This window comes from Zalophus californianus, chromosome 2 (genome assembly GCF_009762305.2).
Source record: "Zalophus californianus isolate mZalCal1 chromosome 2, mZalCal1.pri.v2, whole genome shotgun sequence".
Classification (NCBI taxonomy): Eukaryota; Metazoa; Chordata; class Mammalia; order Carnivora; family Otariidae; genus Zalophus; species Zalophus californianus.
In genome coordinates this window covers 67,079,436-67,139,218 of record NC_045596.1, presented here as the reverse complement: position 1 = coordinate 67,139,218, position 59,783 = coordinate 67,079,436, and the positions used below count along the sequence as shown (strand labels likewise).

General features: G+C 41.2%; 1 protein-coding gene and 1 pseudogene across 3 annotated transcripts; one reads left to right on the top strand and one right to left on the bottom strand.

Annotated features, from left to right (window-relative positions):
- Positions 1 to 10,260: 10,260 nt before the first annotated feature.
- Positions 10,261 to 32,955, top strand: COQ2 (coenzyme Q2, polyprenyltransferase). Of its 3 annotated transcripts, XM_027600006.1 has the most exons (8): positions 10,261 to 10,525; positions 14,932 to 15,098; positions 25,950 to 26,071; positions 27,345 to 27,430; positions 28,458 to 28,508; positions 28,860 to 28,993; positions 29,997 to 30,185; positions 32,302 to 32,955. In XM_027600006.1, exons 1-8 carry the CDS (start codon positions 10,279 to 10,281, stop codon positions 32,470 to 32,472), a joined length of 1,167 nt encoding a protein of 388 aa, XP_027455807.1. In that variant the 5' UTR covers positions 10,261 to 10,278; the 3' UTR covers positions 32,473 to 32,955. The 3 variants fall into 3 exon arrangements, with proteins under 3 accessions (XP_027455807.1, XP_027455809.1, XP_027455808.1); XM_027600008.1 differs by lacking the exon at positions 29,997 to 30,185; XM_027600007.1 differs by lacking the exon at positions 28,458 to 28,508 and having other exon boundaries at positions 10,279 to 10,525.
- Positions 32,956 to 58,178: 25,223 nt separating this feature from the next.
- Positions 58,179 to 58,393, bottom strand: LOC113924157 (annotated as a pseudogene).
- Positions 58,394 to 59,783: the final 1,390 nt, after the last annotated feature.

Here is a 59,783-nt window from a genome sequence, read left to right as displayed (position 1 = left end):
TCCTGTTCTGCTTTCTTTTCCCTGTGCCCTCTGCCACTTAATAAATTTAAAGCCTAATTTCTCATTGTATTATTATAATAATCTCTTTTTTATTTTATTTTTTTAATTTTTTAAAACATTTTTTTATAGTTTTTTTTAAAGATTTATTTATTATTTATTTTGAGAGAGTGAGGATGAGGGAGAGAGAAAGAGCACCTGAGAGGGGGGAGGGTCAGAGGGAGAAGCAGACTCCCCGCCGAGCAGGGAGCCCGATGTGGGACTCGATCCCGGGACTCCGGGATGATGACTGGAGCCGAAGGCAGTCGCTCAACCAACTGAGCCACCCAGGCGCCCTATTATAATAATCTCTTAGGTTCTCCCTGACTTTGCTTAAAATTCTTAAATGGCTCTCCATTTCTTATAGTCACAATGAGGTGCTCCATAACCTGGCACCTGCCTCTTTCTTCAGCCTCAACTCTTATTCTTGCCAGGACTTCTGTTCTCCCCGGGCGCCTGGGTGGCTCAGCCATTAAATGCCTGCCTTTGGCTCAGGTCATGGTCCCAGGGTCCTGGGATCGAGCCCCATATTGGGCTCCCTGCTCAGCGGGACCCTCTACCCTTGCTCCTCCCCCCAGCTCATGCTCTTGCTCTCTCTGTCTTTCTGTCAAATAAATAAATTCTTAAAAAAAAAAAAGTAGTCTGTTCTCCCACCCACACACTGGTTGGGGGTCTGAACCTACTACAGCCCCCTGTACCTTTGGTGATACTCCTGTTCTCCACGCAGAGTGATATTAAGTCTCCTCTCTTGGTGGCAGACTTCCACATTTATTAAGACCTTCTCAAGCACCAGTTCCCACAACTCCCCTATCCTTTCTACGTAGCTTTAGTCCAATTTCTCTGTTCCTTTAGCAATTGTACATTTACTATGGCACTTCTGGTGCATTTTAATTGTATCCATATCTTTTTAAAAAATATTTTATTTATTTATTTGACAGAGAGAGAGAGAGAGAGAACACAAGCACGGGGAGTGGGAGAGGGAGAAGCAGGCTTCCTGCAGACCAAGGAGCCCGATGCGGGACTGAGCCACCCAGGCGCCTCTCCATATATATTTCCAACTTGACTCTAGGCTCATAAGAAAGAGGTAGAGTATCTTAAATCATCTTTGTACTCCCCGTGCTTCGCATATTGTCTGTCACACAGCAGCACTCAGATGTTTCCTTAATGACAGCAAAGAACACATTTGAAACTAGCTTAGGTATTTTGATTTTTAATAGACAGAAAAAGTTAATGATATTTCAACCTGAGAAGGTATTGTCTATTACCTTTAAAGAGTCTTTTAAAAATTATCACTAATGAGCTTTTTTTTTAAAGATTTTATTTATTTATTTGACACAGAGATAGAGAGCATAAGTAGGCAGAGCGGCAGGCAGAGGGAGAAGCAGGCTTCCCGCTGAGCAGGGAGCCCGAGTGGGGCTCAATCCCAGGACCCTGGGATCAAGACCTGAGCTGAAGGCAGACATTTAACTGACTGAGCCACCCAGGCGCCCCGTCACTAATGAGCTCTTACTAATGGCAGATGGTTATGTGAAAAACTGGGGGCATGGTTGTATGAAGAAAGGAATGCTCTTAGTTATACATTAATGAATATTTTTTAAAAGATTTATTTATTCATTTTGGGGGGGCAGAAGGAGAGAATCCTGAAACTAACTCCCCACTGAGCATGTAGCCCCACGCAGGGCTCCATCCCAGGACTCTGAGATCATGACCTGAGCCAAAATCAAGGGCTGGCCACTTAACAGACTGAGCCACCCAGTCACCCCTATGTTAATGAATATTAACTGAGTTAATATTAAGGTTTTAAATTTCCTTAGAGAAAGCTCTTGCCTGTCCTGTCGGTGAGACGTTTTGAGCCCACACCCTTCCACTGGTATTTAATTCATCAAATACATTTATTTCCTACAACTTATCATATCGGTTCCAATTTATTTTTGTCTTTTATTTTGGCCCTGTGGATCACTTCATCTCCCTGGTATCGGGAGTTTCCGGGTCCTGTTGTGAAGCTTGTGTATTCAGGGCTTATCTGTTCAGTAATGGCACTCATTTTCCTTTCCTTGAATCACCTCACAATTGGTAAATCTTTTAATTATCCTTCTAACCAGAGTTTTAATTACCAATGGACCTAATGTAAACACCCATCTGTCTTATCTGACAGCACAATACAAAATCAAAGCAAGAGTGTTTAAAAATAAATAACAGAATGAATAACTAGTTTCAAGTGTAAATATCTTTAGTGATCTTTTAGAAAACGTTACTGATGATGCGTAGACCAGCTCATGCAGTGTATGCCTTAGAAAAACATAATAGCAATAATAATAATTCCTATACCTGCTCCATGTCTGGGTCAGAGATTTGGGATTTTTTTTTTAAGTTTAAGATACTCGGTCTTGTCCTTTTCCAATTTTATTCCATTCTCAATTTTACTGACATGGGTTGGAAAACCCTGGAGAAGTTTAGATACTTAAAAATTTAACAGCGTTTTTAAAAAACCTTTTCTATTATTGTCATTATTATTATTACAAGATTAAATGCCTATTAAATGCTATAGGTTTTTATGACACCCTTGGTTTAAATCAAATTTGTTCTTTGTTTTCACACTTTTGATGACAGCCCACCAGTTTTTTAATTGGTTTTTAGGTTACTTTTTTTTGGGCGGGGCGGGATAGGTTGCTTTGTTAAATCCAACTTATTTATTTAGATTCCCATAGGCCTTTCAAAGGACAACAAGGCTAGTTTATCCCGTTCTTTTTTTGGCACTCCAGACTTAATAGAACAAATTGCATATTTAGCATATTATTTCTAAACACATCTTAGAAGCTCTTACACATCTAACAAATCATACACAAACTTAGTAGATCAAGTTCCCTAAATATTTATTTTTTTTAAGTTCCCTAAACATTTAAACATCTTAAGGGGCGATCAGTTGGTTAAGTGGCTCCCTTCAGCTCAGGACATGATCCCGGAGTCCCGGATCGAGCTCTCCCAGTGGGGCTTCCTGCTCAGCAGGGAGTCTGCTACTCCCTCTGCCCCTCATCCCACTCATGCTCTCTTTCTCTCTCTCTTTCAGATAAGTGAATAAAATCTTAAAAAAATAAACATCTCAAAAAAACCAAAATGATAATAAAATCTATACAACTACATCTCATTCAAAAATATCATTTCTCTATGCCAAAGTTACAAACTTACTCTGCTGGCCACAGTTAACAGAATTACCTATTCAGATCCACTGTACCAAGTAAGGCAATAATCAGGTTTTTAGAGAGTCTAGAAACAGGATACAGAACCACTACTGTGTTGGGTTCAACCTCTTCTCATGGTTAGCTGACAGATGCTGGAATTGTCCAAAGAAAGCCTGCAATAGGGACTTGGGGACAGGTAGTTTTCAGAAAGAGATTTCAGGAAGCAGGGGTGAGAGAGCAAGGAAAGTGGAGTGGAATTCCGAGAAGGAAAACTAAGGTTTGTTGCTGAGTTTACTGCAGTATGCAATGAGTGCACAGTTCCACTGGTACGACTGAGAAGCATATGGGATTTTTCTCTTATTTATTCATTATTTTTATTACTTTTTTAAAATTTTAATTATTTATTTGTGAGAGGGAGAGAGAGCACAAGCCGGCAGAGCGGCAGGCAGAGGGAGAGGGAGAAGCAGGCTCCCCGCTGAGCAGGGAGCCCTACGCAGGGCTCGATCCCAGGACCCTGGGATCATGACCTGAGCTGAAACCAGACGCTTAACCCACTGAGCCACCCAGGCGTCCCAGAATTTTTCTTTTATTATTCTCAGATTTCTCAGCAGCTATCATTTTAGAGTCCCTTGGTTGTCAATTGCAATTTCTATAAAGAACATCAACTTCAAATTAAATTGTTTTAATGCCTGAAGCAATTATAGTTAATGATTCTACTATTTAAGCTTGAAAGTTACTGTCACGCCTTTATTTTTTTTTTTCAAGGGTGAATGAGTTCCTTTTATTTAGGGTTAGATAGGGAAGCCTTGTCAGGGGCTGTAGAGGCGGGGATAAGGTTGCACATGCGCCTTAAGTAAACAGGCTTTCTACACTTGCACATATACTGTATGTTATGTAAATGAGGCTGAGTCTCCTTAGGTGGTCATCAGTCATTCTAGAGGTTACTCCTTTGTCCGTCTGTAGAGATGCAAGTCAGGAGTTAAGCTCAAACTGGTCTGGGCGGGGTGGAGGTCTTGCCTGAGCAGTCAGATCCCACCATGGGCGATTTCGCTTTCCATTTGCCTTGAGTTAAACTCTACTTTCCAGCTTATCTCTTAAGGAAAAATGTGGGACAAAGGTCCATGAGTAGAAGCAGTTGGGCAGGTCTAGCTGGTGACAGTTTTGTCTAACAGCCACATATCACAGTAAGGACAAAAAAAAAAAAAGATTCATGATGGAAGGCTTGCTGAAAACTCACAACTACGAGATTTCTTTCTGTCCCCCTCCACTGTGGTGTCTAAATGTGGTGTCTCTCCCGATCAGATGGGGGCGATGATCCCGTGGCAGCTTGGCAGCTTGGCAGCATGGTGCGGGCAGTGAAAAGAATTCACCTGGGTGGCTCAGTCGTTGGGCGTCTGCCTTCTGCTCGGGTCATGATCCCAGGGTCCTGGGGTCGAGTCCTGCACTGGGGAGCCTGCATCTTCCCTTGCCCGCCGCTCCGCCTTCTTGTGCTTGCTCTTTTTTTTGATCATCATTTCACTTCGAAGTCAAAAGAGATGTTTTCCACAGCAGGTGCTCCCCATTTATATGAACTTAACATGTTTCTGCCCTGCTTTTGTATTCACTTTGTTGTGACATTTTGTTTGGTTGAGGTATATGAAGAAAATCTGGTTTCATACAGACAGCCCTCCAGAGGCTCTACATGCACATTTTCATGGTAGAACTTCACTTTAGATTGATCAGGTGGGGATAGAATGGTTTGGGGTCTCACAAGCAGCAGTTATAAGTAGTTCTCCCTTGGATAATCAGTATCTTTGTTACAGGATTTCTTTAGTGCCTGTGGTTCTTGATCACGCCACTTGGTAGAATGCAGAGGTAAGACCTGAGGAAGAATGGTGGGAAGCAAAGCGAGGTTTATGGAGTGATAGTGAAGCTTATAGTACAAAGCTCCCCCAAAGAGGGAGGGGACCTGAGATGGTTTCCACTGGAGTTTCTAAGTCTAGGTGTTTTTACAGGCTTGTTGGTGGACTATTTTAATCTGATTAACTCTCCCTGAGCCTGTCACCCCACTGGGTTTTTGTCATCTACCTATCACATGGGAAAGGGTGGAGGGCTCCTTTCAAGGTGGTGTAAAATGCTTTTAAGGGTGGTTTCCTCTTAGGGTGGGGGCCCCCTTATCCCTTCCTGCCTTTCTTTCAATTATCCGTCATCATCTTCAGAGAGAAATTTTTTTTTTTTTTAGATTTTATTTATTTGACAGAGAGAGAGAAAGAGAGCACAAGCAGGGGGAGCGGGAGAGGGAGATCAGCAGGGAGCCCGATGTGGATGCGGGGCTCGATCCCAGGACCCTGGGATCATGATCTGAGCTGAAGGCAGTCGCGCTTAACCATCTGAGCCACCAGGCGCACTTCAGAGAGAAATTTTTGTGTCTTACCTTGACTAGTATACACTTGGTTGGCCAAACTGAGAAAGATTGCTAATGATCTTATTCTTAAATATATATACTTTATTCAGAGGTCAGTGAACTATTGCCTATGGGCCATAATACTTTATTAAAACACAGCAATATTCATTCATTTTGAAGCAGGAGAGCTAGGTTCTTGTCTCACGAAGTTGAAGAATGAATCTCGCGGACAATGGAGAGTGAGTGAAAGAGATAGAAGTTTATTAAGTGAAGATACAGAAAAAGCTCTCAAGAGCGAGAGGGGTCCCAACAGGGTTGCCCCACTTTTGCAACTTTAACATCCCATGTGGGGAGTCAAATTATTTTTTTAAGATTTTATTTATTTGAACAGGAGAGAGGGGAAGTGCAGAGGGAGAGGGAGAAGCAGACTCTCTGCTGAGCAGCAAGCCCAACCTGGGACTCTATCCCAGGACCCTGGGATCATGATCTGAGCCGAAGGCAGATGCTTAACCGACTGAGCCACCCAGGTGCCCCAAATGATTTTTTTAAATCTAAAATATCTTCTTTAGGACTCACCCTCCAAATCAGAGGAAACAGCAGAGAAGTAAAAATTGTTCTAAGGATCAAATATTATTATGAGTACAGAAGTGCTTAAAATTTGTAAATCTATTGAAGGATACACTTACATTAGCCTTCTCTTATCTACAGGAGGTAGTTGCCGAGACCCCCAAAGGATGCCTAAAACCACAGGTAGTACTGAGCCCTAAATATGCTATGTTTTTTCTATGCACACATACTATGATAAAGTTTAGTTTATAATTGATAAAGTTAAGAATAATAACTAATAATAAAATAGAACAATTATAACAATATACTATAATAAAAGTTATGTGAATGTGGTCTCCCTCTCTCTCTCAAAGTATCTTATTGTACTGTACTCACCCTTCTTGTAGGACACCCTTCTTCTTATGAGATGATAAAATGCCTGTATGATGAAGTGAAGTAATTATGTAGGCATTGTGATGTAGCATGAGGTTCCTATTGGCCTCTGTTGATATATCAGAAGGAAGATCATCTGCTTCTGGATGATGATTGACCTCCGCTAAGCGAAACCATGGAAAGTGAAAGCATGGAGGCGGGGTTGGGGTGGGGTGGGGTGGGGTGGAAGGATTACCATAAGTGAAGTGTTCTGGTTGACTCATCATTTGAACAAATATTTGTGGAGTGAATGAATTTATTCACCATCTACTAGGTACTATGCCCCCGTATTAGGCAGGATTCTCTAGAGAAATAAAACCAGGAGATTCTATAGGAGAATTTATATATAAATATAAATATATAGATATGATTTATTTTAAGACATTGGCTCACATGGGTAGGGAAGCTGACAAGTCCAACATCTGCAGAGTAGACCAGCAAGCTAGAGACCCCGGAAAGAGCCCCAGGAGACTCAGGAGAGAGGAGGGAGGCTGGGGATGAAGTTCAATAACCAATGGCCAGTGATTTAATCAATAGTGCCTATACAATGAAGCCTTGATAAAAACTCTTGAACAACAAGATTCAGAGTGCTTCCTGGTTGTTGAACATGTTGATGTGGCAGGGGGATGGTTTACTCTGACTCCACAGGGACCTATCTGTGTTTTGGACCCTTCTGAACCTCGCCCTATGTACCTCTTCATCTGGCTGTTCATTTATATCTTTTATGATAAACTGCAATCATAAATGTAGTGCGTCCTTGAGTTTTGGAACTCATTCTAGATCATTATCAAACCTGAGGGAGGATCACAGGAATGCCTAAATCTGTAATCCATAAGGCAGAAGTGCAGTTAGACTGAAGACTCCATTTGTTACTTGGCATCTGAGGTAGAGACAGTCTTGGAGGACTGAGCTTAAGTCTTGGGGGACTTAACGTATAGGGTCTGCACTAACTCTGTCCAATGAGTTACAGAATTGAATAGAATTGTAGGACACATAGGTGGTTTCAGAGAATAGGAGAACTGGGAATTGTTGGGGAAACAACACAGAACTTAACCTAGGAGGCTAGTTTGGGCTGTAACCATGTGTCCCTTTCAGGGAGATAAGAAATTTTATTATCCTTCTGGATCAGAGCAATTCACTAGACAAATGGATATATCTGATCTTCTTGGTATATAAAAAATAAAATACTCCTAGGGGAAGTGAAGGCAAACATTCTCTATCGTTATACTATATACATCTCAGTATGCCAGGAGGTTAGTGCTTTTTATAGGAGCACCAAGAAATTTGGGAAGATCGGGCGCCTGGGTGGCTCAGTTGGTTAAGCGACTGCCTTCGGCTCAGGTCATGATCCTGGAGTCCCAGGGTCGAGTCCCGCATCAGGCTCCCTGCTCAGCGTCTGCTTCTCCCTCTGACCCTCCCCCCTCTCATGTGCGCTCGCTCTCTCTCTCTCTCTCTCTCATTCTCACTCTCTTAAATAAATAAAATCTTTTTAAAAAAAAGGAATTTGGGAAGATCTATTTCCCTGCAGAACTTTGTATGTGCTCTTAGACTAGCACATCCTGCCTCCATCCCTCTCCTCCCCCTATCCTATCTTGGGTTAGTTACTTTGGACCTGAGCTTCAGATCTCAGACCACACATCCCTTCTTCTGGAAGACTTTCTTGACCTCACCACACCAAGCTCAGCAAGATGTTCCTCCAGAGTGCTCCCACAGTGCCCTGGGTCTAGAGAACAGAGCACTGTCACCTAGTATCGAACACTGTTTTCCCCTCTAGTCTGTGTGCTCCTTGACAATAGGACTTTTCCCCCTTGACATGCCCTCTGCTAAGTACAGTGCTTTCATGAAACAAGAATTCAATACATATTTTGTTAAATTTTGTTAAATATCTAACTCTAAGGAGTTTACAATCAAAATGAGAACATAAAATTAGTATAATACAAAGGAAAATTACTTAAATTCTGTAAAACAGAAAAAAGCAAAATTCTAGTAGTGTTTAAGGAGAAAAAAATTGTATATAGTTGAAGGACTATGTCTACAGCTCCAAATGCCACAGCAGTAGTGATGGAAAGTTACTGCTCTCTCATGTAACGTTCAGTGGTAAAGTGTAATCAAAGAAAATACTGAACTCAGAAACTCAACTTTCACCTTCATCGCTGCCCCCCGACCCCAATTCCCCCCACCCCCCACCCCAATCCAGCTCTAGGGCTCTTTCTCCAACAAACACAAAAACTGCTCTGATGACAGGTCTAATGATTGCTCTGAAGTAATGAGCCCACCAAGGAAGCTAGAAGCCTAGCTCCAGACAAGGGCACTCTCACTGATGGTGACAATTGCAGGACCATGTCTGGGAAGAGCACTTTTGCACCAAGCTGCAGAGGAAGGGCTGTCCGCTCTGAAAGTTTGTTTTCTCTGTACCTCCCCTGAGCTCCTTTCATCAGAGACAGGACAATGCACAGCATTCTCACTCCAAATCTAAATCTTCTAAAAATGGTGAAAAGGAAAGGAAGGGGCACCTGGGTGGCTCAGTAAGTTAAGCGTCTGCCTTCAGCTCAGGTCATGATCCCAGGGCTCTCTGCTCAGCAGGGAGTCGGCTTCTCCCTCTCCCCACCCTCCCCCTCCCCCTCCCCCCCTTGCTCACTTTCCCTTCCTTTCTCTGAAATAAATAGATAAAATCTTTAAAAATAAAAAGGAAAGGAAAATGTGGGATATTCCCCCTCAACTCTACATAAATATACACTGCAAGGCTTCCAAGAAATAAAACTAAGGATCACATGGCATAGATATATTCCACTTTGGGGACAATCTAGATCCTTGATACGCCTTGATATACAGAAACCCATCTTTCCAAAGGCCAAGGCAATTATATAGCAAAATTTCCCGATGCCTTGATCCCTCCGTCTACAACCAGCGAACAAGCGGTGAGCTAGTTTTGTAGAATTATCAAGGACTGCCCCCTCCTCACCACCACTGGAGACTCAAGATAGCTCAGAATCACTTCTGGTTTTAAGGAAAAGAGCTTAAAGACTAACCCCATTCTCTATAATACTACAATGCAGATGAATGACTAACCTACGGTTACTAAATGGTTAAATGGGATAATACATGCATAGCGCCTGTAACAGTGCCTGGCAGACAGCGCTATCCCAGAATTGTCTATAATTAAGAGCACGACCAGATGTCCTAGCTGCAGGCTCTTACCATCCCACAAGCTCACTGCCTCTTGATTACACAAACTCCTCTGAACTGTCTGTCAAATTTAAGGTTTTCATTTGTGTAATGCATGAATGTCCCTTAACTCTGAGCACGGTTTTAATTTACATTCTTACATTTGGCGCTTGGTGCCCTTTCCGCTTTAAAAAGGAAACACCTGCCCGCAAATCAGTATTTTGGTAGGTTTTACGAGGTTTCCTTTTTTTCCTGCTACAACTGTTCCAAGTGAGTAAACACTATCCTTGTTCATTTATTAGGAAAGCTGATAATAGGAATTCCTCTTAACGCTAAGTGTCTTGGGGAACGCCGCCCCCAAGGTTACAGGGACCTCGATAACACTCCCTCGGCGTTACTAGAAACGCTCGGACCACATCGCCACTCAGACCCGGTGGACGTGGACCGTCACTCACTGACGTCACTGCGCAAGCCTGCCGCGACCTGACGCCAGGGAATGACCTCAGGCCGGTGCGGGGCCACGCCCTCCCAAGCGCCATGCTGGGCGTTCGCGGCGCGGCCGTCGCGCGGGGCCTGCAGGTCCTGACGCACTCATGGCGGCGGGACTCCCGCGCCCTGGTCCTGGCGCGTGCGTGTGGCGCGCCCCCCACGGGGCACTGGCAGCCTTCTGCGGGGCCGGGACCGCGCAGGCGTCGGCTCAGCCTGTCGGCCGCAGCGGTCGTGAATTCGGCGCCGCGCCCTCTGCAGCCCTACTTGCGCCTCATGCGGTTGGACAAGCCCATTGGTGAGTGCGGGCGGACGGGCCGGAGCGCGCGGCGCCGCAGGTCGGGGAGGCTGCGGGCGTAATGGAAACGAAGGCGCCCGGTACTCTCCGGACACCCGGACTCCGAAGTGGCCCCCCGACTTTCCCATTCCCCTGAATCCGGGGTGCTCCCGGCGAGCAAAAAGTTGGCTCATTCCACAGTCCTCATTTAAACAGTGCATCGAGCGGAAATTCCGTTCTCGTGCCCCTTTATTTACAGTATGGAAGCACTTCCACATTCATTGTTAGAGCCTTCCCATTATTCTGTAAGGCTCCAAAGCAAAGAACTAAAACTGTAATGACGTTGAGGAAAGCAGAGCCAGACCGGGTGAACCATATATGGGACATTTCTATCTAGTGCCTACTGTAGAGCCTGGCGGTAGTATCAAACGAATTGCTACCACATCGCCTAGTCTCAGGTACTGAAAGATCTCTGGAAACTCCCTGCTTCCAAGGAACTCCTAGTCTAGTTGAAAAAGACAAATTATTGGGTGAGCTAGGAAAGTAGGAGATCAAATGTTAGTGGTACAGAGGGCAAGTGCTACAGTTAAAAAGAGTAGTTACCATGGATCTCCATTGCTAGAAAGTGTCAAGAACAAATTGGATCTCAAAGAGCAGGTAGATTTTGTAGAAGAGAGAAGAAATCTTGATGGGTGGGAGAGATGTTTTTGCAAAGACTCAAGGGTGGAGAGGTGAAACGCCAAGGATATGAGCTGATCTGGAATGGCCAGTGGGTGTAGAAAACACTGAGAGGCAAGGCTGGATAAGACCGAAGAAGGATGGACAGTGGGAAGGGAGGGGCGGAGCCTGGATTCCAGGAACCTAGATGATGGCCATTTGCCTGGCAATGCATGGAAATCCATTAGGATGCCTAGATATAGTCACTCCACCTCTGCCCAGCCAAGACCCCAAATTAGGTCTTGCTTATGGTATTCTAGATTTATGCACTACTTATTTGGGAGCAGAGCACTAGTGTTAAAACAATTAGCTATTAAAGTATAAAAGCAAATTAAAAGCGCAGTCCTGCCTTCACAACCCCTTGTATTTTGGGGCCAGATGAAAGTTGATAGGCATACATTTCCAAGCCCAGTTCTCATCTGAAGCGTAACTATAATCCTGTTTTGGTCTCTGTGTCACGGAGCAACAGTATAGGCCTACAAACATCCAGGACGGATCAACAGCTGCCATTATTCCCATTTCCACAAACCTCTGGCTTTTACATTAGTGGCTAAACTACCCCACCACATAATGAGAGGCTAGCTACCAAGAGGTTATGAATAAAGCTCTGGAATCAGACCTCTTCATTTCTCATCCATAAAATGAAGATACTAATAGTACTGTCTTTATAAGGTTGTCAGGAGAATTCATTTATACATATGTGTGTGAAGTCCTTAGAACAGGGCCTGCCATAATAAGTGCTCAAGAAATGTTAGGCATCAGTACTTGAGAAGTGGGAATTGAAGAAGACTGGGTTAACAGTTACGTATGTTAAGAGGATACCAGCCTGCCTGCCTTAGTTCTAAATAAGATGATGATTACAGGGTTTTTTAGACAATTTACTAATAGTACTATGTTAACAATTCATTCAACAAACATTTTTTGAGCCCCTACTATATGCCAGGGACAATAAATTGACAATAGAATTGCAGGTTTGATATTTTTTTATTTAAATTATTCTTTCATGGGGCAATTTCACGTTCATTGTTTTACTTTGTTGAAGTTGGATCTTGTTTTTGTAAGCCAAAGTGGAATTCATTGTTTTTCAGAATGGATTACAACTTCTTTCAAATGTGTCACAAACCATGGTATTTCAGAAAGTTTCAGCAGGTGGCACTCTTTACACTAAATTGGTGGTGTAATTTTTGTTTTACTGCATTTATGGGTGATTATGTTGTCTTGAAGATAATATGCAATTAAAAGAATCTTAGGTTCTATTTTCACAGGTTTTTTTGGTCTGCCCACCACCTCCTCTCAGAACTTGTTCAATTTATTTCATCTCCCAGAGAATTTTTCCTTTTTCTACAATAGACATTTCTTTCTGAAATGCATCCTCGTTACCTCTGCATCCTTCTTCACGGAGGAGAGAATAATGAAAGTACCAAAGGGAAGAGGGGCAAGAACTGTGGCTGAGAATCAGGAGCGCAAAGGAGCAATAAGAACTTAAGTGTATGTAGAGATTTAGGTATGCTGAGTGATAGTATTGGCCTTAGACAGACTAGAGCCAGGCTACGTGAGTTTAAATTTGAACTCTGCCACTTTTTGCCTTTGTGATCTTGGGCAAATTACTTCCTCTGTGCTTAAGTTTTTGTATTTGTTAAGTGGGTATCATAAAAACTGCCTATCTCATAGATTAGTCATGAGAATCAAAAGTGTTCAGTGACAGCACCTGGGACATAGTAACAGGTACATGTTTGCTCTTACTGTTTTTGCATCGTCACCAGTATCCTTTGCTAATAACAGTTCTGAGGTAGATAGTCTTTCCCCTCATTTATACATGAAGAAGACTGAACCTTAAAGTTTAATATACTTTAGTGTCTAGCATCACTCCATTTCTTAGTGGCAGACATCAAACTGAATGTCTGACTTTCCCCTTCATTATAGGAAGCCCCCCTCATCTATAGGAGTGCCCTACAGATTCCTATAGGTAAGTGAATATAGTACCCGTAATGTAGACTGATGGCGAAGGAAATTTTGTTGCTAATGCAAAAATGCTGTAGGTGACTACACATCTTTTCTCTCCAGAATTCTTTTTTTAAATAGTTCTAATTGCACCAGGAAAATCACGCCTTTGAAGTGGTGTTCTTTTGTTCCTGTCAGGGCAGGGTCACTCTGTCCCTCTGAGCTATACTGGTAGATCCAGGAAAAAGGAAGCAAACACTTAACCTCTCTGAGCGTTTGCTTCCTCATCTGTAAAATAGGAACAGTACTGGTGCCCACTCTGTAAGGGTGTGGTGGAGGATTAAATGAGTCTGTGTGCATAAAGCATTTAGAATAGTAGCTAACATTTCAGTAGATGTTAGCTGTTGTTGCTTTAGTTTTCTATGGGACACACCAAATAGGAATCTGTTCAGGACAACCTGAATCTGAATTCGAGTCTGAACTGGCCCTTTCTTGTTTTCAGCCTCTCCTTGTCTTTTCTGCTGTGTCCTCCGTGGTCCCTCCCCCAGTGACTTGGGTGGCGCTGTTATTTATGCCTTTGTAGGACCCTGTATTTGCCCTGTTTTTGAATTGATGTATTTTATTATTGTTTAACCGTGTTTCTTCCTTTTTATTTATAAGCTTCTCTCCCTTAGTCACTGTTGTATTCTCAGTTCCTGTATGTGCTTTAAAAATACTTATAAATGAATAAAGCTTAAACTTACAAAGTTTAAATATGATTATAGGCACTTTGTCATTTAGTCATTTTTATATAAGATCTCATCTTTATTTAGCCACATCTCCTTTTTCTCTGATGTACCTAAATTGGGAAGTAAAGATCAGAATTTGTCGTAATAGGCACCATATCCAAACACTTGTTGAAAGACTTTCTTTTTAGAATATCAAAGTTTACATGTGAAATCTCTTTTCTGTACAATCTATTTGGTTTTAGCTTAATTTCATCTAGTTTAGGGGCTAAGTACCAAGAACTAATGCCATCTGAGCATGGAGCTGCAAAATATTTAAAAAACAGTAGGTTAATGACCTCCTTCCTGCAGGACCATTTTTCTTTTATTGTACTAACAATAGAAGAAAGTTTTGCTAACCTTTTTTTAGCAGATAGTATATGCATATGATACAAAATTGAGAAAGTGCAAAGGTGTAGAGTGAAAACTAAGTCTTTCTCCCCTGTCTCCCAGCCACCCAGTTGCCCTCCCCAGAGGCAAGTATCAGTTTCTGCTGTATCCTCCCTGACATGGCCTATGAATATACTGACATTCAAGTGTATGTATTTGGTGTTTGGGGATGCATATGCACGGTAAAAATAGTTTGGTTGCCCTCCATAGGGGTGGACTGCTTTGTAACCTCATGAGAAATGTGTGAGTATCTGACTCCCCAGGGTGTGTTGTCAGAATCATTCTGACATGTGAAAAATGTTACCTCGATATAATTTTGATGTGTTATTCTGAAAGTTGATCTTTCATATAAATAAGAGTCATTTGTATTTCTTTTTCTGTGAACTTCTGTAATCTTTTTGGTCTGTTTTTCCGTTGGGACTATTGATCTTTTTTCAGTTTCTAGGAACCCTACGATTTGGGCCAAAGATATGAGTTGTTCATTTACTTTCCCAGTTTTGTCATGTGTTTTTTTGATTTTGTGTTCTTTACTTCTTTGGGATGTAGTGTTTGAACAAAGGAAGACAGTTAACTAACTCGAATGTGTACCTTTTTTGTCTTTTTATTTTTGCTTAGGCACCTGGCTGCTGTATCTGCCGTGTACTTGGAGCATTGGGCTAGCAGCTGAACCAGGTTGTTTTCCAGATTGGTACATGTTATCCCTCTTTGGCACTGGAGCTGTTCTGATGCGCGGAGCAGGCTGTACTATTAATGACATGTGGGACCGGGACTATGATAAAAAGGTAGTTTCTTCCTGAAAAGGAATAGGGAGGCTCCTCTCAATTCCGTAGAGTGACATGGTGGCATCACTTTTGAAGTCCACAGGTGGCAAAGGATCATTTAGTGGACTCACTGAGATCCAGCATTAGAAGTACCGTTTTTCAGTTGAGTAGCTGGTATTGCACTGTGCATCGCTCGTCCTTTCCTTTCCTCACACGAGAGCGGCCCTGCAGGTGGGGTGTGTACTTCATTCTTACAAAATTAATTAGAATTTAGAAGGCCAAGGGAAGGATGTTAGGAGCAAAGTGAAAAGTTCATCCTGAACCTTTGCGCATCCAAAAGAACAGTTGCTCTTTCCTTTGAGATATATACTGGAGTTGTAACTATTCTTCTATAAATCAAATCTTAATTAAAGTAAGCCAAGGAAGCCCCTATTAGCATTTGCTATAATTGTTTCTTTAAAAAATGTAACTTTTGTTCTTTTTTTCTCCTTAGAAAAATAGTACTTATTTAATCTGAAAAATTCAGACAGTACATAAATAGAAAGTATGGAAAGTGCAAGTCTTTCTTTTTTTTTCTTTAAATTTTTTATTGTTATGTTAATCACCATACATTACATCATTAGTTTTTGATGTAGTGTTCCGTGATTCATTGTTTGCATATAACACCCAGTGCTCCACGCAGAATGTGTCCTCTTTAATACCCATCACCAGGCTAATCCATCCCCCCACCCCCCTCCCCTTTAGAACCCTCAGTTTGTTTCTGAAGAGTCCATCGTCTCTCATGGTTCGTCTCCCCCTCCGATGTCCCCCCTTCATTCTTCCCCTCCTGCTATCTTCTTCTTCTTCTTTTTTTTTTTAACATATATTGCATTATTTGTTTCAGAGGTGCAGATCTGTGATTCAACAGTCTTGCACAATTCACAGTGCTCACCATAGCACATACCCTTCCCAATGTCTTATCACCCAGCCACCCCATCCCTCCCACACCACCCCCACTCCAGCAACCCTCAGTTTGTTTCCTGAGATTAAGAATTCCTCATATCAGTGAGATCATATGATACAGGTCTTTCTCTGATTGACTTATTTCACTCAGCATAACACCCTCCAGTTACATCCACGTTGGTGCAAATGTCAAGATCTCATTCCTTTTGATGGCTGCATAATATTCCAGTGTGTGTGTGTGTGTGTGTGTGTGTGTGTGTGTGTGTGTGTGTGTGTATACACACACCACATCTTCTTTATCCATTCATCTGTTGATGGACGTCTTGGCTCTTTCCACAGTTTGGCTATTGTGGACATCGCTGCTATAAACATTGGGGTGCACGTACCCCTTCGGATCCCTACATTTGTATCTTTGCGGTAAATACCCAGTAGTGCAATTGCTGGATCGTATGGTAACTCTATTTTCAACATTTTGAGGAACCTCCATACTGTTTTTCAGAGTGGTTGCACCAGCTTGCATTCCCACCCACCGTGTAGGAGGGTTCCCCTTTCTCCGCATCCCTGCCAACATCTGTTGTTTCCTGACTTGTTAATTTTAGCCATTCTGACAGGTGTGAGGTGGTATCTCATTGAGGTTTTGATTTGGATTTCCCTGATGCCGAGCAATGTTGAGCACTTTTTCATGTGTCTGTTGGCCATTTGGATGTCTTCTTTGGAAAAATGTCTGTTCATGTCTTCTGCCCATTTCTTGCTTGGATCATTTGTTCTTTGGGTGTTGAGTTTGATAAGTTCTTTATAGATTTACAATACTAGCCCTTTATCTGATATGTCATTTGCAAATATCTTCTCCCATTCTGTGGGTTGTCTTTTGGTTTTGTGGACTGTTTCTTTTGTTGTGCAAAAGCTTTTTATCTTGATGAAGTCCCAATAGTTCATTTTTGCCCTTGCTTCCCTTGCCTTTGGCGATGTTTCTAGGAAGAAGTTGCTGCGGCTGAGGTCGAAGAGGTTGCTGTGTTCTCCTTTAGGATTTTGATGGACTCCTGTTTCACATTTAGGTCTTTCAACCATTTTGAGTCTATTTTTGTGTGTGGTGTAAGGAAATGGTCCAGTTTCATTCTTCTGCATATGGCTGTCCAATTTTCCCAAAACCATTTGTTGAAGAGATTCTTTTTTCCACTGGACATTCTTTCCTGCTTTGTCAAAGATTAGTTGACCATAGAGTTGAGGGTCCATTTCTGGGCTCTCGATTCTGTTCCATTCATCTCTGTGTCTGTTTTTGTGCCGGTACCATACTGTCTTGATGATGACAGCTTTGTAATAGAGCTGGAAGTCCAGAATTGTGATGCCACCAGCTTTGCTTTTCTTTTTCAACATTCCTCTGGCTATTCAGGGTCTTTTATGGTTCCATACAAATTTTAGGATTATTTGTTCCATTTCTTTGAAAAAAGTGGATGGTATTTTGATAGGGATTGCTTTGAATGTGTAGATTGCTCTAGGTAGCATTGACATCTTCACAATATTTGTTCTTCCAATCCATGAGCATGGAACGTTTTTCCATTTCTTTGTGTCTTCCTCAATTTCTTTCATGAGTATTTTATAGTTTTCTGAGTACAGATCCTTTGCCTCTTTGGTTAGATTTATTCCTAGGTATCTCATGGTTTTGGGTGCAATTGTAAATGGGATCGACTCCTTAATTTCTCTGTCTTCTGTCTTGTTGTTGGTGTATAGTAATGCCACTGATTTCTGTGCCTTGATTTTATATCCTGCCACTTTACTGAATTCCTGTATGAGTTCTAGCAGTTTTGGGGTGGAGTCTTTTGGGTTTTCCACATAAAGTATCATATCATCTGCAAACAGTGAGAGTTTGACTTCTTCTTTGCTGATTTGGATGCCTTTGATTTCTTTTTGTTGTCTGATTGCTATGGCTAGGACTTCTACTACTATGTTGAATAGCAGTTTTGGTAGTTGATACATCTCTAGGAATGCATCCATTTCTTCCAGATTATCTAAGTTGCCCATAATATGTTCTTATAATTGTTTGTATTTCTTTGGTGTTGGTTGTGATCTCTCCTCTTTCATTCATGATTTTGTTGATTTGGGTCATTTCTCTTTTCTTTTTGATAAGTCTGGCCAGGGGTTTATCAATATTGTTAATTCTTTCAAAGAACCAGCTCCTAGTTTCGTTGATTGGTTCTACTGTTCTTTTGGTTTCTATTTCACTGATTTCTGCTCTGATCTTTTATTATTTCTCTTCTGCTGGGTTTAGGGTTTATTTGCTGTTTTTTCTCTAGCTCCTTTAGGTGTAGGGTTAGGTTGTGTATTTGAGACCTTTCTTGTTTCTTGAGAAAGGCTTGTATTGCTATATACTTTCCTCTTAGGACTGCCTTTGCTGCATCGCAAAGATTTTGAACAGTTGTGTTTTCATTTTCATTTGTTTCCATGAATTTTTTTAATTGTTTAATTTCCTGGTTGACCCATTCATTCTTTAGTAGGATGCTCTTTAGCCTCCATGTATTTGAGTTCTTTTCGACTTTCCTCTTGTTACTGAGTTTTAGTTTCAAAGCATTGTGGTCTGAAAATATGCCCGGAATAATCCCAATCTTTTGGTACCGGTTGAGACTTGATTTGTGACCTAGGATGTGATCAATTCTGGAGAATGTTCCATGGGCACTAGAGAAGAATGTGTATTCCGTTGCTTTGGGATGGAACGTTCTAAATATGTCTGTGAAGTCCATTTGGTCCAGTGTGTCATTTAAAGTCTTTATTTCCTTGTTGATCTTTTGCTTAGATGATGTGCATTTCAGTCAGGGGGGGTGTTAAAATCCCCCACTATTATTGTATTGTTGTCAATGTGTTTCTTTGCTTTTGTTATTAATTTCCTTATATAATTGGCTGCTCCCATGTTAGGGGCATAGATATTTACAATTGTTAGGTCTTCTTATTGGATAGACCCTTTAAGTAGGATATAGTGTCCTTTCTCATCTCTTATTACAGTCTTTGGTTTAAAATCTAATTTGTCTGATATAAGGATTGCCACCCCAGGCTTTCTTTTGGTGTCCATTAGCATGGTAAATGGTTTTCCACCCCCCTCACTTTCAATCTGGGGGTGTCTTTGGGTCTAAAATGAGTCTCTTGCAGATAGCATATCGATGGGTCTTGTTTTTTAATCCAATCTGATAGCCTGTGTCTTTTGATTGGGGCATTTAGCGCATTTACATTCAGGGTAACTATTGAAAGATATGAATTTAGTGCCATCGTGTTGCCTGTAAGGTGACTGTTACTGTATATTGTCTGTGTTCCTTTCTGGTCTATGCTGCTTTTAGGCTCTCTCTTTGCTTAGAGGACCCCTTTCGATATTTCTTGTAGGGTTGGTTTCATGTTTGCAAATTCCTTTAGTTTTTGTTTGTGCTGGAAGCTTTTTATCTCTCCTTCTATTTTCACTGACAGCCTAGCTGGATATAGTATTCTTGGCTGCATATTTTTCTCGTTTAGTGCTCTGAATATATCGTGCCAGTCCTTTCTGGCCTGCCAGGTCTCTGTGGATAGGTCTGTTGCCAATCTAATGTTTCTACCATTGTAGGTTACATATCTCTTCTCCCGAGCTGCTTTCAGGATTTTCTCTTTGTCTCTGAGACTCATAAGTTTTACTATTAGATGGGGTGTTGAGCTATTTTTATTGATTTTGAGAGGTGTTCTCTGTGCCTCCTGGATTTTGATGCCTGTTTCCTTCGCCACATTAGGAAAGTTCTCTGCTATAATTTGCTCCAATATACCTTCTGCCCCTCTCTCTCTTTCTTCTTCTTCTGGGATCCCAATTATTCTAATGTTGTTTTGTCTTATCGTATCACTTATTTGTCGAATTCTGCCCTTGTGATCCTGTAGTTGTTTCTCTCTCTTTTTCTCAGCTTCTTTATTTTCCATCATTTGGTCTTCTATATCACTGATTCTCTCTTCTGCCTCATTTATCCTAGCAGTTAGTGCCCCCATTTTTTATTGCACCTCATTAATAGTGCAAGTCTTTCTTATCTCCTCTTCCAAACCCCCAGAGAAGCTTCATTTAACAGTTTGATGCATTATGTTTCTCTGGATTATTTTCTGTGCATATTCTAATGCATGTGTATAATTATTTCTTCCTCAACACACAGTTATTTTCTCAAGGGAAGCATCCATCCTGTTTGCCTTTTATCCTAGCGACTCTCCCATAAAAAAGTATGAGATGATTCATTAAATGCTTGAGTAAATAATCAAATAAACTTTCAATTTAAAAGAAACCCATGGTGAATTATATAAAATACATAATCTTATATACATGTATATAAAGTGAATAATCATCCTTGTTTGCCTTTCATACTGATCTAAATTTTCCTTTAGCAAGACACACCTGTAATGATTTTTAGTTTATAAGAACAGTATCACAATGCCTTTTTTAATTAAAAAAATATTTATTGAATACTTGCTGTGTGTGAGGAATAGTGATAGGCTTTCAGAGATTTCATGGATGAAAGACAGTATTCCTGACATTGCAGTTTCATAGTTACACTCCAGCAGTACTCTTATGAGAGTAGTGTCCACAGGGGAACTTACTGAAGATCCCCTATCTCAGTCGAAGGGAGCAGAGAGAACTTTCCAGGGGGGTGACCTATGAACTGTGTCAGAATAAGATGGCAAGAAAAGGGTGGGCTGGAGAGTGAAGGTGGCTCTGGGCAGAGGGAACAGCGGATAAAGAGGCATGGCTGGGAGATAAACTATAAAGTTTAACAACTGCAGGGCTGTGGTTTGTGTGTCGCTGGAGGATAGGATTGTGGCAGGTGGCAGGAACTGATGCTGAACACATCTCTCTACCCCGCTGACCCAGTTGAGATAAGTCGATTCATTCCAGGAGATGCATACTTTCTTGATTTGGGGTTCATAATTCTGCATAATCATATGATTGAGGCTTCTGGTATATATCACTTCAAAATAATTCTTGAACATGTTTAGAGCAGCTAATGTCAAAATCCTGGTTGTAATATTTTATTGAACTGTAAAGTTTTGCAGATGTTACTCTTGGGGGGAACTGGATAAAGGGTATGTGGGATCTTTATATTTTTTAAAATGCAAAGATGTTTTTTAAAAACTGCATGTGAATCTACAGTTATCTCAGAAGAAAAAGGCTAATTAAATAAATAATATATTCAAACCAACCAACTTTTAATTAACAAAATCTGACCATTTTCGTTTTCCCTTAGGTGATTCTTTTTCTCCTTAGGTAAAAGGTTATTGATTAGATACCTTTTATCTCCCCTATGACATTTTTCTCTGATTAGAAGAGTCCAGATTCTATATACACATATAACAAAGCTCTTAAATGAATGTTTTACAGCTATTGAGGAGGTTTTGCTAACATGACTTAAAATGTTATGTGCCTCTTTCTTTTTAAAATCTAATTTCTTTTTTTTTTTAATTTTTGTTCAGTTTATTTAAATGGAAGAAAAAAAAAATCAGTTCACCCATTTCTCCCACGCCACCCCTCCCCAGCCCCTGCCTCTGGCAACCACCAGCCTGTTCTCTTTTTTTATAAGCTTGAGTTTTTGTTTTGTTTTGTTTGTTTTAGATTCCATATGTAAGAGAGATCATACAGTATTTGTCTTTCTATCTGACTTATTTCACTGAGCATAATGCCCTTGAAATTGATCCATGTTGTTGCAAAATGGGAAGATTTTTTTAATGGCTGAATAGTATTCCATTTTGTATATATGTGTGTGTGTGTACAACAGTTGTTTTGTTTTTTTTTTAATCCATTCATCCATCAGTGGACACCTAGATTGTTTCCATATCTTGGCTATTGTAAATAATGCTGAACATGGGGGCACATACATCTTTTGGAATTAATATATTCATTTTCCTTGGATAAATACCCAGATGTGGAATTCTGGATCATATGGTAGTTCTATCTTTAATTTTTTGAGGAACCACCATACTGTTTTCCACAGTGGTTGCAACAATTTATGTTCCACTAATAATGCACAGGAGTTCCCTTTTCTCCACATCCTCACCAAAACGTACTTCTTGTCTTTTTGATAATAGCCATTCTAATAGGTGTGAGATGATACCTCATTGTGGTTTTGTTTGCATTTCTCTGATGATTAGTGATGTTGAGCATCTTTTCATGCATCTTTTGGCCATCTATATGTCTTCTTGGAAAAATGTCTATTCATGTCTTCTGCCCACTTTGTATTCGGATTTTGGGGGTTTTTTTTGTTTGTTTGTTTGCTTTTAGTTATATGAATTCTTTATATATTTGGATATTAACCCCTTATTGGATATATGATTTGCAAATATTTTCCCCCATTCAGTAGGTTGATTTTCATTTTGTTGATGGTTTCCATTGCTGTGCAAAAGCTTTTTATTTTTTTTTATTTTTTTTTAAAGACTTTATTTATTTATTTGAGAGAGAGAGAGAATGAGAGATAGAAAGCATGAGAGGGAAGAGGGTCATAGGGAGAAGCAGACTCCCTGCTGAGCAGGAAGCCCGATGCAGGACTCGATCCCGGGACTCCAGGATCATGACCTGAGCCGAAGGCAGTCGCTTAACCAACTGAGCCACCCAGGCGCCCTGTGCAGAAGCTTTTTAGATTGATGTAGTCCCACTTTATTTTTGCTTTTGTCGCTTTTACTTTTGGTGTCAGATCCAAAAAAATCATTGCCAAGACCTGTGTTAAGGGGCTTACTGTTGTTTTCTTCTAAGAGTTTTATGGCTTTAGGTCTTATGTGCAAGTCTTTAAACCATTTTGAGTTAATTTTGTGTATACTGTAAGATAGGAATCCAGATTTATTTTTTCGTATAGCTGTCCAGTTTTCCCAGCACCATTTATTGAAGAGACTGTTCTATAGTTTTGGCTCCTTTGTCATAAATCAGTTGACCGTAAATGTGTGGGTTTATTTCTGGGCTGTCTGTTCTGTTTCATTAATCTGTATGTCTGTTTTTATGCCAAAATCATACTGTTTTAATTACTGTAGCTTTGTAGTATAGTTTGAAATCAGGAAGTGTGATGCCTCCAGCTTTGTTCTTTCTCAAGATTGCTTTGGCTACTTGCAGTCTTCTGTGGTTCCATACAAATTTTAGGGACATCTATTTCTGTGAAAAATGCCATTGGAATTTTGATGGGATTGCATTGAACCTATATATTGCTTTGAGAGGTATGGACATTTTAGCAATATGAATTCTTCCAATGCATGAGCATGAAATATCTTTCCATATATTTGTGTCTTTAATTTCTTTCATTAATGTCTTGTAGTTTTCAATATACAGGTCTTTCACCTCCTTGGTTAAATTTGTCTCTAGGTATTTTATTCTTTACTGCAATTATAAATGAGATTGTTTCTTGTTTTTTGTTTTATTTTTTAAGATTTTCTTTATTTGACACACAGAGAGAGATAGCTAGAGAGGGAACACAAGCAGGGGGAGTGGGAGAGGGAGAAGCAGGCTCTCAGCTGAGCAAGGAGCCCAATGCGGGGCTCGATCCCAGGACCCTGGGATCGTGACCTGAGCCAAAGGCAGATGCTTAACGACTGAGCCACCCAGGCGCCCCGAGATTGTTTTCTTAATTTCTTTTTCAGACAGTTCATTATTAGTGTAAAGAAACATAACAGGTTTTTGTATTTTAAAGGACGAGTTAAAAAGCTTGGCCAAGTTGTAATGCGTATCTCAACAGTTTCTTAAAGACTGTATATCACTAAGGATATGTTTGTGGCTCAGGGTTTTGCTTAGTATGTTAGATAATAAGTAAATTGCTAGTATATTAAATGATAAGTAAATTGTTATTCAGGTATGAGTTAAGTGTGTTCTGTTGATGTTGTGTATAATCTACCAACCCTGTGATAAGCATTAGGTCCATAAACATTGAAATAATCTCAACATACAGGTATTAATGATTTAGTTTTATTTTATTTTATTTTTAAGAAATACTTATTTCAGAGAGAGAAAGAGAGAGAATGAGTGGGGGAGGGGCGGAGGAAGAGGGACAAGCAGACTCCCCACTGAGCAGGGAGCCTGATGCAGAGCTCCATCTCAAGACCTCTAGATCATGACCTGAGCCAGAGTCATATGCTTAACTGACAGCCACCTAGGCGTCCCAGTGATTTAGTTTTATAAGCTATGAGCAAATGGTTTCATTAAAAACCACATAGAATATGTTTTGATCATCATATTATATCATTTTTAGTCTTTTGATGGAGTACTTGTTTATTTTCAGCTTTCGAATTTAGCCAGGTAATTATCACTACTGAAGGGACAGTGTAATCTGTGGTTAGTAGTGTGGTCGGGGGACTAGACAGATAGTGCTGCCCACTGTCCATGACCTTGGAAAGTTACTGAGCCTCCGCTAAAACAGATGGCAAGAACTTGTGAGTGGCTAAAAGTCACGGTTGTTATAAGGATTCAATGGTGTGATGCACACATAGCTCTTAGAACAGTAGCACATTGTAAGCACTCGTGTACTAGCTGGAATAATCATAATGTTCTAAAACAAATACAGGACATAAATATATTTCCAACTAAAACTATAGGGACCAAATCAAAGATAAAAGATCAAGTCTGGCACTCTAACCAAGGTGAGTCATTATAGTTTTTGACAAACTGTTTTATTGCACAGTGAAGCATGCTATAAAATGGGTCAGCAAATTTTTTCTATAATAGGAACAGATAGTAAATATTTTAGTCTTTGTGGGCCATACCATCTTTGTTGCAACTATTTGATTCTGTTGGCACATGAGAGCAGCCATATACAATATGTTAACAAATGGGTATATCTCTGTTTCAATAGAATTGTATTTATGGACACTGAAACTTGAATTTCATATTATTTTCATGTGTCATAATACAATACCCTTTTTTTGAACTGATTTTCAATTGCCTAAAAAAGTAAAAACTATTCTTATTAGCTCACAGGCCATATAAAAATAGGCAGTAGGCTGGATTTGGCCCATAGGCCATAGTTTGCTAACCCTTGACATAAATCAAAATCAAAATGGAAATCTGTTATATTAATAGTTTCAACATTTATTGCATACCTGTATGCTTTAGATACTGCATTTACTCTATGAGGTAGTGCTCTTGTTGCCTCTTTCTCTTCTTCTCCCTCTCTCTTTCTGTTTTTCTTTTAACAGGTAAGTAACCTGAGTCCAAGAGAGGTTAAGTAATTTGCCAAAATTCACACAGCTGGTAGGTGATGGAACTGGATTCACATGCTGGGCTCTTGGATCCCAGATCCTGAGTTCTTCTAACAATGTTGAAAATTTTGGTTATGCTTTTTTATGCTTCAGTTTAGAATAATCACATTTCATGATCTTTAGACAGGAAAAGAACAACTAATTTATCTTATTTGTCCCCATAATAGCTCTGTCTGTTCATATTCTTATATTGAGTCTGCCCTTTATATTTGGGTACAATTAATATTAGATTATAGATCCATCCTTAAATAGCCTGGCAAAAGCACTCCCATTTTCAAACCCAGGTAATCTGTCTTCTTTCTTTATTTACATTTGATTGCTGATTGCAGTGCTTCCTATAATCAAAACATTCACTGCAATTTCCTCTTTCCTTAGAATTACCATTATTATTGTCTCTCTTTTCTCTGTAGAAATTAAACATATACTTGCTAATAAGCTGGGTAGCTAACTAGCCAGATAAGGAAGTTGCTTCATTTTGTGTGTTCAGAGATGGAGATGGGAGATGGAAAGAAAGGGGAATGAGTGGTGGGAATTTTTAGTGCTTTCAGAGCTCTGTTTTAAATATGAAGTTTTGATTTTTGGCAGTGTTTCCAATGTTGATTTCACTTTTTATTCATATTTTTGCCTTAGTGCCTGCCTTGGGCCATTCTCTTGATTACATGTTTACATCCATGATTGAACCATTACATGAGGCTAAGGTATGTGTTTTTATGTATTAAGGTTATAAGAACAATGAATCGCCCAATAGCAGCTGGAGACATTTCAATTTTTCGATCCTTTATTTTCCTCGGAGGACAGCTGACCTTGGCACTGGGTGTTCTTCTGTGTCTGAATTACTACAGGTATAGTAAATGTGTTTTTCAGAATCACGTATAAAATCTCTCTTTTGAAATGGAGAAAGTAGGAATAAATAAAATTGAAATATCTTTATCACAAAATTGTTTATTGGCTCCTTATGGAGCATCTGTAAATTAGCAAGTATAAAGAAATCACCACATGTCGTAAAATCAAGAATGCTTTCAGCCAAAGGAATGAGAAGATCAGCATTTAATTTATTCTGAACCACCGTTATACTTCCGTTACGTGTTTCCTAAGAAACACATGTCACTTTGATAGCTTTTCCAGATGCATACATGGATGTGTGTGTATACCCTTATGTATAATTTTATTTATCCTGACAGTGTCTGTAAATTAGATAGAAGTGATTATACTCATTTTGCAAAAAGATTAACCAGGTCTTTCCCAGAGTCACGCTCATAATCGATGACAGAGGGCAAAAGTGGAAGGATTCATTCCTAGATCTCTAATAGAGACAAAATTAAACTTTTGTGCATCTGATGGCTACTTATAAAGTATATAAATGAGGGAAAATGAGATAAAAAATAAGTGTCATTTTATAGAGACTAGACTTAATTACAAACTTTGCCCTGATAGCATCACATGAAAATGCGTTTAGAAGGTTTTTCCTGGAAGGACAGTGTTAGGTGAGCTGTGAGATACCTAAGAACACCTTATACTGTCATCCTTTTATAGATGCTTTATCCTCTCCTAGAGAAGTAACACCCATGTGCATATTGGGAGGGGGATCCTGACTCTAATTCTGTTGGGACACCTCCATTTACTAGCTGTCTTAATGTTGGAAAAAACACTTAGAGAGGCAGTGGCATATGGTGGGTATTAAGTTGGACTCTAGAGCCATCCTGCTCAGGATTCAGGTTTGAATCCTGGCCCTGCTACTGACTGGCTGGATGACAGTCAACAAATTACTTAATCTCTTTGTGCTTTAGTTTCCTCATCTGCAAAAAGCAAGTGGAATAAAACTGTCTCCCTCTTAGGTTTGTGGTGAAGATTATAATGAGTGAACCTGTGTAAAGCAGAACAGCGCCTAATACACGAAAGCAGCATATGTATTATTATTTTGTTCAATTGTTTTGTAACACTTAAAATATTTTCTAATCATGTTTTACCCTAATTAAAGTCTGGGAAAATAATTTTACATAACAAAAAAGATAATTGAAGGTAAGTCATTTTCCAGTTAGTATTACTACTATTGTTGTCTTTAGTGATTTCTAAGAGATGGTGATACTAATCTTCAATGGCTTTTCTTGATTTCAGTATAGCTCTGGGAGCAGCATCCCTGCTTCTTGTCATCACCTACCCACTAATGAAAAGAATTACATACTGGCCTCAACTAGCCCTAGGTGAGCTTGAAATAACTACCAAGTATTTCCTTCAGTACCCTCAGACTTGTGTGTTTGTGTGTGTGTGTGTATGTATGTGTGTGTGTGTGTGTGTGTGTGTGTGTGTGTATGTGTGTATAATGTGGCAGAGAGAAAACGTCAAGTCAGTCATGAAATTTTCTAAACCAAGAATAGATTTTCATATTTAAGAGAGGGCAATTAGCCATTTTTATTGGCTAAGAAATTTTGCATACTGACTAAGATTCTCATTATTATTTTCTGAAATGCTCTTTTAAAAATCGAGGTATGTCGTGAAGAAAAAATTAACTGATTGGACCCTGCCCTTCTCTTTAGGTCACCGACCTGGATGCCCTGAGGACTTGGGGGAGTGGGGTAGAAAGCACAGTCAGGCAAGAGAACCAGGGTTAGTATGTGAAAGCTTAGATGGCCCATCTCTTTGAGGAGAAAGTGAGCCAATCTTGCCTCTGGCTCCCACAGTGCTCTGGTGTGGTGCTTACTCGTTTCACCAGCAGTAACTAAAAGAGAAGATACTGAGGGCTGTGTCTGTCCCCCCAGTTGTAAATTGTATATGCCTAACAGATAAAGCTCTCTTTGCCTTTGGATGGCCCAGTGTCTAGCATAGCACTTGGTATATCATGGGTATTCCATAAATATTTTTTTGGCAGAGAGAGCCAAAGGTAGAGAGGTAGGGAAATCAGAATCTATTGCAAAAATGCCTACTCCTAGAATAAGCTAGAGTATTCCTAGAACTATTCTAGTTGTTTGAGCTATTTTTTTAGTGAATAAAAGAAGAAAAGGGGTTTCTGAGAAGAGACACGTGGGACCCACTGAGTATGAGGTACCTGAAGGACTTGCAGGTAGGGACGTCCAGCAGACAGTCCAGTGTCTAGTCTCAAGTGTGGGGAAGTGAACAGGTTGCACAAGGAGATTTAGGAGCTGTTCACATGTAGATGTTTGTCTATAGTCCGCAGAGAAGATGGGCTTACAGAATAAATAAGTGTACCAGCCTATACTCTTGTTTCTGTAGCTTATGGGGGAAGTCCAGTCATAAAGGAAAGAACACGGGATTTTGACTCAGGTAGGTCTAAGTTGAAACCCCAGCTTCTACTACTCAATGCCTGTGCCAGGCACTGTACTAGGTAGAGTAAATGTTGTTCTCACGAAACCTCCTGTTTATCAGGGTGATGTGACTCTTTCTGTTACGTGTGTTATTTTAATTTCCCATTCATCTCTCTGAGCCTATCTCCTTTTTTGTGCAATGTAGCTAGTCACCACCATGGAGAGCTGAGAGAATTTCAGGAAGAGACATAGTAGAAAACAGTGCACAGAGCCTAATGCATAGAAGCACTTATTACGTGCTGATGCCCCCTCCTCTTTTGGGGAGTCTAAAGTGCATTTAGACTTGTCCTCTCTGTCTCACCATTTGTAGGGCTGACTTTTAATTGGGGAGCATTACTTGGATGGTCTGCTGTCAAGGGCTCCTGTGATCCATCTGTCTGCCTGCCTCTTTATTTTTCTGGAATCATGTGGACTCTAATATATGATACTATCTATGCCCACCAGGTAAAAAAAAATATCTTTTTTTCTTAACTTTAGTTTAGTTATTGTTGTCATTTAAGAACTTTATTAACCACGCTTCCTTGGCACCAACAAAATATTTTTGTTTCATGTGTATATATGTTTACTAAAGAGATCAATTCTTACTTCCAAGCACTTAAACAGTCTTTATGTGCCAAGCATATCAATATTTTTGTTACAGTTGTTGTTTTGTCTTTTAAAGATTATTTGAGAGAAAGAGTATGGTGGGGGGGCAAAGGGAGAGGGAGAGAAGCAGACTCCCCTCTGAGCTTACAGTATGAAAGGAAAAACATACACTAACCCCACATTCATTATTTGGATTTGGTGCCCAGAAGATAGCCTATCAGATAGCTATCTGCCTGCTGGTAGGTGCAGAGTTCAGCATGTAGCCTCTGATAACACATGACCATATTTACAACGGTATGTGGAAATGCTTAGAAATTAAATTGCTGGAGGAGATCAGTCAGCTAGATGTGAGTGTACCACCAAAACCTAGCTCTACTTTATACAGAAAGGATTTGATGGGAGAGGCATGGAATAAATTGAGCTAGAAGTGAAATGTGAATGGATGTGGTTAGGTGGCAGTTGAGCATTTTTCTATATCTGTGATTTTAGCAACATTGAAACTAAAATGTATAGGAAATTGTTGAGATTTGAGAACTCTAATTAGACTTGAGTTTTACTTCGAATGTAGTCAGTGTGTTGTTACTAGTCATTAATAGGGTTATAAGAAGTACAACGACATGTGGAAATGGAGCTGGAAGATAATCTTCCAGCTTAAGTGACACTTAACTTCGATTCGGCCTGCACGTTCGTTCATTGCCAGTCAGCCTGTGTCTCTGAGTTACTGTCGGCTTTCACAGCTTATGTCCTTTGAAAGACACTTTCTTCTGGGATTAGGTAGTGGTGATGGTTGTACAATCCAAATGGTGAATTTTATAGCATGTCAATAAAAACCGGACAATTTCTTACTGCCTTCTGGTGTTAGGACAAAAGAGATGATGCCCTGATTGGTCTTAAGTCCACGGCGCTGCGTTTCCGTGACAACACCAAGCGGTGGCTCAGTGGCTTCGGTGTGGCGATGCTGGGGGCTCTGAGCCTGGTGGGTGTGAACAGCGGTCAGACCGCGCCCTACTACACTGCTCTGGCTGTTGTAGGAGCCCATCTGGCACACCAGGTTGGACCTTTTTCTTACCTTTCCCCCTCATTTTTCCTTGGTATAAATTTGTAAAAATTATTTAAGCAAAACAACCTCTGTGTTTACCAAGCAGGGTACTTCTTAAAACAACTACTTGGCGTATACTACCTTGAACCCTCCCCTCTCCCAACATGTCATCCATCCAAAAAATCAAGCTGAACTATTTTAGAGAAGTAGTCTAAAACTAAACCTAGATTTATTTTTTTTCCCTCTGATGTTTCTGGAATTTTGTCTGATTCATGTCTGGAAAATTTCAGCAGTGTCTGAAGGTTGTGGGTTGAGTTGAATTGCTCTGAAAGTAAACTGATCAACATAACTATATTTTTACTCTGCGGCCTTCAGTGATGGATATGGTGGTTAGCAAACTAATCATTCATAAGTTTGGGTCCCCCTGGCAGTAGCAACGAAGGCCAGATAAGACATGAAGTGCTAACTTGTCAGAGTTCTGCCTAGATAGAGGGAAACTGTCATTTCAAGATATCCAGCCAGCACCCACAAGCTTATATTGTGAATCTACATTAGTGACTTTTGTAAAATAAATGAACTAAATCTAATCTTAATGAAATAGCTAGCTTGTACATGGACTCTAGTTTTGTATCAGCGTTATTTTTATTTTCTTCAAACAGATCCAAAAAGATGTTAGCCTGTATGTAAATGATCTGTTGTATACAGATTATTGCAAATTACTTATCAGTGTAAGCAAGACTTGCATAGCAGTATGAAGGAAACTGAAATTCAATGTCCATAAAGTAAACCCCATGCCGTATCACCTTCAATGTTTTCTTCACAAGGAAAGCTAAAAGACAGGAATTGGTGATCTCCAGTATTCTCTAGATTTCACCACTTTCCTCCTCAGAATTTCATAGCATCCTCTCTTACTCATAACTCAGCTCTGTGGGGGTTGTCACCATCAATTGATTGTCTGATCAGGATAATGGATGTGTATCCATATTTAATAAAGCACTTGGATATTAGTGGAGGAAGGCAGAAATTACGAGGAAAACTATAAATACTGTAGAAATATTTGGAGCTCACCTTATAATTCTAAATGGCATTTGTGGTCTTCTCTCTAGTCCTTGTCACAATATTTTAAGATGGAATAGCCTTCTAAGCTTTGGAAAAAAAGGAGATCATGATGTTGGTTTTTTTTTTAAGATTTTATTTTTATTTACTTGACAGAGAGAGACACAGCGAGAGAGGGAACACAAGCAGGGAGAGTGGGAGAGGGAGAAGCAGGCTTCCCGCGGAGCAGAGAGCCCGATGCGGGGCTCGATCCCAGGGCCCTGGGATCATGACCTGAGCCAAAGGCAGCCGCTTAACTGACTGAGCCACCCAGGCGCCCTGGAAATCATGATGATTTAAGTCCGCAGGCCATATAATAAAGAATAGTTAGGGAAATGAGGGATGCTAATGCTTAATAAGCCTAGGAATGACTAAGACAGGGACATGGGACTTTTCTTGATACGTTTGCAGGACTCCTAGAGAGAAAAAGGAATATGTTTGTTCTAGGTCACTAACAGTAGATCTAGGTTGCCAGATCCCCTTCTCTGTGTGGGAATGGGAAGACTTACACAAGCATGGGGGTGTATTTGGTTATCATAAATAAACTGGGGAGGGGTCACCGCAGCCATTTAGTGAGTGGGGCCAGGTATGGTAAATATCTTTCATCACACTAGACAGCCCTGCACAGTAGGGAGTTGTCCTTCCCAAAGGTGACTTGTCCCCCTGTTGAGAAACACTGCTCCAAGGAATAAAGCTAGAATTGGAGGGTAGGAGTTGGAGGAGGCAGATTTTAGAACAGTCACTGTAACTGGTTTAGAGCTTTCTAAATAGAAGTAAAAATAGCATGGGTTGCTTCTCAGAGCATTCATGCACCCCTCGAGTGGAAGGTTTTAGGACATGGCTTGGATGATACCCAATGAGAGAGATGGTAGATTTTTCTACGCTGGGAAACAGTTTGGGGTACATTAAGGGCTTCCCATGGCTTAAAATCCTGTAACAAAGTGCTGCTGTCTTCTCTGTACTAATGTGTTTATTTATGATGCCAAAAAGTTTATACTAAGTGCTAATGCAGCATTGTGATCTTCTCTTACAGATCTACACTCTAGACATCCACAGACCTGAGGATTGTTGGAATAAATTTACCTCCAACCGAACACTAGGACTAATAGTTTTGTTAGGGATTGTCCTTGGGAATTTGTGGAAGGAAAAGAAAACAGATGAAGCAAAGAAAAGTAAAGATAGTAGAATAAAAATTAGCAAATGACATTGATCTAGGAGTCTTTAAAACAAAGTTTGGCAAAACACTCTCAGGTCTTGTTACCACATAATTAGATTTGAAGAAGCAGTCTTGCAATGTGTTAATGAATTAAGAACCAGAAGATGAAGACGTAGACCATATTTGCCTGGATTTAGTTCACGTATTTACTAGCAAAATCCTTCCCCTGTCTCAGAAACGAGGAACTCTTTAGGATTTGAGCGACCTTGAGTCTTCTGCTCAGGATGATTATGAGTTTGGGCACTTTAAAAGACACCTGATTTGTGTCTCATCTAAATGAATGAATGTAGGAAAATGGACTTTATTTTTAGGGAAAAGTAAAAGCTGCTGTAGAAAGTTGGGGTTTATTGTTCTTTGTTGTGATGTTTACTCACTACCAAAAGCTGTACTTGAGGAAACCAGTCTGTTTTTTGTATCTTTGGAGAATTTAAATAAGTAAATAAAAATTTTTATCTATTTTATCCATACGTACTTCTGTTGTTACCAGTCCTGGACGTTTACTTCACACCTCCAGTCTCTGTGTACCGGCATGGTGACCAGAGGTTGTGGGTTGAGTTGAATTGCTCTGAAAGCAAACCGATCAGCAGAGTCCCAGGGACTATTTTAATTTCTGTTGATATCTTTTTTTTATCTTTTCAGATTGTGATATATAGGATAATGGCATGTTGGCTCAAGTGTCCTAACAATTTCTTCCCTTGCCCCCTTCAGAATGTTCTCAACACAGCAGCCAGAGTGATTTCCTTAAAATCTATGTGAGGTTCTGTCATTCCTCTACTCGGAACCCTCCAGGATCTCCCAGGTTCCTCAGTACAGACTAAAAGTCCTATCAACCTGCCAGGCCCTTCGTGATGTGGCTTCATCTGCAGCTACTTTCCCACACCCCTCTCTAGCCCCACTGGCTTCCTCACTGCTGCTCAGCAAGCTGGCGGACTTCTGCCCCAGGGCCTTTGCATGTACACTTCCCCTTGCCTGGAATGCTGTCCTTGAACTATGTCAGTCCTCCACAGCAGGTCTTTTCCTAAATGTTACCTTCTCAGAGGCTTTTTCTGGCCACTGTTTATAAAATTACATAGCAAGTGCTACCTACACTTCCTTTGTTGTTTTTTTTCTCTTCAGAAATTTGCAGTATTAACCTAAAATACATTTCACTTGATTTAAGTGGCTCTTGTGGATAGTGGGGTGTGGGGGAGGCAGCAACCTTGTGTATGTGGATTGGGGGTGGCACTAAACACTAAATTGCATAATGGTGATAATGGTGGTGATTATGCAGCTGACAGAGCCCTTACGTGTGCCAGGCCCGGATAAATAAGCACAGGAAAATGTAGTGAACTGTTTATTCAGCAGGTACTGAATCATGGAGAGTGAGTGTTTAGATTTACAACAGTAGTAGCAGCCATAATTCTACTCTACTAAAGCAGCAGTGAGTCGAAGGGGAGAATAGAAATGTATCCTACTTTAAAGGAAATATGATTGGCTTCTATTTTATCTAATTCTGACATTGTATCAGGATAGATAAACTTTAAATCTGTTGATTTCTGGGTTGGTTTTTGTTTTTTGTTTTTTACAAATATATGTTTTTTCCTTTGGAAAAAATTAGGAAAATACACAATTTAAGTGTTGAGAATAAAAATACAGAGTTTAAACACATGGAGGGATGTTTTCAATAATGAAAGAAATGAGAAATGGAAAAAATTGAGCTTAGAAAAGGGTTATGCCTCTTGAAAAGACACCATTTCTCATAGCAAAAAATGTTGATTTCTAAATGCCTTTTCCCAGGCGTGGGCTCTAGAAGGATGTTGGCCAGGTTAAATGGTGGAGGAACATGGCCACTGGGGCTCTGTGCTTAGCACAGCAAGGCCTGGTGTGGCATCCCCTACATCGTACCCTAGACGACACCTTAGAGCAGAATCCCTTTTTCATTTAGGAAAACGTTCCAGTGTCTAAAAGGGCAATAACTATTAAGGACACCACTGTGACTGGTGTCCTTATTGAGGATTAGCTGTATGATAGGCCAGAATCTATCCATAAGCTATTCTAGACTAGCTACATAATTTGCAGATCACCCTGTATTTTAAAATGCTTAAAATCTTAATCCATTAGCACAACTCCAATTGGAGGAGGGTAACTACAATGTATTTCAGTTTCATTTTCCTAAGTTGGTTGATGAAAGTTAATATGGAACAAATCCTAGAATCAGCAAAGCTGCAGCCATTTATGATAAATGGGAAGAGGAGAGAATATAGATTAAAATTCAGAGATTGTCTTGCCTTCAAAAAGCTGCTCAAACTTAACTGAATTATTTTAGTTCCTTTTCATTTCATTTCTTCATTCTTCTGCCAGGTAGAAAAGCTGAAAAAGTAGTATAAATACGTAAGGGGCAGATTGAGGGGTTGGAGAGAGATGAAGTCAATTATTAGCCTCTAAAGTCATGGACTTAAAAACAATTCAGGGTTGGAAAGAGGTTTAGCTGTCACCCATCCCGTCATCTAGTGCTGGGGGTGTCAGTCTCCCGCATAACCAGGAGGAGTACCATAGCTTCAAATAGATTACATCTTGTTTTGGGAGATGGCCCTAAGTTTCTGCTGCAGAATCACTGTGAGGTTGTCAAGAGCATGTGAAAGAACTTTGTAAACTGAACAGTTAACCTAGGAGAAGTTTATGGTGAGGGTGGGCATGGGGTGGAAGCTACAGGAAATCTGGCCACAGGGTCAGAAAGTAACCCATCGCAAGTATGGCCTCTCCTCTTCCTGGACTTCTTTGCTAGATCGCTTTATGGCTCTTGCAGATTATAAAGCCTTCCACGGGTCACACCCTGCTATTTCCCCTAAATCAACATATACTCTTCCCCCTTAGGCAAGTCTCTTCCCTAGCCACAGGCCACACTCATCTGCCCAGCTCTGCCATTACAACTGTCCAGGAGGCTGGTACATGGCGAGGCCTTGGTCTTTGGAGCAGGCAGCCTCGTGTGTGAATCCTCCCTGTCGTACTTGCCAGCTGGAGACCTCTGCGCTCGGCCACCGCATTTTCGTCTGTCCAAACTGGGCTTTTGGGAGCATGAGACAGAGTTGGCATGCAAACGTTTAAGCCTGTTATGGACTGAATTATATTGCCCCCAAATTCGTATATTGAAATTCTACCCCCCAGTAACTCAGACTGCATTCATGTTTGGTGATAAGGTCTATAAAGAGGTTATTAAGTTAACGTGAGGCCATTAGAGTAGGCCCTAATCCACTGTGACTGGTGTCCTTATAAGAGGAAGTCCGGACACGTGGACACTTGCCCCCAGGGATGACTGTGTGAAGGCACAGGAAGAAGATGGCCACTTACAAGCCAAGGAGACTGGCCTCAGAAGAAACCAACCTTGCCCACACCTCCATCTCAGACTTCTGGCTTCCAGAACTCAGAAAAATAAGTTTCTCTTTTTTAAGCCATTCGATCTGTGGTATTTTGTGATGGCAGCCCTAGCGAACTTAATACAAAGCCCCGGTACCTAACTTAGTCCAGAAAAAGACACTCTTCAAATACAGTTCACTAGAAAGCTCTTCCTTTTCCACCCAACCCTACCTTTTTATCCTAAAGCACAAGTTTTAGCGCTTCTGGTAATTACAACAATGGTGGACCGAATAAAATCCTCCAAAGATGTCCATTTCCTAATCTCCAGAAACAGTTTATGTGTTACCTTATATACTAAATATATAGTATATATACAAAAGTGGCTTTGCAGATGTGATTGAGAACAATCTTGAGACGGAGATTATCGTGGTTCTCTGGGTGGGCATGCCGTAATCACAAGGCTCTTTGTAAGAGGGAGGCAAGAAGGCCAAAGTCAGTAGCAAGAGGTGGAACAATGGAAGGACAAGGTTAAAGCGATGCAAGGGGGGGGGGGTGGCGCGGGCGTGGGCCAAGGAAGGCAGATGGCTTTTAGAAGCCGAGAGAGACAGGGACACGGGTTCTCCCCTCAGAGCCTCCAGAGGGAACCAACCAGCTGACACCTTGACTTCCACCCAGTGGAACTGAGTTTGGACTTCTGACCTCCAGAACTGTAAGATTATAAATTTGTGTTGTTGTAAGCCACTACATCTGTGGTAATTTGTGACAGCGGCAACAAGTAAACTAATACAACTGTTCGAGCTCTGACTGACCCTTCCTCTGAACGGCCAGAGCACGTGGTCGGTGCCAGTGGAGTAATTGCTAAGAACGCAAGTCCAGGAAAACAGCCTGTGTGGATTGGGGTCTCTGGTCTCTGCTCTAACACCTGCTGGCTGGGTGAACGTGAGCCAGTTACGCGATCTCTCTGTGGTTCGGTTCCTCAAATGGGACTAATGATGGTACCCTTCTCGTGGAAATGGTCAGTCTCCATCTACTAGAATGCAGAGTCCATGGTAACTGGGACTTTGTCTTAGTCACGAAAATAGCCCCAATACACCATACCGTAGGCACTTGACAAATATTTGTAATTTATCGTACATCAGTGTGCTTTTTTTTTTCATTTTTATTGTGAAAGTGTCGTTGACATGCATGTTAGTTTCAAGTGTATAACATAGTTGATTCAACAACTCCATACATTATGCAATGCTGGTGTGCTAACATTTGAATACCCACCACAACTACTGTTAGGTGCAACCATTAGAAATTATTAATGCCATACAACAACATATAAAAAACTTCACCATGTGAGACACCATAATAAAAATACACATTTTCATGTACACATGATTAAAACTGTAAAAATACATATAACAGAGATTAAAGAAACAAAAATAGAAAGCTATGTTATGGGTAGTAAGTTATTATAATTTTGCTTTATAATAAAATTGGGGGACACTGGTCCTATATTGCACATTTTAAGCTAATTTATGAATGTAACATTCAGTTCTTCCAGTATTATTTTTACTTTTTATATTTACATTTATTTTTAAGATTTTATTTATTTATTTGACAGAGGGAGACACAACGAGAGAGGGAACACAAGCAGGGGGAGTCAGGGAGGGAGAAGTAGGCCCCCCGTGGAGCAGGGAGCCCGATGCGGGGCTCGATCCCGGGACCCTTGGATCATGACCTGAGCCAAAGGCAGACACTTAACGACTGAGCCACACAGGTGCCCCTATATTTACATTTAAAAAATAGACTTCAACACAACCTATATGTAGTCCCTATAAAAACAAAGGAAAGAAGATTATTATCATCATGTTAATAACTTCTTTCCAAAATAAAGGATAGGATTACATACTATCGGAAGGTCTGTAACTTGCAGTCCCAGACTTTCATGCCTTCAAGTGATCATCGTTACCCACATCTGAAAAAGAATTACAGTTCTAACAAAGAAAATAAACCCCAACGGAGTACCCAAGTTGAAACATCCTTTTGGCTACCCATAAGTCACACTGTAAACAGTCACTTCCCCATCTCACTGTGGAACCAACATAGTTTCTTAATCAGTGATGTCCAAAGGGTTCCTAGAATGTTGGGCAATGAGTCGCCACACCTTCCTTGTTATCTGAAACATATGGCCAGGAAGAGCAACACCACCTTCTTGTCCTCGGCAATAGCTGACAAAGGGTATGAAATGAAATGGTGCCCATAGCTTTCTTTTCTTCTATCTTTTAAAAATAACATTAACCGCATTTTTTTCGTGGTGCAAAAGTAACATGTACGTTGTGGGAAGTCTAGAAATACAGAAAAGCACAAAGGGGAAAATAGAATTGATTTTAACATCATTGCCAAAAGGTATGCACTATTACCAGATTGATAGTCTTCTAGATTTTTTTATATGCATATAAAAATATTTTTAATAAAATTGGAGTCACATTGCACTTCTTTTTCAAAATCTAATTCTATTTTACTAAATATTTTCCCATCACATTAAACCTTCTTTCAAAATATGAGCATTTATTGGTTGCATAGGTTATCACATATGCCTGTACAATCATTTAATCCTATTATTGATTATGTAGGGTTTTTACTTTTTTTCCTCCACAAACACTAGTGCTATGAATAGATTCATATCTTTGGGTACATCTCTGATTATTTCCATTGGATAAATTGCTAGAAGCAGAACGTCTCTGTGTGCATATTTCCAGGGATTGTGGTGTGGGATGAGAAGGTTAGACATGGTGATAAGCACGTTTTAAAGAAAGGCCTATATTTTTATCTGCAGTACTTGAAGGCCTCTTTCCTCAGAGTCTAGTCAACACTAAGACATCATTTTTTAATCTCTGCCAGTTACAAGGTAAGATAGTACATTGTTCCACTTAGATACAGAGATATTTAGTTACTCTTCCTCACCTATTGACATTTTAATCAGAAATGGGAAAACTCCTTAGCTTTCCCGTCTCAGCAATGAGCTAGAATCGTAAGACCAAAGAGCACAGGGACTAGAACAGCATGAGCACACTACTTGCTTGTTGGGTGGATAAATGGAGCTGTTGGGGCAGGTGGGGGTCATAGAGACTACCTAGACCAGTGAATTTCTCTAACTTTTGTTAAATTGGCAACAGAAATACATTTTTCCAATAACATAAACACAGATGAAAGCGGAGACATGTCCCTTTAACCTGGATGAAGGTGCCTGAATCGTCCCTTCTGAGCATCCCTTTCTTGGTGAAGAGAGAGCCCCTGCTGGACTTCCGGGGAGCCTTAGGATTCTCACACAACCCAGTTTGAGAACTGTTTATCCCTTCATTTTGTTTGTGAGGAAACCTAGGACCTAGAGAAATAATTTACTCATAATCACAAGTTATTGTCAGATGAGACTTGAGATGAGAATGAACATTTAAATTCATGCAGTTACTAACTATATGACTTAGAACAAAATATTTAAACTTTTCTGGGTTCAATTTGTTTGAAACGAGGATTGAAATAACATCTACCTCATGGTGGCAGTGTAAGGATTGCACAAGAAAATAAAATAATCTCCAGTCTCATGACTAAATGTCCTCTGTGTATTGATTACTCCCAAATATGTACCTCCAGCCTAACTTCCCCCGTGAACTTGAACGGGGCAGAATTGGATATTGAACGGCCTACTCGATATGTCTCTCGGAGTGCTAAACAGGCATCTCTAACTTAACGTGTTTCCTTTAAATTTTTTTATTGTTATGTTAATCACCATACATTACATCATTAGTTTTTGATGTAGTGTCTAACTTAACATGTTTGAAACTGAGCTCCCGCCCATCCCCCTCAAACCTCCTCCCACCCTCCGCACCATCTCACTAATGGCATCTCCTCTTCCTGTTGCTCTGCCCAGAACCTTGGGTTTGTCCACAATGCCCCCCTTTCTCTCACATATCCATGTCCAAGACATTAGAAGAGCTTCTTGGCTCTACCCTCAAAATGTATGCAGAACCCCACCTTTTCTTACTACCTCCACTCGACCACCCTGGTCCAAGTACCACTCTCTCTCTCCAGATTAGTGCTTCCTAACTGCTCTCCCCTCTCTTCCCTTCCCCTCTCATTCCATTCTCACCCCAAGAGCCAGGGTGACCCTGTTAAGACATAAGCCAGCACCTGCCATGCCTCAGCTCAGAACCTGTCAGGGGCTCCCAGTTCTGTCAGTGTCAAGCCAAAGTCCCAAGCATGGCCCCCTGGCGCCGCCTGCCCCAGCCGCCTGTCACCTCCTGACTCTCCCACCGCCCTCTCCCTTGCCACGCGGCTCCAGCCTTCACCCGCCTCACAGTAGCTCCTGGACGGCCTCCCCCAAGGTCTGCCCGGGCTGCCCTCACCTCCTGCTATCTTTGCCCAAAGAGCACCACCCCAGCACAGCCTTGTCTCCCCTCTCTAACATTTGTCCAGAAACAAACGCCTTTTTCTCTTGGCTTTCTTTTCCTCCATAGTAAGTTTTACTTCTTCATTGTCTGTCCTCATCATCTAGAATCTAAGCTCCATGAGGGCAGAGATGTTTTCCGCCTTGATCAATACTTTATCTCCAATGTCTGGAAGAGTGCCTAGCACAGAGTAAGCGCTCCCTAAATGTCTGTTGAATGAATCATATATGGAGAGCTTTTAACAGCACAGTATGTGCTCATTAAATATTGTCTTCCTTTGCAGGCATTTTCAGCACCGGTGTTCCTTGCCAAACTCTCGTTTCCTAAAGCCATCTAGGAGGAGCTACTCACTTAAGAGACAGCTGATTTTAAGGTGCTATTTTTTTTAAGATTTTATTTATTTATTTGAGAGAGAGAGCACAAATGGAGTGGGCAGGGGGAAGAGGGAGAAGCAGGGTTCCCACTGAGCAGGGAGCCCAAACACCAAGCTCCATCCCAGGACCCCGGGATCATGACCTGAGCTGAAGGCAGACACTTAACCCACTGAGCTACCCAAGAGCCCCCCAAATTAAATTTATTAATTAATTTTTTTCCTTAGGCAACATTGAGCATTGTAACAAAAGTAAATTATCATGACTCTTACTTCCTTTATACTTAGTAGAAATATGACACTGTGAAGAGAATTACTGGGATCCAAGGTCAGGTCCTGTTTCAGGAATGCCTCATAAACACAAATTGCTTTCCCTGTACATTATTTTCTCCAAGAGAGATAAGGACAACATTAACACTTTATTTTTTTTTAAAGATTTTATTTATTTATTTGACAGAGAGAGACACAGCGAGAGAGGGAACACAAGCAGGGGGAGTGGGAGAGGGAGAAGCAGGCTTCTCGCGGAGGAGGGAGCCTGACATGGGGGCTCAATGCCTGGGCTCGATCCCAGGACCCTGGGATCATGACCTGAGCCGAAGGTGGACGCTTAACGACTGAGCCACGCAGGCGCCCCAACATTAACACTTTAGAATCAAGAGTGAGTTTATGTCTGTGATCATCAGTATTTTAGTACTAAAGATAAACACTCCGTAAATATCTTAAATTCACTTGAAAATGTTACCAATAAAGTTTTTAGCACAAGCTAATTAATTAATCATTGAAAATTGTTGAGGTCTCAGGATATGCAGAAGAATGTTAGGAAAAAGGTATATGGCTTTGTAATCTTTCCCCATTCATGTTTCTGGTTTTCTTCCTTTCCTTTCTGGCTGGTCTTTCTCATCTGTGTAGACGGGCCCTCCTCTAAAGTAAATGTCAATGAAAGTTATAGTAATACATGTAAATGTGTTCTAGAAAGAAGGAACCACAGTATAAAGCCTTACAATAGGGACAGATCAAGCAGAACAAAAAGGTCAAATTTCCGATCGTATTTCCATAGCCATGCTACATTAAAAAAGCAGTAGTGAGAGCGCTGGTGGAAAAACAAAATGCGTTTACCATATGACCCAGCAATCTCACACCTACATAATAGAGAAAATAAAACTTGGTTCACACAAAAACCTGCGCACGAATGTTTACAGTAGCTTGAAACATAATCAGTCCAAACTGGAAAAAACCAAATATCCTTCAATTGGTGAAGGGTTAGCAAACTGGTGTGTGGGGGTGGGGGTGGGGGTGTACATATATAAATATGAAATGGAATATTACCCATCAATAAAAAGGAACAAACTAATGATACATGCAGCCACATGCATGGATCTCAAATGCTAAGTGAAGGAAGCCAGGCTCCAAAAGCAATGTCCTGGAGGATTCCTGGGAAAGGCAAAACTATGGGGACAGAAGACCAGGCAGCGGTTGCCAGAAACCAGGAGAAGAGTTGAATACAAAAGAGCACAAGGGAATCCACAAATACACAAAGTTGTATGCATTTGTTAAAACTCAGAACTGTACACTCACACACACACACACACACACACACACAAGTAAATTTTATGGTATGTTAATTATACCACACACAAAGTGAATGGAACTCATTTTCATCAAGTTGGGGTGAGAAGAGCCAAAATGCAAACACATTGTTGCTGTGCTAATTCAGTTAGGAGCTAAACTTCTATTGCTGTAAAGCTGTCTGCATATGGATTTACGTTCCAGAAGAACTACCCCTTTTCTGAGACCTACCTTCCTAAAGCTGGCATTTTAATAAGAAATAAAGAAGTGAGTAGGTAAATAAATGTGCACAGCTAAATAAATAAATATACTATTTAAAATAATATAATCTGACATAGTGGTAAGTTATTATGAAGAAAAACAAAGCTTGATAAAGGGAAAGAGTTACGGGAAAGGGAGGATGTTTGATAGATGCTGGGGAAACCATTCTGAATCACAGTTGGACAGAGGCTTCCATGATGTGATGGGGGAAGCTGTGTAATAACTGGAGCCACAGGGGCATCTGGGTGGCTCAGTCAGTTAAGCATCTGCCTTTGGCTAGGGTCATGATCTCAGGGTCCTGGGATCGAGCCCCGTGTCGGGCTCCCTGCTCAGTGGGGAGTCTGCCTCTCCCTCTCCTTCCCCCTGCTTGTGCTCTGTATCTCTCTCTCTCTCATTCACTTTCTCAAATAAATAAATAAAATCTTTAAAAAAAAAAGTAACTGGAGCAACAATGTTCCAGGAGAAGGAATAGCAAGAGTGTCAACCTTGTCAACCTTGAACCGGGGATGAATCAGATACAAGGAGCAACCAGAAGGGCAGATTTCTGGTCTTCTCTCCATAGTCCAAAACATTATAAATTCAGATGATTTTAATTAACACTTATCAAAATTATAAAATACTGGGAAAAATTTGGTCTCTCTCTTTTAAAACGATAACTTGAAGATACGCACAACTACTGTTAAAAGAAAATTGGGAATCTAAAGCAAATGTGTCAGTGTGACTACTTGCAAACTAGTCAATATAGGCAGATAACTTATCAAGAGCATATCAGGAAAAACCCAGAAGTGAAGAACCAGTGTGCTAATTATTAATTTTTGCCTCTCAGCTCTAAATTCAGCCTTCATTACTGGCTCTGCAATAATGGAAGTGGACCCTGTAAGCATTTCTCCTTGGTAATGAGCATGACATGAAGCTTTGTCAGTAGAGGGCGCTGGAGGGACCCTGCAGGAAGAAGGGCCCCTCTTCCTGGTTCAGGCGTATTTCAATTTGCTTCTTGCTTCTAACATGTGGTTGTCAGCAGCATGTGCTGGGGACATCCAATAATGCTCCTTCCTGAGTGTTAAGAACTGAATTGTGAACCCCCAAAATTCTTCTGTTGATGTCCTAACCCCCAGTACCTTAGAATGTGAATGTATTGGAGATAGGGTCTTTAGAAGGCTGATTAAGGTTAAATGAAGTCATTAGGATGGGCCCTAATCCAATATAACTTGTGTCCTTATAAGAAGAAGAGCTCACACAGAGGGAAGACCATGTGAAGACATCAGAAGAAACCATCTACAAGCCAAGGAGAAATGCCTCAAAAGAAATCAACCCTCACAACACCTTTTCCTTGGACTTCTAGCCTTCAGAACTATGAAGAAATAAATTCCTGTCAGTTTAAGCCACCCAGTTTGGTGCTTTGTTACGGCAACTCTAGTAAACTAATATACCATTAATGCACATTAGGGCAAGCCCTTAGCCCCATTGCAGCCCAGCGACCACTTAGCTGCAACCACCCTGACATTAGGCTTCAAGATTCTCAGCTGGAAAACGGGTTTCCTGATGCCCTAAATCCCTGCACAGTCCCATCCTCCAGCCTTCATTTTCCTGCACCTTGGAGTGGCTTGCCACCCTCGCCCACACATACCCCAGAGGTTGTTTCCTGCTTGCCAGTCCTGGCCATGATTTCCTGGCCCGGCTCAGCCCTCCTGCCCTCCAGAAGGGTGTTCCCTACTTGTCCAGTGCTACAGACCAGCTCCGGCCAAGGGCCACCCAGCAACTTGGTCACCATCTAGTGGGCTGAAACCACTCCTCCAACCAGGTTTGAGTCCCAGCTCTGGGAGAGGGGACCCCTTCCAAGTTTATTTTTTCCTTACTAAGACATTCTTTAGCATTCTTTTTATTCCTTATAGTTATTACCCTGTTACCATTAATAATTCTTTTCTTTAAAGATTTTATTTATTTATTTATTTATTTATTTATTTATTTATTTATTTATTTATTTATAGAGAGCATGAACAGAGGGAGGGGTAGAGGGAGAGGGAGAGAGAGAATCTCAAGCAGACTCTGCACAGAGTCTGTGCTGAGCACGGAGCCCCACATGGGGCTCAATCTCACAACCCTGAGCTTATGACCTGAGCTGAAATCAAGAGTAGAACACCTAACCGACTGAGCCACCCAGGCACCACTAGTTAATAATTTTTTATATTAAACTTTCCCTGTTCAGATGTTGTTTGGACTCTCATGGTACACTCTGACGGATACAGATTTGGCACTGGGAGCAGCCCCAGGAGGGAGACCTGCAAAGGTGGGATTTGGGGGTTCGCTTGGTCATGCTCTTTGGTTAGAGCTGAGCGCCGAGCTCCTTGCCAATGAGAAACGGGAATCCCTGGCATGTTGGGACATCACAGCCACATCATCACCCGTGTTTGATTGTGATGAAGTAGAAACGGAAGCAAGGATCTTAGCAGCCGAAGTGGTTGCTGCATTTGACCGTTGAGGCAGTCGATGAGGACAATGAGGAGTGTGGTGTGAGATGGGGTGTGGAGAGGGCACCTGAATACTTATAAAATGACAAATGCGACTCTTTGAACCCTCAGCTTTCTCAAGCCAGAAAGCTTCCATGACAGCCCTTGAGCAATCTTTTCTTTTTACCCAGAGGGCTAATATTGCTGAAAACTAAACACAAAATGTAATTATCTAGGTTGCTGAATTATAACAATGGTTGAATTTACAGTTTCTGAGCCTTTCTTTCCTGTGGAAACAGCACGCAAACTAAGCCCAAGCAAATGAGTCTTCCTTTGCTTAAATACCTGTGAAAACCTTGTCTGGGGCAAATTTCTTGGAGGGATCTTTGATTCTCCTCAAGGCCCAGCCCAGCCACCTCCTTTTATAGTAGATGCATAAGCTAGAGTGAAATCTCAGCCTGTTCCCAGAGGCCGGGGACGCACTCTGACCCAGGAAGAAATAGTTTACATGCTCAAAGAACTGCCACACTTCTCTAATATATCATCAGAAACCTGGGGAACATATGTGGGAGACCAAGAAGTGGGAAATATAACACAGGGCCTGGCCAAATTCACTGCTAGGAGTATGCTTACTAAGAGCCTTCCCGGCACGATGTGGAGGCGGCGGTCCAAAGCCTTAGGGAGTTAGGAACACTGGACTGGATTCATCATGGGCAACCTGCGCATCCTCCTCCCATCTATGTTCCAGGAAAAGATCCAGAAGACCGTTTCTCTTCGCTAAGGCATCTGTGTCCTTGGAAAGCTCTGCGGCCGCTCTCTTTGATAGGCTAGCTGATTTCAGTGGGATGGGATGATGGGAACCCAGAGTATCAGAGGCCGACCGGCAGCATTTGTTTTTGAAGATTTTATTTATTTATTTATTTATTTATTTATTTATTTATTTATTTATTTGACAGAAAGAGAGCAAGCACAAGCAGGGGGAGCGGCAGGCAGAGGGAGAGGGAGAAGCAGGCTCCCTGTTGAGGGACTCCCAATGCAGGACTCGATCCCAGGACCCTGGGAACATGACCTGCGCTGAAGGCCGACACTTAACTGACTGAGCCACCCACGTGTTCCCAACTGGCAGCGTTCAACAGCCAAAAACAAGCTGTGCGGGCATTTTCACCATAAAGGGCGGCAGGGACATATCAGTAACCAGATTGCTTTGGCTCACAAAGATCTGGAAGCAGCTAAGTGATCAGAATACTTGGGCAGGCTGCCATATGGCTTGATCTGGACCACAGGGAAAAGTCTAACTCTGGTAGCCAGAGACCAGGCTTGAATTATTTTACTGACAACTCACTGCCATTCCCTCAGTTTCTTGAGCTAAGTGAATTTACAGACTCAGAGGTCTTCGAATGAAGAGGGTGGGTGTCTTGTGGCCCACCCTAAACAGAGCCACACAGGGAGAGGAATTCTGGGCCACCCCCCACCCCCACCACACACACACACACAGTAAGGGGAAGAGCGGGGATTTGAGTGCCAGCCCCTAATCTTAACCACTATTATCTTTTATCTCCCTGTGGGGCACGAGGTGCTAAAACCCTCAACCCCGGTCTGAAAGACACGTAATTACGTCCAGCTGGAGCTCACCATGACGTGAATGTTGAGGACAGTACATGGCATTCTAGATCCTCAGTGGCAAATCTGCAGGGGCAATAAATATGACTGCTTTTCCTCTTTCCTCCTTTGGGAGAAGAGGCTCCTGGGAACACACAGCCAGAGGACAGTATCTGATGCCTATGTGTCCACCCTAGTTTTTTCCCTATTGTGGTTAATAACTGTACCGATAAACTCAGCGCTGCTGTATCAATAAACTCAGACCTTTCTAGGCTGGCATGTGAGGACTCCTTACCCCTTAGCTAGGTCCCGCTTTGCCTGGGACTGAGCTATTTCCTGGGATATGAGACTTTCTGTGCTACAGCTAGGCAACTCCCAGGCAAACCAGAACCCTTATAATCCTGTTGGCTTGCCCCCATTCCCACAGCTGCATTGCCTAGGAGTACAGGAAAACAGAAAAATGAATCGCTCAGATCTTACCTGATTTGGGCTCTACTTTAGGATTGAATTAAGTATGTCAATCTATGTGTAATTTTTTTGATAAAGGCCACTCTAAATTTTATATATATTTTAGCTACTAGTATTGATTCCAATCAGATGGTAAAATATTTATCATAAACTCAGTGGATGAATAGTTCATGTGACGCAGCCTCATGGCCCCAAATTCCATAAAGTCCATCATAAACAAACCTGACTTCAAAATAATTTCCCCAGAATGTTCAATATATCTTAACACCAGTAAAAAAATCTACAACTTTTCAGGGGGAACAAATAGTATATAGATGAACTTAATGCTCAGGCAACGTGGAAACTCTTTCAGACTTTCTTTCAACAGCTGCCCACTGAGCCTTTTTTTTTTTCTTTAAAAGATTATTTCAGGGACGCCTGGGTGGTTCAGTCGATTAGGCATCGGCCTTCAGCTCAGATCACGATCCCGGGGCCCTGGGATCAAGCCCCGTGTTGGGCTCCCTGCTCAGTGGGGAGCCTGCTTCTCCCTCTCCCTCTGCCAGCCTCTCTCCCTGCTTGTGCTCTCTCTCTCTCTCTCTCTGTGTCAAATAAATAAATAAAATCTTTTAAAAAATAAGAAAATAAAAATAAAGTAAAAGATTATTTCAGTTCTATTTTTAACGCTTTTATTTCTTCATATAGGAAGACTAATAATCAGGTAAATGTTTAGAAGGCAGACCACAGATAAAGGACAATAACGAAGCAATTTTCTTCCACGCTGGAATCACAGGTTCAAGCACTAAACTTCAAAACAACCCCAGCAGCCATCTGACCTGGCACCTCTAGTTACCTAATAGAGAGGTAGGTCATGTGACATGCTAAGACTGATAAAGTACAGAAGTACTTGTTACTGGTTTTCTTCTTCTTTTTTTTTTTTTAAAGATTTTATTTATTTATTTGACAGATAGAGACACAGCGAGAGAGGGAACATAAGCAGAGGGAGTGGGAGAGGGAGAAGTTATCTTCCTCTGACCACAGGGGTTAGCCGTTATGGCCAGTTCCTTAGAGGAGAGGAACGGGAAATTGACATCAGGACCTATAGAATTGTGTAAAGTGCAGAGTGGATTCAGTTCTTTTTTTTTTTTTTTTACGGTTTTGAGGTTTTTGAAATTGAAGTATGATTAACACACAGGGTTACATTAGTTTCAGGTGGACAGTAGAGTGACTCAACAATTCTCTACTCAGTGCTCATCATGTTAAGGGTACTCTTAATCCCCATCCCCTATTTCAACCATTCCCTCTCCCACCCACCCACCTCCCCTCTGGAAACCACTGGTTTGTTCCAAGTAGTTAAGAGTCTGAGGTTTTTTGTTTATCTCTTTTCTTCTTCGTTCATTTGTTTTGTTCTTTAAATTCCACATACGAGTGAAATCATGGCATTTGTGTTTCTCTGACTTATTTCACTTAGCATTATGCCCTCGAGCTGCATCCTGTTGTTGCAAATGACAAGATCTCATTCTTTTTTTATTAAAGATTTTATTTATTTATTCATGTGACACAGAGAAAGAGAGAGAGAGAGAGAGGCAGAGGGAGAAGCAGGCTCCCCGCAGAGCAGGGAACCTGATGTGGGACTCGATCCCAGGACCCCAGGATCATGACCTGAGCCGACTGAGCCACCCAGGCGCCCGATCTCATTTTTTTTATGGTTCAATAATACTCCATTGTTTTTATATACCACATATTTTGTATCCATTCATCTATCAGTGGACACTTGGGCTGCTTCCATATCTTTGCTACAGTAAAGAATGCGGCAGTAAACACTGGGATGCATGTATCACTTTGAATTAGTGCTTTTATTTTCTTTGGGTAGATACCCCACAGTGGATTTATTGGGTCATATGGAGATTTCTTTGGCTTTCTCAGCAGCAAAGCCTATGTGAAGCCTGCGGTCCTGAGATCAAAGCCAGGTCTCACATGGGGACCCCGCTTTACCACAGAGGACATTAGCATTGGTTCTTGCTATATCTCACACTGGTAATCTTGAAATCCATTAAGTGAGGTCTGAGATCCTTCGCTACCTGAGTCATCATCCCCATTTGAGATACCTAGGATTTATCAACTCGAAGTGTCCTTGCACTCTGCGCAGGGGACACAACGGGAGGCTTCTTTCCAGTTTCTTAGGAGACACTCAGCAGTATGTATCCACATTGAGTCACGATTGGTTTGGTCAAACAGCATGAACAGATAAAACAAGTCAGCTCCTCTTCTAGATTGGAGGCAGTCATCTTCCTTAAATGACATCTGTAGTCAAAACTCTGAAACCAGCCTTCAACAGCCAGCCTTGGTGGTCCTGCACAGTTTTTAAATAACTTCCACTGCCTCTTCCTTCCTCAATAAATTTGATTTTTAAGTCCTTTTTATTGCCTTGGAAATTTTTCACAAGCATCACATCATTACAAGGATTGAGCTTCCTGACAATTGTCTTTCAGTTCAGGGCCAAGTGAAACTAACCCTCGTCCATCTTTTGTGCGTGTCCTTTGATAGCTGACTTTCCTAGAGAATTTACTAGGCTGCTAAGTGTGTCACTTTAGATAATTCTCCCTTTTCTTCCTATCCAAGATCATCCTTGTTTGCAAGATTTAGAATCTGATTTTAAAGCACTTCTTCTAGACACTTGTCATCTTCCCTTTAAGGGTGGTCCAGGGACTGCTCCCATTTATCATAAAATTTCAGGTCTGGGGGCACCTGGGTGGCTCAGTCGGTTGACTGTCCGACGCTTGATTTCGGCTCAGGTCACGATCTCAGGGTCGTGAGATGGAGCCCCGCGTCGGGCTCCACACCCAGCACAGAGTCTGCTTGTCCCTCTCCCTCTGCTCCTCCCCACCGCCATGCCCCACCCTCCATCTCTCTAAAATATATAAATAAAAATAAAATCTTAAAAAAACATTTCAGGTCTGTGTCAACAAAATCTACGTTACCTATCTGATCACATCCAATCCTCCCTACCATGAACCCTAGAATAACCAGATTACTTCTTTCCCATGAGTTCATGTCACTTCTACTTCCCTGACCAGTTCCTCTTGTGGCTAGCACTTAGTACTTACTTCCTCTACATTCTGAGAAAACTTCCAGGTTAAAAAAAAAAAAAAATTGCTCACTCCCTAAGGCATGATAGTTTTGGGACAAAAAAGAACTTTGAAGTCAGTAACCACTGCTTCACTTTATTATATGAGACATCCGAGGTCCTTAAGGGTTTGAGGTGTTTGCCCAGAGTCAGGGAATAAAACTGCACTGAAACATCATCTCCATCAGGGCCACTGTGTACTGTTGGGCCAGATGTTTATTGCCGAGGGGCAACCAGCCAAGGGCTGAGTGGGAACTTAATTTAGTGTGGGCTCCACTCCCTGCTTGAGGCTCTACCCCTCCTCAGGGGAGACAGTTGCTCTCTAATTAGTGATCTACCGTCACTCCACCATCCCATCTTCTCATCCGAGGAAACGGCACTTTCAGAACCAGAGCATAGTTACAGGAAAGGAGAATGCTGCATTTTTTCAACCTCTGAGTGCAGTTCAACCCATTATACCTGGCCCTTCCAGTTCCAGGAGGCATGCTGTGCACATTATCCAGGAGTCACAGAGTTCAAATATAAATTGTCAGTGTGAGTCTTTTGATGCCCTTGAGGCTACTTTTGGGCATAGAAAAAGATTATTCAGAGATTAGTTTTAAAAATTAATATTTAATTTACTAGTGTTGCAATTTAAAAACTTAGCTTACCTTAAGATTTTAAGTTCAACTTAGAATTCTTATTGTTCTTTTATAAAGAGAGAAAATTTTAAAAACCACTTTCAAGGCCCTGAAGTATTATATGATGCCATTTATAAATGTTATTAAATAAACTCCCCCAAACCTTTCAAAGTACATTTATAGACCTAATATTTTATTTTCCTCATAAATATAGAACTATTTGATTAATATTAAAACTTTCCTGGGAATCTAAATAATGAACACAAATCTAATAAATCAAACTTATAAATATGGTGATTTTTAAATTAAGAGATTTAATAAGAATCTGACTTATAAGTGTAAATGATTACTCCCTTTGACATTTTATTTTTAAAATATTTTATTTATTTATTTGAGAGGGAGGGAGAGAGAGAGAGAGAGAGAGAGACAGATCACAAGCAGGTGGGAGAAAAAGGCTCCTGCTGAGCAGGGAGCCCGAGGCGGGACTCGATCCCAGGACCCTGGGATCATGACCTGAGCCAGATGCAGACCCTTAACCGACTCAGCCACCCAGGCACCCCTCCCTTTGACATTTTAAAGTGGAATCATAATCAAGCCAGAAGTTAGTCTTAAGGCTTAATTTAATTTGATCTAGGTTGAACATTTTGGGGTGAAATACAAGTATCCCCCACTTTCCGAAAGTTCACGTTATGCCACTTCACAAAAGACCTATAGTAGCACCTGTTTTGGCTAACCAAAAGAAATCCAGAGAGGATTTTTGCTTTTATGAAAAAAGTTGTAACCATGCTGGGGGGGCGTCTGGGTGGCTCAGTCGGTTAAGCGTCTGCCTTCGGCTCAGGTCATGATCCCAGGGTCCTGGGTTCGGCCTGCATTGGGCTCCCTGCTCGGCAGGAAGCCTGCTTCTCCCTCTCTCTCTGCCCCTCCCCCCACCTCCACCCCTCACTCATGCTCTTACCCAGCTAAAAGACCCTGTAGGTCTTTTATAAAGGCAAAGCAGCATGAAGCAAACTTTCAGAAAGCAGGAGATACTTCTTGCTTTATGCCATTTCAGTTTACAAAAGGTTTCAGAGGAACATTCTGCTTTCAGATAGTGGGGGAAACCTGTACTGCATCAGCTATTTCATCAGGAAGCAGAAGATGCTGCGTTATTAATGATGCTAAGTGTGGTCACTTGGCTAAGATGGTGAGTGCCAGATCTGTCTACGGGAACAGTACTTCTCCCCTTTGCAGTTAGTAAACGATCTGTAGGGTGATCCTTTGGCACCCTGGGGATATGCCATTCCCTAAAAAAATTTCACCTAATTCATTGTTGGTCTTTGCCTAAATTTATTATTACATTGGAGCACAAAATGATTTTTTAATTCTATTATTCTTTCCTTACTTTCTGACACAATAAAATGTTCTAGGTTCACATGGTCCTTTCCTAACCCGGGACATGGAATTGGCCATTTCTTGAAGTCTTACTTCTTTTTCCTGAGAGGGATGTTTCTCAGAAACCAAGATCTGGGTGCTAGTCATACTTCTTGCTACTGGAGTGTCATCATTTCTAGACTCTTTCAGTGGACATATGGAATATTTCTTTTAATTAATAAGCTCATATTGATATTTTAAAATTCAAATTTATATTTAAAGAATTTTCTCTTTACTGAGTTTATTTCACATTTATATTTGCTTCCTCCTGCACTGAAAATCATGGTCCTAAAAACCTTAATGTGTTTACTTATTTTTTTATTTTATAATATACATAAAATAATTTCAAAATTATGATACCAATATTACTACTAACAAGGCACCCACTGGGCGAAGTCTAAAATTTCTTTGCAGTTCTTTATACTCTTAGAATATATCCCACTAAATATATACAATCAGAATACTCTATTAAATAATCTGCTTAAAATAATACTTTTCTTTGTGTGATTATGTTATCCATTGGATATACAGTTAGAGTTTATATGCTCCTGTTTGTGCTCAATTTTAGCAATTTTTATTGCTTTTATTTAATTGTGTTTTTGAATATGTAGAACATTTACATGGTTCAAAAGTCACAACTGTATAAAAAGTCTATGTAGAAACATCTGCATCCCCTTCCTCTTTCCTGCCCCCCATGCCCCCTCTCCATCCCCTATGGGTGGCCATTTTCATTAGTTTCTGGTCTCTCTATTTTTTTTTTTTTTTTTTTTTTTTTGCGTAAATAAGTGTTTGTCCTGTAAGAGCCTGATGTTAAGCTCTTGATTGTCCAGGCATCCATTTCAAAGACATCCATCTTGAATAAGCACATTGCTAATTGAATGGCAGCTACTAGCTAACCCTCCAGGCTGCTCCCACCCAGGTAGTTGCCCTTTGAGAAAGCCCATGGTAACCTAGAGAACTGACACTTGAGTGACTCTGCTTCTCCCTTCCCACTTCCTAATTCCTTTTCTTTCGGTTTTAAATTCGTCATTGAAGAGTAAACCCACGAAAACCTGGGCACACACCCTTGGACCCTAACAAAGGCAGAGCCCCAGGCCCACACTTCCTCCCCTTCCCTTCACCTGCAAACTGGTTGTGTGGCCCCAGGCATGCCTCATACCCTTCATGACCTGTGAGTAATAAATCTTTTTATTCAAAATTCTCTGATGGTTGTTGCCGAGGTGCGTCTTGCAATCACAAGACCTACAAGGACTGGTTCAGCGACAACACTGGCCATAGTCAGGGCAATGTCTATGAAGGCTCGCTACAGGTAATACGGGCCTAGGCATTTCTAGCTGATAGCACTGCTGTGGATAGGCTTAGACTAACACAGCAGTGTGTTATGTATGTATGCATGCATTACATGATCTCCCCTTTATCCTTCACAAGATGTAGCATAGTGGATGCACCCACCTGAACTTGCTTTTTTCATGTAACAATATAACCTGGAAATTATTCCATATTATTTCATAGAGATCTTTCTCATTCTCTTTAAACAGCTACAAAGGCTCTTGCAATCAACATGTTGGCTGAAGCCTGCAGTCATCTGAAGACTTGACTGGGGTCTGTTGAGCCACTTTTAAAGATGACTTTCTCCCATACCTCCCCCATTGGTGCTGGTTGTTGACAAGAGCATCTCCTCGCGGGCTTATCCCCAGGCTGCTAGAGCTTGCCCACAACGTGGCAACTCAATTCCCCCTGAGCACCTAATCCAGAGAGCTGGGATAGAAACATCAGTGGCTCTTATGACTTAGCTTGGTCACATACTATCCCTTCCAGAACATTCCATTTGTTAAAAGCAAGTCACTAAGTCTGGCCCACATTCAAAGGAAGGTGAATTGGGCTCCACCTTTTGAAAGGAAGCATATCAAAGAGTCTGTGGACATATCTGATTCCTCAGTAAGGGAACATTCTGCACAGGACACTATTTACCTTGTGTGTAAAGTAATGTAAATTTTTCATTACGATAGCCAAGTAGTGTTCACTTAGCTCTGGAATTAATATAATAACATGATATATTATTATTTACATTGTATTATATATGGGCATATATAGACATATATATATATATACATAATGAATATATCAATAGATAGGTAGGTAGATAGATGATAGATAAATTCCTGGAGCAGCTCTTTATTTTCTTTATGAAAAGAACAAGGATTTATTGAGAATTTTTTCATGTAGACATCTCCATTTTATTATACATAACTCAAGGTCCTACTTCTCAAATTAGGGGACCTGTACTCCCAGGAAGGCTAAGGTGGGAAAATGCACAGGAAGGGTCAGATCTTACAGGAATGACTTTATGTGGTGGTACGCAATATGAAAACATTTTTATCCTGAAACAACTGTAGATGTATTTGTGGAGTAAAATGCAGTGTCTACACATATTTTTTTAAAATCAAGCATGAAAGTTCAAAGAAATTTTGAACTTAGGGAGTTCAAAATAAGCTACTTTGGCCTACTTCTTCCAACCTCCCTGAGGTGCTTTTCCAATTCTCTGTCCTTAATGGTACATCAGTACAAAAGTCTGAGAAGTGTTGGCTTTAGAGTACATATCTGTATTTTGCCCATGAGGAACTGGTGGGAACTTTTCTTCTAGTCTTCTAGGGCATCTAAAGGAATCACCCTTGTTCCTATGTGAGTTATTCCAAGTCTGCTGTCTGCCCTCTTCCAATTTGGATAAGGGTGTTTGTCAAGTTATTCGAGGTTTATGTCAAATGCACTGGGATGGGCCTCCTTGGTTCATAGTTCTTATTACCACTTGCAGATTTCCTTGGCCTTTTTATTTTTTAAGCAGGCTCCACACCTAGCATGGAGCCCAATACAGGGCTTGAACTCACGACCCTGAGATCAAGACCTAAGCTGAGATCAAGAGTCAGAGGCTTAACCAACTGAGCCACCCAAGTGCCCCTCTTGGTCTTTTTTAATTGTTCAATGTTTAACTTAAGTGCCATTTATCTGTTGATTTCTACAAAGCTTGTGCCTTTGGAAAACACAGGTCCTGGTGTCTTTCTTATGTCAGGAATGGCATCTCATGCTAATGTGTGCTCTTCCTGGATCAGCCCTCCCTGTCCAGGCAACCCAGCAGATCACTGATCCAGGGAGAGGACACATTACAGCCAGGTGCTGTCACTGGGACCCTCTGCTCCTTTGGGCAGGGAGCTTGATTGGGCTCCAAGCTGAAAATGGATTTCCCTCCTTTGCCATATCCCACCCAGAGCTGAATTACCCAACAGATGACTAAAGCAGAGGCATCCAAACAATGTTTTGGGTAAAATAATTAAATATTTCCCCCCAAAATCAAAATTGTGATGGCCTAATAATTATTTTATGATTTGGCATAGTTTTAAATTTTAATTACATCGAAGGGGAAGAAGGGAGAAATCATCTCTTCTGTCTCAAGGTCTCTGCTGGTCTTACTAGGGCTCTGGCCACAAAGGCCCTATAACACACCAAGGACCCTTCCCTTGCTGGCCCAGCTCTGGTTAAACCCTGTGTGATCACTCTTCTGCCTACTCTTAGAAAAGTCACACATTTGGGAGCATGGCTACAGTTCCCGTCTCTGTAATCCTCTGTTGGAAATACACTTGTGGTCTTACTACCCTTGACGCTACCATGGTCGGGTACCTCAACTGTGAGGACTAAGCTCATGGGTAGTTCATTGCCCCTAGTTCCTAACCATGGAAAAGGAAGTATGAGCGGCACGGCTCGAAGGCAGGGCTCTCAGCTGGGGTCCCGGAACAAGGATGAGGGGACAAATACATCTTTATTCTCACTAGCCTTAAAATGAAATTTAGCATTCCGATTATGAGTGTAGGCAACAAGCTGCAGCCGTTTTAACAGAACCCATGACATTTTCACCAGAAGAAATCAAGATATTCTCATATCCAATTCAGTTGTTAAAAATATCTTGAAATATCACTTCACTCATCACTGCTTCAAATGTACGGAGGTGTTCAGATCCCTAGCAGATCCCGTGTGGTGCAGCATTCTTGTGCATCACTGCTATTGAGCCATATGAGCCCAGATGGCCCACATTCTACATTGCTTGTCCAGAGATATACATTGCTTCTTGGCTCCTTCATATCTATAAAATTCCCTATTTCTTTAAAAAGAGAGAATATCTGAACTGAGCTGAGGACATCTACAAACACTTAGAACTCTTTCAAAACTTATTTCTATCATAATGGCATCAAAGCTGACCATGAATTTATAATCATTTTCTTTTTAATATAAGTCAATCTATTGATCTATTGATAATCTATTGACATTCATCTATTGATCTTTGACAAAATACTTATTTCAAATAGGGTTGTACTTAAGTCTTGGATGATTCTGGTGTTCCTTACAAGAAGCCTCCTGTGTTTGCTTTGTAAAATGAGATATGGAAGGTTTCATTTCCTTTGCAATAATATATGTTTGTGAAACAGCCTTCTTAGCCCTCGTAATAGCAAAACAAAAAATTAAGATGCATTGAAAGTCTAGTATGACATGCATATTTCCTTGTTGTTTTAAAATATGGGTTTCATTGTTATTCAGATATGGCAGGCCAGTAGATCAGGAGACCATTGCCGTTGACAAGATAGCTATTTATTATATTTATCTGCTCAGGCTGCTATAGTCTGGGTGGCTTAAACAACATAAAATTCATTTCTTTCAGTTCGGGAGGATAGAGGTCCACAATCAAGGTGCCAGCAGATTTAGTATCTGGTGCGAGCTCTCCCCCTGGGGTGTAGACAGTCAGTACCCTTCTCCCTGTGTGCTCACAGGGCCTTTCCCCGGTGCATGTGCACAAGGAGCAAAAAGAAGGAGAGGGAGGGAGGGAGGGAGAGAGAGTTTTCCGTGTCTTCTTACAGGGATTCTGTCAGATACTAATCCTATCAGATCCGGGCCCCAGCATTATGACCTCATTAAACGTTACTTCCTTAGAGGTTCCATCTCCAAATACAGACCCACTGGGGGTTAGGGCTTCCACATTTGAATTTGGGGGGACACACACATTCAGTCCATAACACACTGACGACCCCCAAGAGAAGGGGTACATCATACCGTGGGGTTGGGGATAGGGTCCCAAGGGAAGCACTGGGGTCTGTCAGGAGGCAGACTAAGTTAGAGGGAAACATGGACATGGACCAGGTGAGGCAGGGGGGCAGGGTTAGGATTGGCTCGTTTGAGTCAGTTCAGTGGTCTCTGGGACGTAGGTGATCTCCCTAGTTGTCTGGTACCTGGCCTGGGGGGATTAAGGCCAGTGGCTAGTGGATAGTGGAGTGGGAGAGGGTATGTACGGGCTCTGAGGTGATTGGTTTGCTTGTGAAATGTCATTTACCATCTCTGGGAAGTTCCTAAGCCCAGGAGGGGCAGCTTCTCCAAGGTCTGCAAGGACCCAGGTAGCACAGCAACAAATACAGAAACTAGAAGATGTGATTATTACAAAGTTTGCCCCACTTTTTTTTTTCGTTTTAAGCAAGAAGTTTATTTAAACAACAAGACTTGAAGGGAAAACTATCTAGGATTCATTTCTTTTAGAGTAATTTATCCCTACTTAAAGACAGATTGCCCTACATGTAACAGCTACGTACAAAAAAGTTGTAAAATTGTCCTTGATTTTACAATGATAAATGAAAAACATTAAAATTCTCCAATCGAACAAAGTGTGCAAGGATTTTTCTGTTGTTCTTTTTTTGTTAAACAGTGAGAGCAAAATAACTTACTGGAATATAAAGATAAGAGCTGACTGAGCATGCCTCGAATGGAGAGGGGTATTTTCACAGAAGCAGTATTTTCCCCATCCCATCTCCATTTGATGTCGATCAAAACATACCACTGGCCATTTAGTTAAAAAAAAATGCAATATGCTTGTGCACATACACAGTTACTTTATGTACAATAAAGGAATGGGGAAGGGGAAAATGAAAGAACAGAGAAAACTATCCTGCAGTTGTCAGGATGTGCTGGAACCACATTGCGGCTTTCTAACTGAGACTGTCTTCTTGGTCTGGAGGAACAGAGTTCTGGAGTAAAGTAGCAGGTTCCCCTTTTTTAGTAGACACCTCCTGTCTGCTGCTGGAACACATCAGTTGTATCTTCATTTCTATTTCCAACTGTCGTTCACAATAGGCTTTCATTAGTTTACTAAGTGGTGTATGGTTCTTAATCTTAAACTGCACCACAGAACCGTCCTGCCCCGCCACCTTCAAATTAATATGATCGTTGTTCTCAGTCTTGACTCCTTCCTTGGGCTTTTCATCGGCCATGGTGAGTGCCGGAGTCTCCTCAGCTACTGCTTCATGAAAGAGGTACCGGGTCCCCACTGAACGAGCACACGAGAAGCACTTGCCCCACTTTTTAATGTTCTTATTCAAGCTAAAGAGCAACAGCTTCCATATTGATGTGTCTTCTAAAACATAATTTTAACTTTAAAATGCCTATATTGGGAACATATTTTCTCATCACTAAATACCACACATATATCCCAAATTTGCTTTATTTTAATGTGTTGATGTATTAGCTACTCATTGCTGCGTAGCAAGTTACTCGAAAACTAGTGATTGAAAACAACAAGCACTTATTATTTCACGGTATGTGTGGTCAGGAATTCGGGTGCAGCTTAGCCAGGTGGTTCTGGGTCAGGCTCTCTCCCGGGGACAGAATCAAGGTGTCAGCCAGGGTCTCAGTCTTCTTGAGGCTGAGCAGGGAAGAATCTGATTCCAAGCTCGTGCACGTGGCCGTGGGCAAGTCTGAGTCCCTTGCCACATGGGCCTCTCCATGGAGCTACCACAGGCCAGAGCAGTTGGCTTCCTGCTGTGCAAAGTAACCCGAGCGAGAGCAGAAAAAACCACCCAGGAAGCCAGTCTTTTTATAACCTAATCTCAGAAGTGACATCCCATAACTTCTGTCATGTTTTGTCGTTAGAAATGGGATCATACTGGGTCCAGCTCAACCCCAGGGGGAGGGAATTCGTCAAGGGCACAAATACCAAAAGTAGGATCACTGAGGGTCACCCCCAAGGCCGCATATCACAATTGATAACTATGTTTCGATACAATTACTTTTCCTTGCAATTCTTTGTATTTTATTTTTTGAATTTAAACACGTTATTCTGTGAAGAAGTGCAAGGGCTTCTCTAGCTATACGTAGCACGAATAGGTTAAGAGTCCTTGTTCCAGTGCCAGACAGATCTGGATTCAAACCCTGCCTCACCTCCCACCCGTGTGGACCCTGAGCAATCACTTCCCCTTTGTGAGCATGGGTGGCTCCAACAATAAAATGGAGATGATAATAGCCCGTCTCCCAGACCTGCTGTAGGGATTAAATGAGATCATGCGTATAAAATATTAAGATTCTGCCAGATTGTATTAAGCACCCAGTAAATGGTAGCTTTTATCCACAGAGAAAAGAACGTGCCTGAATTTCACACATATGCATGCTTTTCTATTTCACGTAATTACAAAAGCCCAGGGATCACGTTTATTAATGGTCGGGTTCCACTCTTTCCCCCTGTTGTATACCTTAAAAATCTTGAGGAATATATGTGATGAAGCCCAATGTGTCTGTACCTGCTCCCTCACCAGAAAGCACCACATAAAATCCTAAGTATTATTGCAGCTGGAAGGACTAACGGTCAGCATAAGAGCCAGACGCTGG

Bases quoted from the DNA above. Each gene is read 5' to 3' on its own strand.
- COQ2 (XM_027600006.1), top strand. From the start codon at position 10,279: ATGCTGGGCGTTCGCGGCGCGGCCGTCGCGCGGGGCCTGCAGGTCCTG. The intron at 28,509-28,859 runs GTAGGTCTAAGT...CACCATTTGTAG, and splicing joins AACACGGGATTTTGACTCAG to GGCTGACTTTTAATTGGGGA. The intron at 28,994-29,996 runs GTAAAAAAAAAT...TTCTGGTGTTAG, and splicing joins ATACTATCTATGCCCACCAG to GACAAAAGAGATGATGCCCT.